The sequence below is a fragment of the Lithobates pipiens genome, unplaced genomic scaffold (assembly GCF_037356315.1).
Source record: "Lithobates pipiens isolate NorthernLeopardFrog02 unplaced genomic scaffold, aLitPip1_a1.2 Scaffold_18, whole genome shotgun sequence".
In the NCBI taxonomy this organism is placed as follows: domain Eukaryota; kingdom Metazoa; phylum Chordata; class Amphibia; order Anura; family Ranidae; genus Lithobates; species Lithobates pipiens.
Window position 1 is genome coordinate 540,353,955 of NW_027507758.1, and position 66,487 is coordinate 540,420,441.

The window sequence follows — 66,487 nt, forward strand, 5'->3', positions numbered from 1 at the left end:
CGTCCGAAAGTATCATTTCGGAATCCAGACTGGCGCATGTCTCAGAAAATACAGTACAACAGGGAGAAACTTAATTTTTAATAGACTGATTCTACCTATTAGTGACAGTGGGCGTTTAGTCCATGTCTGTACCTTTTGTTTCAGTAATGTTATTAGGGGGAGCAAATTGAGGGATATGTAATCCTGTACGTTTGCTGTTACCTGGACTCCCAGGTATTTGATGGATGAGACCCATTGGAATGGTAGATTCGGATCTGCCTTTGTCCGGGCCTCTGGGTCTATTGGCAGAATAGAGGCTTTACCCCAGTTTACTCTTAACCCTGAGAAGGTGGCAAAATGATCGATGATCTCTAGTGCCTTTCTCAGGGAAACCCACGGGTCATCAAGGAATAACAGCATATCGTCTGCCTATAATGCCAAGGACTCATCTATTGTACCCACCCGGATTAATTGTATTTCTCTGGATGACCTAAGTGCAACCGCCAGGGGCTCCAGGGCAAGAGAGAACAAAAAAGGGGATAACGGGCAACCCTGCCGAGTTCCTCTGCCCACCTCATAGAAATCCGAGGTGGAGGTTCCCAGCCAGACCGCCGCTCTCAGGCGTCTATAGAGCAGGGATACTATAGACCATTTCCTAAACTGCGGACTGAACCCATTACCTCCAAGACCTTGAACATATACAGCCAATCCACAGAGTCGAATGCCTTTTCAAAGTCTGTAGAGACTACTAGTCTAGTGTTATCATTCCTTGGTTGAATTTGTAAGTGGGTGAATAGTCTCCTTAAATTTCAATCAGTCGACTTTCCCGGCATGAAGCCCATTTGATCTATGTTGATAATAGTAGGAAGAACAGTGGCTAATCTGAGGGCTAAGATCTTTGTCAAAATTTTTAAGTCCATGTTCAGTAAAGCTATTGGCCGGTATGATGCACAATCCTTCGGGTCTTTTCCTGGTTTTAATAGCAGAACCATATATGCCTCTAGCATAGAGTCTGGCATGGTGTTCTGTTCTTGGCAATATTCTAGAAGTAGATTCAGTCTAGGGGCCAATATTTCTATGTTAGCCTTGTAGAAGTCAGTGAGGAGGCCATCAGGACCCGGGCCTTATTCTGGGGAAAAGTAAATATTGCCTTTTCAATTTCTTTTTTTTGTGATTTTAGCATCTAAGGTATTAATGTCGTTTTCAGACTCGGTATTAGTAGGTCATCTAAAAGAGATTCTAGGGCAGAGAGGTCATAAGGAGGAATGGGGGAGTAAAAAAGATGAGTAGTATTTGACAATCTCCTGCATAATGCATACAAGTTTGTCGATTAAGTTTCCCCCCTGTTCTCTAATGAATGGAATGCAGGTGAGTGGATGATAATCAGCCACCAGCATGGCCAGGAGTTTCCCATTTTTGTCCCCTTCTGCAAAGATTGTCTGAGGCCTCTTTACCTTCTCTGCATGGACCTGTCCAATGAAGTGAATGGACAAAGTACGTCTTGCCTCTAGCAAAGCCTCATACGAGGCCCCTGTAGGTGCATCTGCATGAGCCCTCGCACTCTCCCGTTCCCTTTGTTGCAACTCCCTCCCCCCCCCCCCCTCGCTCCCGACACAAAAGACAGGGTGACAGCAAGGGGGTTGTGGTCGATATCAGACCTCCAGCCAAATATGTGACGTCTTTCACATAGGGTAGAAAGAGATTGTTCCCAAAGACCAGATAAATTCTGTCGGAGGATCTGTGGGCCATCGAAACATGTGAATAGCACCTATCATTTGGATATTTCCAATGCCACAGTTCTGTGAGACCTGCTACCAATCTCCATTTAGATCCGTGGAGCCCCCCCTGGTTGGATTGGAAGTGTCCAACGCCGCATCAAGAACGGCATTGAAATCCCCCAATAGAACCACCGGGAGGTGAGCATATGGTGCAATTTTAGCCAATAAATCAAATAATATCTTAGCCTGAAAAGGGGGGGGCACATAAATATTGACCACCACAATAGTTTTGTGACATATATCCATAACTACCGCCACATATTTGCCTCCTGGGTCAGAAACCACCTGTTGGATCGTGCAGGGTATAGTTCTACTAATTAAAATAGAAACTCCTCTGGCAAACGTCGAGTACGTTGAATGTATGGCTTTTTGGATCCATGGTTTACGTAAAGAAAGAACTCTGCAGCCATCCAGGTGTATTTCCTGTAGGAATATGACATGTGGTGGGTTTGTCTAAGATATTGGAAAGTCGAGGCCCCCTTAAGTTTGTGATTAAGGCCCCTAGCATTCCAAGATACAATCCTAATGTCATCCGCCATTACTTGTTACATATCCTGTAAGAAATTGGAATATTGAGGCCCTCCTAACCTTCTGACCAAGGCCTCAAACATTTCAAGATACGATTCTTACATCATCCGCCATTACCACGGTTAATGTTAAGAGTGATCCAGGATACCATTTGTAAGTTGGCTTACCCACAAACAAAACATATAGCACATTAGTTAGGAAAACCCAAATATTGTATGTACCCCCAAGTCGAGCTGTGACTCTTAAAAAACCCACCCTTGCGTTTATACCAACAACAACCCCAACCAGTCCGGTATATAGCTTCTTCCCTAAACCAAAAAACAAAAAAACAGTTACGGTGAAATCCTGCCACAGTGATCGATAGTCCGGCAGTTCCTTGGTTGTTTCCTCAGCATCTCCACATGCTCCCAACAGAGATTATTGAAGCCACATGCAGTAAAATAAGATTTGACAATATGATGTGATCATAGGAAATGCACCAAACTATATATGGACCAGATCACAATGTCAGTGCCATTGAGGAAGGGTAGCCCTATGGTCTATATCATAAAATTATGTTGGGATTGGAAGGCCGCCTCCTCGGGTGTGACCAAGATGCAGGACTAAGTCTAAGCAGGAGGAGACCACTTGTGGTACTTGGAATGTATTAACTATTAAAGAGGAACCAGGGGAAGGCTCTAGTTGGTGGTCCCTGACTGTTCTACGGAACCCCCCATCACCCTTAAAAGTTCAATATAATAACATATCAGAAAGAACAATTATAACTCAGGTCTCTGTCAACAGGAAAGTCATGGGAGACAGATCCTTCCAAACTCTAGGAAAGGTTTCTGAGACTAGGATATCTAGGTCAGGGTTCCAAATAACTCCATGTACAACATACCAGCTCCATCTGTGTCTCAGCAGTGTAAACAAAGGGCCTCAGAGCTCCTTGTCCATCCATTCACTGGTTTCTTCCGGGTGCTCAAAGAACTTCACCGAGCCCTTGTATTGAACTCTGAGTTTTCTCGGGTATAGCATGCTGTACTTGATTTCTTTTTCTCTCAGGCGTCGTCTGACCTCATTGAAAGATCTTCTTTTCTGTTGCGTGGCTGGAAACAGCATGATCCTCGTGTTGTCATGGCGTAGCTCCTGTAGCTTCCTGGCCTGTGTCAGGATTATGTCCCTGTCCCGAAAGTTCAGAAAGAACACCAGGAAGGACCGAGGGAAAGCTCCTGGGGGCCTGCTACCAGTGGGGACCCTGTGCGCTCGCTCGACCACATATGTAGGAGACATTTCTTGCATGGACAGCAGTTGTTTGAATAGATGTTCGGCCAATTGGGCAGGTTTGTTGCCTTCAGCCCCCTCTGGGAGCCCCACCACCCTAACATTATTTCGTCTGTCTGTCCTCAGCATCTATAGCTCTATGTTGCAGGGTCCTGACCTGGTCTCTGAGCTCCACAAGCTGTGCTCCATAGTCGTGTGACGTGTCCTCCATGTCTGACTCCACCATGGTCAGGCGGCCCCGGATCATGTCTGATTAAATTACATTCCGAGGATAGGTGATCTATGCGCCCCATGAGCTCCGCTTTGCTTGCACTGATAGCCTCCAGGATCGGCCACGTTATGGCATCTGTGTCCACAGTGGGGGGCTGATCATGCATCTGTTCACTCTCCCCCATTTCTTTAGCCTGCGCCATCTCTCCTGCTATGGTATTAGCACGCTGTGGCTGCGGCGAAAAAGATAACAAAGCGTGGGCAGGGCCACGCGCCGTGTCTCTTGCAGCACGAGTTTGCCGCTGGTCCATGTGGGCCTTAGCTGCCTTCTTGGCGGTTGATAAGAGTATCTCTGGCTTCAGCTTGCATTCCCCTGTCCAGCGTTCCGTTTTGCGGGGGATATAAGTGGGCCAAAGTGTGTGGATGGTGGTCCGGAGTAGCAGAGCTGTGGAGGTGAGCTGCTGTTCTGATCACATCCGGCCAGAAGTCTAAGAGGGTGGGACTTTGACTACCCATTTTTAACCATTATATTACCAGTGTTTTAGGAATTGACGCCACGTTTAATGTGTATTACTAGTTGTATGTATATGGAAATGATGTGTGTAATTTTGTTATTTATGGAATATTTCATTTCTCAATCTCCACCATTGCATTAATTTCAGCCACGTGTTTTGTTCAAAGTCCCACCCTCTTGCTCCTAATTTTAACAATATCATTGTCAGGGATGGAGGCACATGACCTTAGCAGGCCATGACCCGTTTTAAAGTCCCAATTTTTCCCCTCTCCCTTTTCCCCAGCTTTTACATTTACTAAGCTCCTGAAAAAAAATCCCTTGCAAAGTACAACTTCCCTTGCACAGTGAACAGCCTATTTGCCTTTAGTAAATAAACCCCAATGAATTCAAGCTCTACCGCTGCACTCTACTTGGGCTACAAGGAAATGCTAATGCTCAGTTCAGGATCCTATCCACCCACACACTGCAGAATTTGTAAAATAAGTCCTACTCATAGTCAGGATGGGTATGCCAATGGAGTGTTGCAGATTCTGGAATCGCTGGCAGAATCGCGACGATTACACCCCTCCTGCGATTCAAATACCCTAGGTATGAATGGAGCCTAAATATTTGTAATTGCAACAATTTTCTGGGCAAAATGGTGCATTATCTGGCAGAAATGCTGGGGTGCCAATATTTTTGGCCATGACTGTATCTCTCTATAACTAACTAAGTATCTGTCTATAACTTGTATTTAAATTTGGTGCACAATTACCACTTTTAGAATACACACAATACACTTTTGCAAAATCCGTCTGCTCCAGGGTCTCTCTTGGTACGCCATAGGAGAGTTGGCCTTTATTAGTTCCACTTTTGTAAGATACGGGCTGTCTGTATTTCATTTTGAATTTGGCACAGGCATTGTACAACAATGTAAAAGTGATGCATTTTAAAAATACCTGATCTAATCTATGGTACGAGTCGCTGTCAGAAACAAAAGTGTTGCATATGCTTCATGAATTTGTTGCAATATATTAACGAGAGAGTAATGTCAGAAAAATGGCACAGCTGTTATATTGAATCCCCTTACTGTGTTCTTCAGGTTTGGCCAAAATGAAGTGTATTGGCTGTCTACTGCAGTAAAAAGCAGCTATTTGTAGATGAACTAGAGGGAATTAACCACCTAAATACTGGGCACTTACACCCCCTTCCTACCCAGGCCATTTTTCAGCTTTCAGCGCTGTCACACTTTGAATGACAATTGCACAGTCATGCTACACTGTAACCATGTGAAATCTTTTGGTGGTATTTAATCACTGCTGGCTTTTTTATTTTGTCCTAAAAAAAAGACCAAAAATTTGGAAAAAAATAAAAAGTTTTTCTTTGTTTCTGTCAGTAAATTTAGTAATTGAGTCATTTTTATCCTTCACTGATGGGCGCTGATGAGGCAGCATTGATAGGCACTGATGAGGTGGTACTTATGGGCACTGATGAGGTGGTACATATGGGCACTGATGAGGTGGCCCTTATGGGCAGTGGTTAGGTGGCGCTGATAGGAGGCACAAATATGCCGCACTTATGGGCACTGATAAGTGCCACTGATATGTGGCACTGATGGGCACTGGGCACAGATAGGCAGCACTGGTGGGCACAGATAGGCGGCACTGGTGGGCACAGATAGGCAGCACTGGTGGGCACAGATAGGCAGCACTGGTGGGCACAGATAGACAGCACAGATAGGCGGTACTGATGAGCATTGATGGGCAGCAGTGATGGGCAGCACTGATAGCCAGCACCGAATGGCATTACTAATGGCCACTGATTGCTGGCACTTGTGGGCACAGATTTGTGGCAATTGTGGGCACTGGTTGGCACTGATTGCTGGAAGTGGTGGGCATACATTGCTGGCACTGGTGGGCACTTAATTGTAATCAGGGCACTGATGATCAGTGCCCTGATTACATCCCTAGATGTCCTCTGTGGGGAGATGCTGCAGATCAGCTTGCCTCTCCTTACACTCTGTCAGTGTAAAGTGAGGAGCGCTGATTACCGGCATCTCTGTGTTTACATATGACCGGCTGTGATTGGATACAGCCAATCGCATGGTTAAAGAGCCGTGGCCGCTCCCAAGAGAGGTCATTCTGGGAGCCCGTCATAAGACATCCACCCAGAACAAGAGATGCACCGCCCAGCCGTCATTTGACGGTGGGTGGGCGGCAAGTGGTTAATACATTTTTTTTTTACATCTTTAATGCCCATCATATATACATTTACCGGCCACCTTTTCAGGTACACCTGTTCAATTTCTTGGTAACAGAGATTGCTTATCAGCGAATCACAAAGTGGTCTAGATGTGGTGAAGATGACTTGCTGAAGTTCAAACTGAGCATCAGAATGGGGAAGAAAGGGTATTTAAGTGATTTTGAATATGGCATGGTTGTTGGTGCCAGACGGGCTGATCTGAGTATTTCAAAAACTGTTGATCTACTGGGATTTTCACACACAACCATCTCTTGGGTTTACAGAGAATGGTCCGAATTAGAGAAAATATCCAGTGTGCGGCAGTAGTGTGGACGAAAATGCCTTATGTATGTCAGAGGTCAGTGGAGAATGGGCAGACTGATTTGAGATGATAGAAAGGCAACCGTAACTCAAATAAACACTTGTTACAACCAAAGTATGTAGAATATCATCTCTGAACACACAGAAAATTCACACAGAAACAAAAAAAAATTAAATGTAAACACCAACTGGATGGCATTTCATTTGCTCTGTATTATAGAAAAAAATTGCCATTTTTTTTCCAAAAAACAGCTTTTCAACTTTTTGCATCCTACTTCTGATCTCCCGCAGCCTCTTTCAGCCACTTTCTATGTATAAGCACTCGCTCCAGCATTGCTCTAGACTGGCTTTCTGATTGTGGTAGTAGTGGATCATGCGTGTCACCATGGCAACTTTTGGGTACATGCAACAGTGACAGGAGCACAATTGGGGGACAGTTGTCACTCATAAAAAGAGGTGCCTGAAAAGAAGCGGCCTTCATGGCAGATATACTTTTAATTCGATTTGTAGATTTATAAACATTTAAAACTTTTGGAATTACAATAAAATGATAATGCATACAGTATATAACATTTAATGATTGGGTTTACATCTTCTTGCTCATAATTGGTAACTTTCACTTTTTTCCATTTCTTGGCAAACACAATATCGTGTTTTTTGACACAGATATTTAAGCGAATGGGATAATGGACATTAGAAAACAGCATTCTCTACCTGCCTGGTTGCCTGAATCAATCATCCTGCACAGTCTTTTTATTTTGGAGAGATGTAGAGGCTCCTCTCCTCCCTAGTCCTCTAGTCTGCCCCTTTCATTCACTGGATTTCAAGTGATACTAAAGGATTGTTTTGTATTTTTTTTTTAAATAGCAAACATATCATACTTACCTCCACTGTGCAGCTCATTTTGCACAGAGTGGCCCCGAACTTGCTCTTCTGGGGTCCCTCGGTGGCTCTTGCACCTCCTCCCCGCATTAGATAACCCCCTTGGAGAAGCGATCTCCCAGAGGGGGTTACCTTGCGGGCACACTCCAGCATTCGCCGTCCATAGAAGCCGAATGCAGGACTCGGCCCCGCCACCCAGCACCCGCATTATTGGATTTGATTGACAGCAGCGGGAGCCAATGGCTGCGCTGCTATCAATCTATCCAATCAAGAGCTGGGAACCCGTGGAGAGAGGGACGGCGGGGACGTGCCGACAGAATTCAGGGCTCAGGTAAGTAAAACGGGGGGGGTGACTGCAAAGCGTTTTTTCACCTTAATGCATAAGATGCAAGGTGGAAAAACACATGCCTTTACAAACCCTTTCAGTTCTTTCAGTAATGAAGACTCATGTGGGCATTACCTAGGGAAGTCTGTATGTAAATTAACTCTGCCTAGGAACTCCTCCCAGGAGAGAGGAGTACAGAGGCAGGGTGCTGGGAAAGCACCCTAACGGCTCCTCCCACCAGCCATGATCAGCCTATATTGCATAGAGAGGCATAGAGATCCAATTATAACAGCACTAAGATGTTATAAATTAAAATAAGGTATGTAATGAAAAGAGCAACTTTTTTTTTCATTAGCATGTAAATGAGGAGGGAAGAGAGGAACCAGTGATGCAAAATATAAGCAGATTAAACTTCAGCTTCAGATATGACTTGAAAAACTGTTTAAAGCAGAGTTCCACCAAAAAGTGCTACATGCTACATTTGACTTGTCATTTTTTTTGGGGGGGGGAGTAGGTACCTGTTTTTTACAGGTACTTCCTGTTCCACTTCCTTCTTTCATCTTCTGGCCACCTAGGTGACTCCTCCTCTCCCCCTAGGTGGCCCCTCCCTCTCTGCAATCTTCTGGGACACGGAACAGGTCCCAGAAGATTGCCTGGCCACTAGGAGAACGCAGCTTGACTCGTGCATGCACGGTGCGCACCCAGCCGTGAATCCGCAAGCTGTCATGGCTGGGTGCCCACAGTTGCTATGACGGTGCCGTGGAGAGGAGGAGGAGAGAAACAAGGCCTCTGGTGGCCACATTACTAGACTGTGGGACAGGTAAGTGTCTGTTTATTAAAAATCAGCAGCTACACTTTTTGTAGCTGCTGACTTTTCATAAACTGAAAAACAAGTGGAACTCCGCTTTAATAAAAATGGAAACACAACCAACAACTATGTAGAGCAAGCACCTGCCTGACTGCCTTGTTGGGTAGGTGCTCACACCCTGGTATGTACAAGAAAAACCTTAAGCCAAAGCAGTATTAAACCCAAAAATGTAATAAGTTGCAGCGTACCAATAACTAAAAGTGGTGGAAGCATTTGTTTTCTTTTTTTGGGCTTCCTGTCTTAGGGTGGCTCCGTTGCTCCTCGGGTGGAGTGGAGACACCCTAAGGCAGGAACCCTCTCTAATGGTGACTCCACTCCACCAGAAGAGCAACATTATGGCGGACACGTCGGACAATTTTGACACATTCTTGGGACCACTGGCATTTATACAGTGATCAGTGCTATAAAAATGCACTGATTACTGTAAAAATGTCACAGGCATGGAAGGGGTTAACACTAGGGGGCGATCAAGGAGTTAATGTGTTCCCTAGTGTGTGTTCTAACTGAACGGGGGAGGGGACTGTGTAGAAGAAGAGATAGATCACTGTTCATACTCTGTATGAACAGACGATCTGTCACTTCTCCCCTCAGAGAACTGGAAACTGTGTGTTTACACACACAGATCCTGGTTCTCCGTGCCCCCCGAGCGATCGCAGGAGCCCGGCAGTGATCGCGACCGCCGTGCACTCACATCGGCTCTGCAGGCAAGCAGGGGGGCGCACGCCCCTAGTAGCCACAGGGCGAAGCGACGTTACATAATGTCATTTCACCCAGCCATGACATTCTGCCACAGTACAACTGCGGTGGCTGGTCGGCAAGTTTTGTTTTTGGGTTTAATACCTCTTTAAGGTCATTGATAAAATCGGGTCACATGATCTGGTTATTCTGCTTCCTAAAATAAAGACACGGGTTGATTTACTAAAGGCAAATAGTCTGTGCACTACAAGTGCAGTTTCTCTAGGTCATTGATGGCGAACCTTGGCACCCCAGATGTTTTTGAACTACATTTCCCATGATGCTCATGCACTCTGCAGTGTAGTTGAGCATCATGGGAACTGTAGTTTCAAAACATCTGGAGTGCCAAGATTCACCATCACTGACCTAGGTTTGGAGGGGAACATGCAAGCAAAAAAAAAAAAACTGCATTTTTGCTTGCACGTGATTGGCTTCCCGTCAGATCTACAGCAACTGTACTTTCAAGTGCACTTGCCTTGGATGCACAGTATATTTGCCTTTAGTAAATCATCCTCCCCGTCTAAGGGGGGTCACATTATTTTTGTTGCCTTCTGAAAATGCCAGTAGCTTGGCTGTCATGCAGACCTTCTTCAATACTTTGATTAACTAACCAATATCAAGTATACAGATATTTCTAACATATCTCCTGTCAGATCTTCTTCTTCCTGGTGAGGGACATAGAAGTACTGAAGCTAGTGGGTCGTAGGGATAACGCAGAGTTCACCGCAACTATTGGTTTTGAGGCAGATCCCCAAGATTCACATTCGGGCTTATCCAGAACTATTGGCCAAAAAGTTCATACTAGAACTTAGGAACAACCCACAATGTAGTGCTTTGCCTTATCTCCTGGTCAGCTGAGTCACAAGAACCAATAATTTGAAGGAATGGATAACCCAGCCTCCTCACTATAAAAGGGTGAGCTCACAACAGCCATGATGTCAGTGTGTGTTGGAAGTGATTGCGAGAGATACTGTTCTTTTATATCTTATCCTGTACTGTGCTATACTATGGATTGCAGTGGTGGGCTACATATACTTTATTCTGTAGCAACAAATAGAACAGCATGCCTCAAGCCTGTAATCTAAAACAGGGGTCTCCAAACTTTCAAAGCAAGGGGCCAGTTTACTGTCCTTTAGGCTTTATGGGGGCACAGTAGGAGTAGAAAATGCCCCGGCATCATTGCCTCATCATTGATTTTAATAGGAGGAATAGTGTCCCAATGTTGATACCAATGAGAAGACTGGTGCCCAAATGATGGTGTCAGCAGGGGCAATGGTGCCCCATCATTGTGTCAGTTGGTGGGATAGTGCCCCAAGTGCCAGATAAAAGTAAGCAAACGGTCGCATCCAGCCCCGAGCCACAGTTTGGAGACCTGTGATCTAAATCAACTATATATTTTCAATGTTGCCCTTGAAGCCAACCTCAAAAGGCCCTCCCATACTTTTTTTTTTTTTGGCAATGGTGCATGTCCACCATGGTTCCTGCTCCCCATTCCTTTCATTTGATAATAATGTACTTATTAGCTGTTTAAATGGTAGAAATGGAATAAGAAGATCCCCCCCACCAAAGACTTATGGGGTTTGCCACAAAGTTCACATTCACTGAATGTTGAGCAATATTTGTGAAATGGCTTTCAATTCAAGCCCTGTCACTAGTGGGTCAGCATAACAACCAAACAACTAGCGTTTTCTAAAACAATGGCAGCTCCCGAATTTTATCTACGACAGGTTTATATTACAGTTAAAGAAGAATTCCAGGTATGGATATTTTACATATTGTTACAATGGTCCAGATTCTAAATATGTAGATATAATACCAAACTGATGCTCCTGAAAGCTGAAAATCACTTAACCACTTTCAGACCAGACCAATTTGCTGGTCAAAGACCAGACCACTTTTTGCGATTCGGCACTGCGTTGCTTTAACTGACAATTGCGCGGTCGTGCGACGTGGCTCCCAAACAAAATTGACGTCCTTTTTTTCCCACAAATAGAGCTTTCTTTTGGTGGTATTTGATCACCCCTGCGATTTTTATTTTTTGCGCTATAAACAAAAATAAAGCGATCATTTTGAAAAAAACGCATTATTTTTTACTTTTTGTTATAATAAATATCCCCCAAAAATATATAAAAAAAATTTTTTTCCCTCAGTTTAGGCCGATACGTATTCTTCTACATATTTTTGGTAAAAAAATTGCAATAAGCGATTATTGATTGGTTTGCGCAAAAGTTATAGCGTTTACAAAATAGGGATAGTTTTATAGCATTTTTATTAATAATTTTTTATTATTTTTTTTTTTACTAGTAATGGCGGCGATCAGCGATTTTTATTGTGACTGCGACATTGTGGGGGACCCATCGGACATTTTTGACACATTTTTGGGACCATTGTCATTTATACAGTAATCACTGCTATATAAATGCAGTGATTCCTGTGTAAATGACACTGGCAGTGAAAGGGTTAACCAGTGGGTGGCAGTGTAGGGGTTAAGTGTTCCTAGGGGTGTGTTACTAACTGTGGGGGGGTTGGGCTTTCATTTAGTGTACACTGATCTCTGCTCCAATCACATGGAGCAGAGATCAGCGTCACTAGTTGCTAGGCAGAATGGAAAAATGTTGTTTACACAGCATTTCCTCCATTCGGCCGCTCCGTGAGATGATCGCGGGGATGCCCGCAGTGATCGAGTCCGCGGGTCCCGCGACCGGACTCACGGGGGTCCCGACCAGCCGGCGGCGTGCTCCCGATGGCAGGGCGGCATCGAATATTGGACGTACCTGTACGCCAATATGCCTGCCCGTGCCATTCTGTCGACGTACATCGTCGTGCGCTGGTCGGGAAGTGGTTAAGCAGACACTGCTACCCCAGTGATCTCCACTTGCACCTGGGCCCCCTTGCCTAGCGGTTGCCCTGCTGCATTTAGAAGACAGGAGGTCAGTTACTTGTCATGGCACCATTCAGAGATTACTTTGCATTCTCTGAACTAATGCAAAGCGTTCTCTGATTGGAGGAGGTGGACAGGCAGGACTGTGATGTCACGCATTCAGAATACAGCAGGGAAGCTGCTCAGGGCAGGACCCGGAAGCAAGTTAAGATCACTGGAGTAGCAATCTTTACGTCAATCATTTCCAGCCTCCAGGTGCATTGGCTGGCTTAATCTAAATATGTAAAAAATATAAATACTTGGAATTTCTCTTTAAGTCAAAAGCAAAGCTTAGACAATTCCAGTTAATCATATGGGAAATAATAGAAATTAAAGGGAACCTGTCAGGTGGAAAATACAGGAATTACCTGTGCTGACCTTATTTGAAGGTAGCTGCTCCAGGGCAGCAGTTCACGACCTCAGTCCTCAAGTACCCCCAACAGGCCATATTTTGGGTATTTCTCTTAGATAAAATACAAAGCCATTGACTCTGATTTTATGTACCTGTGCAAATAAAGGAAAACCTGCAAATATGGCCTGTTGGGGGTACTTGAGGACTGAGGTTGAGAACCACTGCTCTAGGGTGGTCATACTTATAATTGCTTCATGACTACTGCGTCAAATACCTAAAACAAGTGTGCACCCATCAGGTGTCCCGGCAGCGACTCACAAGTATAATATCTAGGGCCTAGTTATGTCTTTGTGTTTTTCACCTGGATGCATTTTCCATTGAAATCAATGAAAATGCATAAGAACAAATGTTAACATGCTTTCTTAACATGTTGCAATCCACTTTGTATTGAATGTTGACGGGCATCACCATGCACATCCATGATTTTCACAATGCTTTGATGTGCTCCTTAATGCCTTTCCATCAATTTCAATGGAGATGCAAAGGTGTGAATCAAGTCTAATGTCGCGTACACACGATCGGATTTTCCAACAACAAAACCGTGGTTTTTTTTTTCCGAAAGGATGTTGGCTCCACCTTGTCTTGCATACACACGGTCACACAAATGTTGTCGGAAATTCCGAACGTCAAGAACGCAGTGACGTACAAGACGTACGATGAGCCGAGAAAAAGGAAGTTCAATAGCCAGTGTGTGCTTGACTCCGAGCATGCGTGAGCTTTTTTGTGGGAGGGACTTGTGTACACACGATTGGACTTTCCAAAAACAAGTGAAGTTGTCGGAAAATTTGAGAACCTGTTCTCAAACATTTGTGGCTGGAAATTCTGACAGCAAATGTGCCATGGAGCATACACACGGTCGGACTTTCCGACTTTCCGACAACAAGCTTACATCGAACATTTCACGTCAGAAAGTCCGACCATGTGTACGCGTGTGTATGCAGAACATGCACTTCCACTTCCAAGATATCAGCAATGGCAGCTTACACATTTTTGTTCTCTTTTTGTTTAATTCTTTATTTAAGGGTTTGCATCAGCAAAACAGAGAGCAAAGACGGTACACGTTTGGAAAAGAGTAGATCATTACAAGAACAGAAACATCACAATCAGAGCTTGGCTATGAGACAAAGAGAGATTACACTGCAAGACATAGAAGAGCTTTATGAGTAACAAATGTCAAATTAGTCATGTGTATAGAGAAAAAAAAATGAACGTGGGAAACACCAATGTACTTAAATATCTCTATAACTGCCTTCTGAAACAGAGGAGTAGGGCTCCAGTGAGCCTGAAGTATGCCCTGTGGGACCAGGTCTAAAGAGCTCAATTAGTCGCTCTTGTAGAGCCAAAGCACACCACATTTTCAAAGGAAAAAACAAACAAAAAATTGGGAGAAATATAGAAACATTTTTGGGGGGGTGGGGAAGGGGATTGAAATGGGAAGATGTAAGTTCCTCTCTCCATGTCCACTTGTGAATTTCCTATAACTTACAATGCTGGTGGTTGTAATCAGGGGGCAGAGGGAAGGCATATTTCTGTTTTGATAGATTCCTTTTAAAAAGAGTCAAAATGACAGGTCCCCTTGGGGAAAAATAAACCCTAATACCTCACCTTTACCATGCTTCCATACCACTCGCTAGGGCCCTCGGAAATTACTTGGTGCTTTCAGGTATAAAAGACCTACAGCCTCCCACGACCTACAGACCTCCCACGATGCAGTGCATGGGTCTTAATGACCAACCTCCAGGCCTGAACACTGTCTCATAAGAGCTAGAACGTCATTAACTATCTTAAGCTCTGACACAGAGCTTATGGTTTGGACTTCCAGCCCCAATGGAGGAGAGTGAAGGTAAGTGAGTATTAGTGGGCGTGGGTTGTTGTTTTTTCAAGAGAACCAGTCACTTTTCACAGAACGGATAAAGAGTGTCTTTAGCTGATAGCTACAAAGCCAAGTCAGATTTCTCATTAGGCACTGTCCCGCAAAGGTTTTTGGCTTATAAAGGGGAAAATAATTAGATGAACTGGTAAAGGGATCTTAACAGTTCATTAGCAGAGTATGAGGTCTACAAGTGTGTCTTAATAAGATAAAGGCTTTAAAAATACCGTTCTTTGCTCCCTCACCCTTTGTCCATGTTTTGGCTCTGTAGCCAGGGCTGTATTTATACTTCTTGCCATCCTACATCAGATGTCTTTGGCTATCCCCTCCTAACCCAATCAACTAGTTATCCTTAGTATCACTCTAACAAAATCAGATGTCATGGCCATTGGAAGCTCGATGTAGGGAATCTGGAAGTGACAGATTGCCTATTCTATGCTGGCACACTTAGATATGATACCTTGTAGGGAACACATTCACTTATTTTTCTGGCAGATTAGTTCTATACAGACCCAGAAGGTGAGAACTGTAAGTTCAGTCAACTGTTGTACCACAAAAAATGGGGACAGCAACAATGATGACACCAACAAAAAGGGTTGGAATCTAGAAGCTTTATTATATGCAGAAATATATTACTGAAAGTAAGCAAAGTGGTGTGTGGGTGGTTGTGTTCCTACCTTAGCAGCCCTACTGCCCAGACCTCAGTGGTGTATTTCGTGTTTTGTGTTGTGCTGGGCAAGACTAAAATCAGGCACCCCCCCCCCATCTCAATTTATTCCACCCCAGCCTCGGTATACCGCTCTTTTCTCAGAGTCTGGTTAGAAAGCTGCAGCCTCATCAGACCCTGAGACGTTATTCATCCAAGTGCCACATATGTGGTGGATGGGGTCAGCGGGACATAGGACGGGCCAGCAGCGTATAGGACAGTGGTCAGTAGGGCAGAGAATGGGGTCAGCAAGGCAGGGGTTGGGGGGATGGGGTCAGCGAGGTTGAATTATTTTACAGACACAGCCTCAATTTGCGCAATGCGTAGCTGGCTGTTGCAGCTCTGCTGCCTTTAACATATGAGGATTTCACAGGTCAGAACTGCAACAGCCATCTACACAGTGCAGATCGAGGTTTCACGGCTGTGTGCAATGATGGTAAGCGTAGCTCTGCTTTATGTCATGTGTGATGCTGAGTACAATAGGAGAATGGGGGGGGGGAAACTTACCGATCCTGGCACAGCATCGATAGGGGAGGGGGTGGCCCAGCTGTCCTCAATGCCACTTCAGTGTGGTCCCCCCAAGACTCCCCATAGGGGAAGAGCTCCTGCCGGGAGATCAGCGGAGAAGCAGGCAGTGCCAGGATGCGGAGCGTCTGGGCCACCATGGCTGAGGATCAGCACTGGACTGAGCCGGGACCTCCCGACCCCACAGCAGAGCCCGGGGTGGGCAGGGCAGAGGGAGGGGTCAGGGGGACAGGGACTGACAATCACAGGCAGGCACACTGTGACACTGGCAGAGGGCTGAGCTGTCCTGACTGTTTAGGAGTAGAGGCGGCTCTTTAATTATGTTAATTAGGCGGCCGTGACACCCCCCTGAATATTCCTCCCAAGGCAAATGCTTTGTTTGCCTCACGGTAGATTGCGCTCCTGCCTGAACCACAGTATATGTTAGCCCTGTCTGTAGTATACCCCCTTGCAGTTCAGTAGCCTGTATTATCTCACCTTGAGGAAAGGTCTGCATCTCACTGAAGGCCATCATTGGAAGTCATTTGCATCTTACTAAAATAGCCATCAGAGTCGCCGCTAAGGAGGAGCAGAGCTGCTGGTAGTGCGTATGGTCTATGGAGAAATGGGGGCAATCGATGGAAGGGGCCCCCTTAACAGTAAAAGTGCACAGAAACGTATTATCCAGTCTTGCTACAAAGATGCCTTGTTTGTTGGCTTGCTTTCAGATATCCAGACCACCAGAAACATAGAGTTACATGTAAAGCAAAGGTTAAATAAACAGTATTTACAAGCGTATTTAAAATTGGCATATGGAAAATAGACATGTGCACTGACAAAAAAAAATGTTTTTGTTTTTGTTTCATTCATTTCTTTGCATTTTTCCGAATTTTAGAATTTTCTGATTTTTGAAATTCGGAAATTCGAAAATTCAAAATCCTGAAAGAAACTCAGTAAAATTCTAAATAATAACTAACTATTACATTATAGGTATTGGAATTTCCTTTCAAATTTGACTGTTTGTGAACATAACAAATACAAATTTATCTGACATTACGAATTATCCAAAATAACGAATGCTGCATCTAAACAAATGGAATGGAACAAATTAATAATAATGATAAAAAGGTTTTATTATTATTGTTGTTATTTATTATTATTAGATTATTATGTTTACTAACAGCCAAATTTGAAAGGAAATTCCAATACCTATAATTTAATATTTATTATTAGTTAGTTATTATTTCTGATTTTTGGGTTTTCAAATTTTCAGATTTTCATTCTTTTGAATGGTCAGATTTTCATTCTTATTTTTGGACTTTCAAATTTGCAAATTTTTGAATTTATGAAATTTCAAATATTCGAATTTCCGAAATTTCCAATTTCTGAATTTCAAGAATTTTGAAAAACTTTGAAAATTTGAAAATTCGAAAATTTTAAATTTTGGAAATTCTAAATGTTCTAATTTCTGAAATTTCGAATTTTTGAATTCCCGAAATTTTTGGAAATTCAGAAATTGAAAAATTCGGAAATATCGGAATTAATTAATTGGTCAAAATTCGTCAGAAAACAAATTCGGAACTAAACAATTTGCACATATCTAATGGAAAATTGCAAAGTACAATATCCCATAAATATTTAGCGTTATTATATGGGCCCCTTAGAGGGTATGTACATCACTGGCTTCTAAAGAATTAAACAAAACCTGTACTGACAATATGTAGGCTGCCAATGCTGTCCTCAGCTACTGAAAATGATGGTTTCCTGGCTGTCATGCTGATCCAAAGGCTACAATATTTAATCAACTAAAGAACAAGTTGGTAAATCGGGCATTCTAACTTTGAACTGACAATGAGTGCTGCATGCTTGTTCCCACGGCTCAGAAAGTAGTGAGGTTGGGGAGACCCAGGCAACCATATATCTAGTACTGGTTCCATCTAAAACAACACTATCAGGGTTACACAAAATCCTTAAAAAAGGTGCCTGCAAGGGAAGAGCTCACATACTCAGGAGTGCTACAGCCTTTGTCAATCTTTTTAGTATATATCATGTCTGGGAGCGCCTGATGCATTTGTCCCCCACTGTGCGCCATGGTTCCATCCTCTGACCCCTACACTGATACATACTGCACTGGGATGGAGCAGAGGTAGGAAACAAGGCCTGCCCAACAGGTGATTATACAAGGCCTTTTCATGCAAGGCACCTTTATTTAAGATTTTTTGCTATACCCTGACTGGGTTGCTTTAAAAGCCAAGATATAGAATGACCTCCTACAAAACGGCCTAACCATATTTGATACGGAAGATAGGTTTGCTGAATTATAATATTGTTGCCAAACTCAAATCAACTGTTAAGGGTCATAAAAATATAAATGATCATTACTGGTACATGTGCTTATCATGTTCCTTTAAGCGGGTACTTTTCAATACTTGGGTGTGTCAGATTTGTACTGTATAGTAATTCCGCAGTAAAAATCACACACAATGCACAAAGCTCCAATTATTGCACTGCAAAAAAAGAATGTCCATTTTGTCTTCTTCAGTTTCTTCTTCCTTCATAGACTTGTAATTTTTTTGTAAGATCATCTAGTGGGTTCTGGTTAAGAAAAAAAGTAAATATATAATATAAAATACAGTTTCTGCAATTGCAACAAAAATGTTGATGACAAGAAAGCTAATTTTATGTGCGGCTCCCATAATGCATGCTAATACTAAATTAAAGTTGCTATAAAGGATAAAGGTTTTTAACCTTAATATAGTCTTTGCATTAAGGCCCCTTTCACACTGGGGTGCTTTGCAGGTGCTACATCGCAAAAAATAGCACCTGCAAAGCACCCTGAAAGAGCCGCTGCTGTGTCTCCAGTGTGAAAGCCCCGAGGGCTCTCACACTGGAGTGGTGCGCTCTCAGGACGGTAAAAAAAAGTCCTGCTAGCAGCATCTTTGGAGCGGTGAAGGAGCGGTGTATACACCCACCCCAGTGTGAAAGTGGTCTAAGGTAAAAAAAAAACTTTAAAAGCTGCTCCTTCCAGCCCTCCCTTAAACATTTACCTGAGCCCGATTTCAATGCCAATCTGACGATTAAAAATACAATCTAAACAATATTGTGACATATTGTGACAGTGACAGTCTGACAGTGACAGTCTGACAGTGATACGAAAATAAGCAATAGATCCCTCCACCGTGAAAAAAAACAATGAAGACCGGTGCCTGGTCAATCCTCAGTGATGACACCTGTGTGTGTACAAGCCTCTCACCTTACTGCTGTAAGGTAACAGCATTAATGGATCACAAGCAGCGGTCCTCAGAGGGGGCCCTCTTTGATGTTAGTAAAGCTTCCTTTACCGATATACTCGGTGTGAAGAGATGAGAGACAAGGAAGAGAGATGCCAATAGCGTAATCCCGTTTACAAGGGCCGTTTTATTAAAACAAACATGCAGATACACTCAATTTTTAGATTTTAAAAACGGCAACAATCCAAGAGTGCCAAGCTTGTATGCTTCAGTCAGTCCTGGTTACATCTATTGCTCCAATCCCGACGCATATCATCACATCACGTGACTTCATCAAGGAGTAACAATAGGGTATGCTTTCTGTCCTTAAAAAGTGTATTAGATTTAATTACCGGCGGCCATTTTTGTGTGGTCGTTGCTTTTTTCACGGTGGAGGGATCTATTACTTATTTTCGTATCACTGTCAATATACTGACAATATTGTTTGGATTTTTCTGGATTTCATTTGTACCGTTTATTTAGAAGCGTACATTGGACTTTTGCTATGTTATTTTAAATGCTTATTCACGGATTTGAATATTTTATTTGATTTTATGATTAAGATTTCACTTATGATTATGGATGTTCATTGTTTATAGGAATCATTTTTATCTTCACCTGATATTTTAGCACCTAGCAATTTGTTATTGTTTATACCCCTTCATTGCACTCGCACTTTATTCACGTAATTATCTCACAGCGTAAACACCAAGCTTTTTTTTTGTTTGGTATAGAATGGGAAGAGTCAGAACCCCTGTGAGATTTTTATTGCTACATGTGTGGAAATTCATAACTCTACTAAAAATGATAGGAAACCTGAAATTGTAGAGTTATTACTATTGTAGGAGGCTGTGGACAAATGTTAAAGTCACAATTTTGTTGAAGATGGGATGTCTCCAGGACATAAAGGGGAATCTCCCGAGCAGGAGATAGATAGATAGCAAATATCTATCTATCTATCTATCTATCTATCTATCTATCTATCTATCTATCTATCTATCTATCTATCCAAACATATGATAAATGTGTGACATATCACAAACAATTTTTTCCGGGGTGTAATCCCACACAAGGCCTTTAGTGCTATCTGATGACTCAGGAAAGAGAGGTGAGAAAAGAGCCCCACCCTTATAGAATGGCTCTGACATAGGGTTGCCATCTGTCTGGGATTCACCCGGACAGTCCAGGTTTTTAATCATTTTGAATCATGTATCCGGGTTTCAGTCTGCCTGGAACCTGGACACATTATTCAGACCGGACTGTGGCAGCTGGGGGCTGAGGGAAGAAACAGAACTAATGCTTATCGATCAGCAGCTGGGGGCTAAGGAAGGAACAGAACTAGTTAATGCTTAGCACTCAGCAGCGTACTAATCCTTGTGCAGCGACTCCCGACAATTAAATTAAAGTCCTGGCCCCCTTTTCTATATCAATCCACTGGGACATGTAATCCAACGGTGCCCCAGGTCCTTTACAATCCTATAGTTTGTGTATACTACAAAAAAAAAAAACTGCAGTGCGATACTAAAGTGTTCAGGTTGTTTCAGCTCAAATTCTGCTGGCTTCAATATATTTTTTGCATTGCCGTCCATAAATAAAAAATTCTGAAACTATTTTCATTTAGTCTTTATTATCTAGGCATGCATTGACCAGAGAGAAAGTAACCAGAAAAAGACAGAAAAATAATTAAAAGTTCACCCCATCACCCAACAAATAAATAAAAAATGCACAATAAAAGTGTAGACAAAAATCACATTAACTTGCCCATAAAACTACAACTACATTGCAGATGTTTTAAAATACGCAGGTGTAAGGCCTGTTTCACACAGGCTTACGCTTGTATAAGAGCAGTGTGAAAACAAGCTTTGACAAAGCATCTGCAGAGCTTTCAGCAAGCTTTGTTAAAGTACCATTTAGCCTCAGTTTGTAAATTTTAAACACAGATCCTAATGGGAGTCCTTATTGCAACTTAAAGCAAGCTGCTAGCAGGCTTCCAAAAATCTTGAAGAAGTTCCGAAGCCTGCTAGCAGCTTCCTTGCAAACTACTTCTGTATATTTGTGGTTTAAGATTTTGTATTTAATCATTGTACAATATAGTGATTATTTATGGTAGGGTTTAAAGTATAGAGGGAATGATTACGCTTAGGCCGCTCCCCCAGTAGTGGTGGCTGAAGATTAGTTATGGATTAGGTGTGCAAGAAGGCAAGCACCAAAAGCAGAACATAGGAATTCCAGATTTAATTTTATTCAGAGTCTTTTTCATAGATCCAATGCTTTTTTGGGTTCAAAGGGCCCCCCCCTTCATCAGTGGTGATCGCTCCACATGCTGGTTAAGTAGCCCAAGCAGTTTTTTTATTGGAATTCTTCTCAATGGTCAAGCAAATGAACGTGGATTTTAAATTTTGGTATCACTTTCTTTTCCTTTTTTAATGAAGATAAAAAGCTATACCTGTTTACATACACCCATACAGAAAATAAAACTTTACATGGTATTAAAGCAGGTTTTTTTTCACTTTGCAAACTGCTGTTATACTGGTGGTGGCTGGTTACTGTGCTTTGAGTGACTGTTGTGGCGCGCAGGTCTTGTTAGAGCCTTTACACCTGAATTTAGAATGCCCCTGCTCCAGGTGGCAAATAGGGGCTTCAGCCTGAAGTCCAAGGCGGCACGGGGGGGTGGTGGTGGTGGGGTTGTGTGGCGGGAGTAAGCTCACGTGCTGGATGCTGCCTGGCTTACCAGTGACCAATGCTGACCGGTATACTCACCTACCTGATACACTGACAATACACCGACCTACCTACCTGACATACATACACTGACCTACCTACCTGACATACATACACTGACGGTAGTGACATACAAACACTGATCTACCTACCTGACATACATACACTGACAGTAGTGACATACATACACTGACCATAGTGACATATAGTGACCTACCTGACATACATACACTGACCTACCTGACACACATACACTGACCTACCTACCTGACATACATACACTGACCTACCTACCTTACATACATACACTGACCTACACAACATACACTGACCTACCTGACCAGACTTCAGGTGTCCTCCTGCAGCTCAGCGGCACACCCAACACACAGTAGAGTAGACTTCAGGCAGCCAGAGCCATGATGAGGAGAGGAGAGCCGCCTGCCCAAGCGCTGAGTGAGGTCGGGATCTTCTGACAGTGGCATTATAATTCCCGCCTTCTGGAGCCTGAAGCACCTATGATGGATGTCATACATCCCGTGGTCCCGGCATTGGACCAGTGGAACATCCATCAGTGCTGCAGGCTCCAGAAGGTGGGAGCTGCTATTACACTCGGCCGCACTTGGGTTCAGATCGGCCCGCTCGGTGGTGGCGCTCGGGGCTAATAATAGAACCGTGCCTACCTGAGACCCGGGGGTTTTTAAAACAAGCATATATCAGGTAAAGGATATGTTTTGAAGTCAGAGATTCAATGTAAGTGTTCACTTTGCTTTGGAAGGCAATCAGACTTTCACATTTGCAAGGATCTTCTTTTTGTACAACCCTTCGTGCTTCCTCTATAATAAAAAAAAAGAAAAATAAGAGAAAGGAAAGGAAGGGTTAAAGGCTGCATATTTTATATCTCTCAGACAGCTTCGATAATTTAAAAAGAATTTTACATGTTAAAAACTGCGAAAATGGAGTAAGTTCACCCAAAACTGACCTCTCCATTTTGGGTAGACTTGAGCAAGCCTCAATCCCCTATGGGTCCTCCCTGCTGTATTTTCTCAGTGGAAGATCACACTGGTCAAAACAAGATAAGGGCCAGGCCCACTCTTCCTCCCATTACCTCCACTACAGTCTTATCACACTACTGTCACTACTAAAAGTGTCCAGCACGTTGAATGATTTATTGAGACCTTGATGCTGCTGTAGACCAGCTACTGGATTGGTTAAGGTTCCATGCGCACTGGGCTTAAAAAAATGTCTGTTCTCTCAGGAGTAAAAAACGCTCATATAGAGCATTTTTTGGACAAGTTTAGGAGAGTTTTCATTTTTTTCTGCCAGTGAGCTCCAATCAGAAATGCGAGCCAAAAGTTTTTTTTTCTGCCTCTAAGGCTGGGTTCACACCTATGCAATTTTGATGCAGGTTTTTGCTGCATCCAATTCCCATCTCAGGAGAATGTGACTGGCTGTATATGGAGCCGGTTCACACATCTCCGCAGCAGGTCCAGTGCGCTTTGCAGGAAAAATTCAGCCCAAAATTTGGGCTGAAATCGGACCTGGAACGGTGAACTAGCACTCACTGGACGTTTGCTGTGCGACAGATGTGGCTCATATGTGAACCGAGCCTCAACGTTAAACTCAAAATATGCCTCTTAAAATCCTAATGTGCATGGGCACATAGGATAACATACAGTATCTCACAAAAGTGAGTACACCCTCACATTTTTGTAAATATTTTATTCTATCTTTTCATCTGACAACACTGAAGAAATTACACTTTGCTTCAATGTAAAGTAGTGAGTGTACAACTTGTATAACAGTGTACATTTGCTGTCCCCTCAAAGTAACTCAACACACAGCCATTGTCTAAACCACTGGCAACAAAAGTGAGTACAAATTGTCAATATTTTGTGTGGCCACCATTATTTTCAAGCAGTGCCTTAACCCTCTTGGGCATAAAGTTCACCAGAGCTTCACAGGTTGCCACTGGAGTCCTCTTCCACTCCTCCATGATGACATCACACAGCTGGTGGACATTAGAGACCTTGCGCTCCTCCACCTTCCGTTTGAAGATGCCCCACAGATGCTCAATAGGGTTTAGGTCTGGAGACATGCTTGGCCAGTCCATCACCTTTACCCACAGCTTCTTTAGCAAGGCAGCGGTCATGTTGGAGGTGTGTTTAGGGTCGTTATGTTGGAATACTGCCCTGCGGCCCAGTCTCCAAAGGGAGGGGATCATGCTCGGCTTCAGTATGTCACATACATGTTGGCATTCATGGTTCTCTCCATGAACTGTAGCTCCCCATTGCCGGCAGCACTCATGCAGCCCCAGACCATGAAACTCCCACCACCACTTATGCTTGACTGTAGGCAAGACACACTTGTCTTTGTACTCCTCACCTGGTTGCCGCCACACACGCTTGATACCATCTGAGCCAAATAAGTTTATCTTGGTCTCATAAGACCACAGGACATGGTTCCAGTAATCCATGTCCTTAGTCTGGCTTATGGTCCGAGCACTGACAGGCTGACCCCCCCCCCCACCCTTCAACCTCTGCAGCAATGCTGGCAGCACTCATATATCTATGTCCCAAAGACAACCTCTGGATATGACGCTGAGCATGTGCACTCAACTCCTTTGGTTGATCATGGCGAGGCCTGTTCTGAGTGGAACCTGTCCTGTTAAACTGCTGTATGGTCTTGGCCACCATGCTGCAGGTCAGTTTCAGGGTCTTGGCAATCTTATTATAGCCTAGACCATCTTTATGTAGAGCAACAATTCTTTTATTCAGATCCTCAGAGAGTATGAGAGAGTGAGAGCTATAACACCAAATCTAACACACCTGCTCCCCATTCACACCCGAGACCTTGTAACACTAATGAGACACTGGACACACCGTAACACATGACACCGGGGAGGGAAAATAGCAAATCCGTCACAATTTGGACATCTTCACTTAGTGGTTTACTCGCTTTTGTTGCCAGCAGCAAATTTACACTATTATACAAGCTGTACACTCACTACTTTACATTGTAGCAAAGTGTAATTTCTTCAGTGTTGTCACATTAAAAGCAGAACACAAAACTCCTGTAGAAGCAAAATATTTTAAGCCAGTGTGTGTGGAGCCTCAGTGACACTTCTTGAGTCCCCTGCACAGCTCTGTGGGGTTATCTATAGCATGTAAGCATGATTATAATGCTAAGGTAAGCGCATGCTGTTATGGAAGTGGTATGGGTGGGTACTGGGAAAAGAAGGTGCCCAACACAGAGAGGATTGCTAGTAAGAAAGGCCAGTAGTTCAAAGATTACCTTGGGGTCTGTTGCACCACTGATTTGCCTCCCTTCCTGGCAAAGCGATGAACTTCAGAGGTGACACCACTTGTTGACACCAGCCTACACTCTATATCAGGGGTCTCTAAACTTTCTAAACAAAGGGCCAGTTTACTGTCCTTCAGACTTTTGGGGAGGGGGGGTCGCAATATGGGCATGAACAGTAGAAAAGGTCCCAATGTCAGTGGGAAAAAACAGTGCCCCATTCTTGGTGCCAGTAGAAAGAATTGTGCCCTATCTTTGGCGTCATTGGGAGGAATTTTGCCCCATTATTGCTGTCATTGGGAGGAATTGTGATCCTTCATTGGGGTCAATGGGGGGGGGGGTTGTGCACCACTGTTGGTATCAGGGCTGAAATAGTGCCCCAAGGGCCAGATAAAAGCAAGCAAAGAGTCGTATCTGGGCCGCAGTTTGGAGACCACTGCTTTAAATGGTAGCTGGACTCTGGTTGTAAATAAATGCCACCCACAATGCTTCAGACTTACGTGAACATGTCTTCTTGTCTGGGTTGAGAGAGTATCCAGCACGACACTTGCACTGATAGGAGGTAGCAGTGGACGCACAGATTTGCTCACAGTCATGTCTCCCCAGAGCACACACATCAATGCCTGTGGTGTAAAGACACAATCAACATTGTTGTGGATACACTTACATGTATTGTTTAAAGGGATCATAAAGTCTTAATTTGTGCACTGGAGTAAAAACTACTGCATGGGGTATGATCTGTCCAACCATGGATCCATCAAATTACAGTAAAACAATTGATTTTGATTCAAGAAACAGTATATACTATTCTATACTACAGTATAATATATTTAAAAAGTAACTTTTGCTGAGAAAAAAACAATCCCCTCTGAGTGAGTGATCTATGTATTGCAAACTTGCAGATTGCTACCTGTTTCTGTTTTTAAGAAAAAGCTGTATGTTTCCTAAATGGGTGTGTCTGTGTTTAATATAATAAGATGATGCACTTTCCTAGTTCTAATGAGGAAAGCTGCAGTGTCTGCATCCCTTTTGAAGTAACCCTTCAGGGAGCATCTCACCAAAAATATAATTCCTATTGCAGAGAATGCTTAAAGTGGGGACTTCTGGCAAAATCAGTGAGCCAATCACACAAGCAGCATATGAATTTTTTTGAGGAATTTCTGTACACCAACTGTACAAAAGGCCTCTAGGTTGCCATATTGCATAGAGTTTTACAGAAAATTACAGTGGCTGTAGTCTGAAAAGGAAAGGTATTTTTAATGAAAAAAATACATTTCATTAAAAATACCTTTCCTTTTCAGACTACAGCCACTGTAGTTTTCTGTTGATTGACTGTAAAGCCTTACCTTGTAAAACAACCCATTCAGTTTAAAATAGAAATGAAAAGCAAAATGTTTGTGTATAGATATAATAAAACAAATTAAAAAGAATACCCTTTTCTTCCCTTTTTATAATTAATCACATTCCCTCTGTTCTCCGCTGCATAAGAGCTGGGGAGGAGAAACAGCAGCATACTGAGCTTCTCAGTGAATGGCTGTGCGTGGGGGGGGGGGGAGGGGGATAGGACAAGTCTGATTATTGGAAGAGAGCACACTGAGTTCCCAGCATCGATAGAGAACTGACCATGGTGTGTTCCACTGCTTAATGTGGTCAGTTTTTAATAGGAAAGCAGAGGGACTGGCAGGAGCACCAGGGATTCACACAAGGGAAGCAATACAAAGAAAACAGGATACTTTTTCAAACAAGTACATGGTACAGCAGGCACATATCGTGAATATGAAATGTTGAGTTTACATACTCTTTAAAATGGAATATGTCTTGTGTAGCAATTGTATATACTATATATTTGTTTTTTAATCTGCTATATATTTAGCGAAAGTGGAGTTACCCTTTAAAGGGTATGTAAAAACAATGAATTTCTCTTATTGGGCTCCTGTTAAATAAAATGTAGTGCTAACCCCCAAAGGAGCTGCTTTAAACTGGTTCCCCTATACCTATTCAAAGGCTGCCCACCCTGCTTCCAGTCCCAGTAGCAAACTGAAAATTCAGGCTGCAGTCTAGATGTCTTTTTGAAAGTTTATTGTAAGTTGTTAACAAAATGTAGGAAGATGAGTTTAGAGTGCAGGATACCCAAGGCACATCATTTTTAAGACACACGATCAGATTTTCCGATGGGAATTGTGTGATGACAGGCTGTTGGCGGAAAATCCAACCATTTGTATGCTCCATCAGACAATTGTTGGCCAACTTTCGGTGGATAAATGTTGGATGGCAGGTTTATAAATTTTCCGCGGACAAATGTCTGTTGTCGGATTTTCCGAGCGTGTGCACACAAGTCCGTCAGACAAAAGTCCAACGTACAAACACGCATTCTAGGAAGCAAGGACAAGCCAGAAGTCTTGTGAACTAGCGTTCGTAATGGAGAATTTACATTCATGACACAACAAATTATGAAATCGAGAAATGCAGCGCACATTCTCTTCTTCTTTAATGGGATAATAATGCTGCTGCTTTGCTGGTGATACTGATAGAGTTCTGCCAAACCTATTTTCAAAGGCTTTTTTTCTAGTGATATCAAGAATAATATTATTATGCTTGTTTTTTGTATTTTTTTTTTTGGGCAAGTTACCACAGCACCATTATCCCATAGTTTTTAACCACTACAATACAGGGCACTTTCGCCCCTTCATTCCCAGCCCAATTTTCAGCTTTCATCGCTCTCGCACTTTCAGTGACAATTGCGCGGTCATGCTACACTGTACCCAAATGAAATTGTTATCATTTTGTTTGCACAAATAGAGCTTTATTTTGGTTTTTTATTTTTGGCGATATAAGCACAAAAAAAGCGGAAATTTGGAAAAAAAACAATATTTTCTTTTTTCTATTTTAAAAGAAATCCAATAAAATCAAATTTTGTCATAAATTTAAGCCAAAATGTATTCTGCTACATGTTTTTGGTAAAAAAAAATTCCGTTAAGTGTATAATAATTGGTTTGTGTGATCACGGACATATGATCATGTACATATGTGTGCAGGTGATCACGTACATATGTGTGCAGATAATCATTGGAACATGTGATTTTATTTTTTTAAATGTAACTGCCTACTCCCAAACTGTTATATGAAGTAAAACACATAGCCAAGTATTATTCTACACATTTTTTTTTTTTGTGCATTAACCTCCCTGGCGGTATGATTATTTCAGATTTTAGGTGCTGAAAGTGGTACAATTATTTTGCATGGAAATTTGGCGTTTTATATTGTAGTCCTGTAATTCTTAAGAATAACTCACTTAAATCTGTCCAAACCAGAGTCTAGCAGACATCCCGGGTATGATAAAGTTTGAAAAATGAAATCATAAATTATAATATAATAAATAACTATAAATAATTATACCAAATAATAATATAACAATAATAAATATTATTCAATAATGTAATCAAAAACACAGAAATTTGTTCAGTTGCAGAATTGTCACTGTCATTACTTTTTAATATTTGATGACGGATCTCCCCACAAATCGCTATCGCTTAATTCTGCGAGTGATTCTAATTTATTATCGCTGTTTTCTAGCTGGTCTAAAACCATTTTTGATGTAAAGGGACAGTTTTGGTTGCTATGGACAATCTCCAGTTTCCAGGCATAAATAACAGTTTTTATAAGATAAAACTACATACAGGACACTGGGCAGACCACTAGGGACAAAGGGGATGTGTAATGATTACATACAGCAATGTAATCTGTAAGATTACATTATACTGTATGTAATGTGTCTGTTTAACTTTTTGAATTTGGCGCCGTTCTCCGTCCCCGTGCGTCGAAACGCTCACAGGGAACGGAGCCCGGCTCCGTGATAGATCGAGCGAGACACGGCTCGCTCGTACAGCGTGGGGACATCTCTGGATCCAGGGGACAAGGTAAGTAAACCTCTCCCTGCATTCAGCGATGCGGTCCCGAGTCTGGCTCAGGGTTACCGCTAATGGTACAAAATCTCCACCCCGAGCCAGACTCGGGAATACCGCCAGGGGGGGTTAAAAAAAGAAAACAAATAAAATTAGACATGCTATCTGTCAATAGAACGTAACCAAAAAGTGCATTCTATACATCCAAAAATATAGAAAATATACCAAATCAAATCATTATTATTCAACTAAAAAAATAAAATAAAAGCCAAAAAGGTCAGCAATGCCAAGAGTTGGTGAAAGCAGGGGTCCATCATCCAGAGATAATTCCGAAAAGCATCTGGATTATTCTCCTGGAGCTCCCGCAGCAAAGCCATATGACATAATTGGTCACGATTAATAAAGCAGCCAATTTTTGGTCCAAGAAATCCTGCTCCTCCTGTTCCTGGACTGGACCTGGGTCAAAGCAATAACTCAAAGGCCAATAATAAATAAACCGTTATCTCCTCCGATTCCGCAACATGGCTGGTTGACGAACGGCCATTCATAAACAAACTGAAAAGCGCAAAATGAAAAGAGCGAAATGAAAAGCGCAAAATGAAAAGCACGAAATGAAAAGCATGAATCAACACTCACCAAACTTCTACTAACACCAAATTAGCAGAAGGAGCCCAAAGGGTGACGCATGACAATGGAACTTCCTCTTTATCGGCTCGTAGTACGTCTAGTACGTCACTACGTTTGGGTTTGTTGGCCGACAATTGTTTGCCGTTTGTATGGAAGACAAGTTTGGAGCCAACGCCCTTCGGATAAACGTCTGAGGTTTTGTCTGCGGAAAATCCGATTGTGTGTACAAGACTTTAGAGGACAGCTTCCTGGGAAATTCCTGCCTCAGCAATATTTGGTCCCATAGTAGCAACTTCAAAAAATAATACCGAAGAAAGAGGGGACAGCCAGTTAATCTGAGAGTTTATGAGAGCAGTCACAATCCTTAAAGTGTTACTAAACCCAGGACCCTGCATTCACTATATCTGTTCTCCCACAGTACACAGAACATGGAAATGCAATTATTTTAGTAAATATAAACTTCTAAATACCCTTTCTCATCAACAGTATATAGCAGTCTCATAACTTCTATCAGTGTCTGGCCGAGCACTGGTTAAAGCCTATAGGAGGAGTTTTCATTCTCCTTTGACTGTCCTATGAGGCTGCATGATCCCTGACCTTCTGTCTGGACAGTGCTGATTGGCCCTGTGATGATTACATGCACTCTGCCAATGAAAACAAAAACTCTAGCAGTACATGTGCAAAGTGCCTACTAGGGCTCTGTTCTATCAGTAAATGGACTGGGAACAGTGAAAGAAGGGGAGGATCAGAAAATACAGGATCAAACAGCCTTGTGACACAATTCAGAGGATTAAACCCTTAGGTTCCACAGTGAGTACAACAGACATGCTTTACTGCATATACAGACTGATTTTAGATTGGAAGCTTTTAATACTGTGACGGGAGGGCACATGGAACCCAGAATCCCTTGGAAAGGTTGGGAAACCCATGTTTCAGCTCCCCATACAACTCATATGTCGTAGTCACCCTGTGCCATCCTGGTACAGGGTGAGTGAGAAAATATATCTTGGATTACTTAAAATGTAAGTAAGTAATATTTATCCACAGTATCTCCCAGGATATATGTAAAGGCTATTCTTAGGTTGTTAATTCTGAACAATACACAATCCTTGAAAGAGCTGATTACATTGACCTTTCAGAGACGGACTGTCTGGTCACCTAGGCTGCCTTGAGTGCTGGGTTAATTAACATGTTAATTGTGTAATTGTCTTTTAAGTTGTTGCTATAGGGGAGTGGGGGGTATCCATGAGCAACCCTACCTTGTTATCAACCCTCTTGTGTAAAATGTGTATAAAAAAGGCTGTATTCTGTCCAATAAATCATTCCTGATGCACTTCAAGACTGGTATTGTCTAGTTCTTGGGGGTTCCTATAGCCAGATCCATTGGACTCATGTTCCAGGACTTAGGAAGCGGTATACTGACGGAGCACTCAAGCGGAGTGTGGGGGACATTCCGTAACAAATACAATCTGTATTATTTCTGTAGCCCTGTCCATAGGTGGCAACGCCTCCATAGTTACAGTTCAGTGAGTGAGAGTTGTCACCCTAAGACAGGAAGGAGTGTCGATAGTTGGAAAATAAAAGAAAAAAGCCTGAAGAAAGAAACCTAATGCAGTCATCACATCAAATTTTTGTGTAAGCTGCAATATATTCCATTTTGCTCTTGGGTTTAGATACTCTTTGAAATCCCTGGCAGTTTTTTTTCTTAATGTCTATAGTGCTTTGGGAAAACACAACAGAAAATAAGACATAATCTCGTCATTGGGGAAATTCTCTCTTAGCCAGTTTTCAACAGAACATTCACCCTTATTGGAAGTTATATGTTCACATCCTCCACCAAAACAAGGGAAGGCAGAAAAAAGATTTCAATTTAGAAACACTTTAAAGGCCTGTACTAATCAGCTCTTATTCGCATCAGATGGGTTTTGCAATCCAATCCAATTCTAAAAACCCCAAAGTAAGTCAAATGTAGGTTAGAAGGAGGTCCTCTGCAAGTCAAATGCAAGTCAGAAGTAGGTCCTTTACAAGTCCTTTACAAGTCAAATGCAGGTCAGAAGGAGGTCCTCTACAAGTCAAATGCAGGTCAGAAGGAGGTCCTCTGCAAGTCAAATGCAGGTCAGAAGGAGGTCCTCTGCAAGTCAAATGCAGGTCAAAATTAGGTCCTCTGCAAGTCAAATGCAGGTCAGATGGAGGACCTCTGCAAGTCAAATGCACCTGTCAGTAGATCCTGAATGATCTCTGAAGTGTCTCAAACTGATGCCAAGGTCATGCCATCGACACAAGACACAAGCCCAAGCCAAGCGATAGAGACTCTTAAAGTGGAACTAAGCGTAACATCAAAACCTGTGAACAGACCGCTCTTTATTGCAGAAGAGACATGCTATGCTCGTAATTTTCTATGTACACTGAGCTTGCACATTCTCGGCACACTCCTGCTGTGCTGGAATGACTGACTCCTTTGTGCATGTGCAGGCTGACGTCATCCCCGACTGGCCAACCAATTTGTTCATTTATTTAGAAGTTTTATATCAAAAGAAAACAATCCTGTTACTGTAACTGCTTAAAAAGTGTTACCGGTTCAGCTTAAATTCTTTAGTCAAGTCCATCTAAGTCTGGTATTTTATCTAACACCACTCTCCACAGATTGGCAATGACGCTATCCAAAGGTGTCTCAGTTGGTCCTTCATCCAGACTAGAGACACTCTAAAGCCTCGTACACACGATACCATTGTTGGCCAACCAAGCATCTGATTTTTGTCTTCAGAGCGTTTGCCAGGATCTTGTCTTGAATACTAATGGTACACAATTGTCCTGCACAGGCATGTATTGGCCATCGGGACTACTGGGAGTTTCCCGGTGGGCTGATGGCTCAATGGGCCAGTTTGAGTGACAGCCTGTCAAAGTAATGGCTGCGCGGCCCGCGCAGCCATTACTTTGAGCACTGCTGTACTGCAGGGGTGGACTGACCTATTGGCACTGTGGGGTCCCATGACAGGCTCTGCAACACTAGCACTGGAAGCGGCTGCAATTGGACCTTTCACAGCGGGCTGTGAACCCGTCAACCCCTCCTTCCCTCCTGTCCACCCCAGGTGCTTGTACATGACATCATCTGGGATGGACAAGAAGAGTGGAGAGGCTGACAGAGAGCAACGTGCCATGTGAGGTCCTTATTGCAGGCATTGGGTGAGGCTGTGTACTAACGCCATCACTGAGGAGGGTGGAACAGAGGCAGCCATACAGATGTAGGGGGCCTGGGCCCCAACAGGATCGCAGGAGGCCCCTCTGTCCTCCACCCCCCACACTGTCCCCCTCTGTCCTCCACCCCCACTGTGTCCTCCACCCCCCACGCTGTCCCCCTCTGTCCTCCACCACCCACAGTGTCCTCCACCTCCCCACAGTGTCCCCCTGTGTCCTCCACCCCCACTGTGTCCCCCACCCCCACTGTGTCCTCCACCCCCACTATGTCCTCCACCCCCCACTGTATCCCCCTCTGTTCTCCCCCCCACTGTGTCCTCCACTCCCCATGGTGTCCCACTGTGTCTTCCACCCCCCTGTGCCCCACTGTGTCCTGCACACCCCATGATGTCCCCCTGTGTCCTCCACCTCCTACGGTGCCCACCTGTGTCCTCCACCCCCCACTGCATTCCACTGTGTCCTCCACCCCCCACTGCGTTCCACTGTGTCCTCCACCCCCCACAGTGTCTCCCTGTGTCCTCCACCCCCCACAGTGTCCCCTTGTGTCCTTCACCCCCCACTGTGTCCCCCTGTGTCCTCCACCCCCCCAACAGTATATATACTGTTTATGTGCGTGTTTGCAGAATTAAAGTGGGCCAGTCTCGATGAAGTCCAGGGCCAAATTTTTGTCCCAGTCCAGCTCTGATCATGCAACAAACACAAATGTAGTGACGTATGAATTTCAGCTCTTGAGCACCACCCTTTGGGCCCCTTCAGCTAATTTCGTGTTTGGTGAGCATTGAGTCCGAGCATGCGTGTTTGTACTTTCAACTTTTGTGTGATGATTTTCTACTGACCATACAAAAATCCGACAACAGACCGTTGTCCGCCGAAAATTTACTAGCCAATCATCCAACATTTGTTGGCCGAAAGTTGGACAACAATTGTCAAAAGGAGCGTACTAGCGGTAAAATTTTATGACAGCAGTCTGTCAACAGACAATCCCCTGGCAACAATCGTATCATGTGTACAGGAAGTGTGTTACTGGCCGGATTACAAGGTAAAAATAAAAAGCCTATAAAAAACAAAGCACATTTGAGGATTGGTAAACCGCAATATATTCTATTTTTGTGTTTAATACTGCTTGAAATTAAGGTTGAATTCTAGCTTGTACAATTTGGTTTGTTTATTCATATTTATCTTCCTTTAAAATGAATTTCTTACGTGAACAGGTCTTCTTGTCAGGATTAAGAATATAGTCGTTGCGACACTTGCACTGGTATGATGTAGCCGTTGCTGCACATATGTGTTCACAGTCATGTCTTCCATCGGCACAAAAGTCTACACCTAAAAAAACAAAAAAAACAAAGTGATAAAATGACATGCTTATGTTGAGGTATAGTATATTTAAAATAAAACAATTATTACAACCAATTTGTTAAACTTTTATCACCATGGAATACTGACTATTGTGCTGGGAGGTATTGTATACTTTCTACATGTTTCTAGGGGCAGGGGCAAACAGACAATCAGATCCTCCTAAATTATGATTCCTATTAACAAAAAATACGCAGGCCAGACCCCCATACATGACTGTATAAAGTATAATGATGGGTGGAAGCGTTTTGTTTTATTCATCCAGTCTTTCTCAGTTTACTTTAAAATCTGGTGCATGTGTCAGAAGAATGCAAGGATTGATTGAATTGTAGGTCTCATGTGCTGGCCATGGCCACCAGCAGTCATGTACACTCACCGGCTACTTTGTTATGTACCCCATGCCAGTACCAGATCAGACCCCCTTTTGCCTTCAGAACTGCCTTAATTCTTGGTGGCATAGATTCAACAATGTGTTGAAAACATTCCTCAGAGATTTTGGTCCATATTGACATGATAGCAGTTGCTGCAGATTTGTCGGCTGCACATTTATGATGTGCATCTCCTGTTCCACCACATCCCAAAGGTGTTCTATTGGATGAGATCTGGTGACTGTGGAGGCCATTGGAGTACAGTGACCTTATTGTCATGTTCAAGAAACCAGTGGTGAGATGATTTGAGCTTTGTGAGATGGTGCATTATCCTGCTGGAAGGAGACATCAGAAGATGAGTACACTGTATTCCTAAAGGGATGGACATGGTCAGTAACAATACTCAGGTAGGCCGTGGTGTTTAAACGATGCTCAATTAGTACAAAGGGACCCAAAGTGTGCCAAGAAAATATCTACCACACCATTACTACACCACCAGCCAGAACCGTTGATACAAGGTAGGATGGATCCATGCTTTCATGTTATTTACTCCAAATTCTGATCCTACCATCTGAATGTTGCAGCTGAAATCAAGACTCATCAGACCAGGCAACATTTTTCCAATCTTCTATTGTCCAATTTTGGCGAGCCTGTGCAAATTGTAGCATTAGTTTCCTATTCTTAGCCGACATGAGGGGCACCCGGCATGGTCTTCTACTGCTGTAGCCCATCTGCTTCAAGGTTTGGTGTGTTGTGCATTCAGAGATGGTATTCTGCATACCTTGGTTGCAGGGGCATTGCTAGGTCTACAAAAGATCTGAGGCTAGAGCCCATAGCAGCGTAGTAAAGAAAGTCATACACTTGGGCGGCCATACACATGTATATAATATATGTGTGTGTGTGTCCACTTACATCAGGGTTCCCAGAGACCCCCCTTACATTAGGGTCCCTAGAGAGCCTCCCCCTTAAATCAGGGTCCCCAGAGAGCCTCCCCCTTAAATCAGGGTCCCCAGAGAGCCTCCCCCTTAAATCAGTGTCCCCAGAGAGCACCCCCTGCATCAGGGTCCCCAGAGAGCCCCCCACTTACATCAGGGTCCCCAGAGAGCAACCCCTACCCTTGGGGACCCCTACAGAGACTCGGGCTATGGGTCCCAGATTTGGGGTTATAGCCCCAAAAGCCACCCCCTAGCGACACCACTGCGTGGTTGTAACAAGTGATTATTTGAGTTACTGTTGTCTTTCAATCATCTCAAACAAGTCTGCCCATTCTCCTCTGACCTCATAAATCAACAAGGCATTTTCCTCCACACAACTGCCACTCACTGGATAGTTTCTCTTTTACGGACCATTCTCTGTAAACCCTAGAGATGGCTGTGTGAAAATCCCAGTAGATCAGCAGTTTTTGAAATACTCAGACCAGCCCGTATGGCGCCACCAACAACTATACCACCTTCAAAGTCACTTAAATACCCCTTCTTCCCGATTCTGATGCTCGGTTTGAACTTCAGCAAGTAATTTTCACCATGTATAGATGCCTAAATGCATGGAGTTGCCGCCATGTGATTGGCTGATTAGCAGTTTGTGTTACCAAACAATTGAACAGGTGTACCTAATAAAGTAGCCGGTAAGTATAGATTTAGGACTGTACACATTTTAATATACTGTATTTTTTCCCAAGGCTATAAGATCAGATTGATCTCATAAAGTAAAGGAAACATTGTATGCCTTTGAACAAGGTGTGTGTCTGAGATATGAGAACCTTTGAAGTGTCGCAATCCACGTTTTGTTCTGTCACCAGCCCCATAGTGGATTCTTCCTAGGAATACATTGAGAATGAGCTTCAGGCTGGGTTCACACTGCTGCGGGGGGAGATCCGGATGTGATTCGCCCCGCAAATCACATCCGATCTCCGTAGCGATGCGAGTACAGCCATACAGATAGTATGGCTGAATTCGCATCGCTCCCGCAGCAAACTCGCACGGGACCCTTTTTTTGGTCCGCAACAGAATCGGATCGCATGGGGGTTCACACCATTCGATCCGATTCCTTTTTCCATTTTCACTTAGGGGTGTACTCACTTTTGTTGACAGCGGTTTAGACATTAATGGCTGTGTGTTGAGTTATTTTGTACATTGTACAGGTGTACAAGTGTCATTTTTTTCAGTGTTGTCACATGAAAAGATATAATAAAATGTTTACAAAAATGTATGTATATATATATATATATATATATATATATATATATATATATATATATATATATATATACATACATTTTTGTAAACATTTTATTATATCTTTTCATGTGACAACACTGAAAAAAATGACACTTGTACACCTGTACAATGTACAAAATAACTCAACACACAGCCATTAATGTCTAAACCGCTGTCAACAAAAGTGAGTACACCCCTAAGTGAAAATGTCTAAATTGGGCCCAAAGTGTCAATATTTTGTGTGGCCACCATTATTTTCCAGCACTGCATTAAACCTCTTGGGCATGGAGTTCACCAGAGCTTCAGAGGTTGCCACTGGAGTCCTCTTCCACTCCTCCATGACGACATCACAGAGCTGGTGGATGTTAGAGATCTTACGCTCCTCCACCTTCTGTTTGAGGATGCTCAATAGGGTTTAGGTCTGGAGACATGCTTGGCCAGTCCATCACCTTTACCCTCAGCTTCTTTAGCAAGGCACTTTATTCAGGGTCTTGGCAATCTTATTATAGCCTGGGCCATCTCTATGTAGAGCAGAAATTCTTTTTTTTTTTCTTCAGATCCTCAAAGAGTTCTTTGCCATGAGGTGCCATGTTGAACTTCCAGTGACCAGTATGAGAGAGTGAGAGCGATAACACCAAATTTAGCACACCTGTGCCCCATTCCCATCTAAGAGCTTGTAACACTAACGAGTCTGAGGGAAAATGGCTAATTGGGCCCAATTTGAAAATTTTCACTTAGGGGTATACTCACTTTTGTTACCAGCAGTTTAGACATTAATGACTGAGTGTTGAGTTATTTGGAGGGGACGGCAAATTTACACTGTTATACAAGCTGTACACTTACTACTTTACATTGTAGCAAAGTGTCATTCCTTCAGTGTTGTCACATATGATAAAATATTTACAAAAATGTGAGGGTTGTACTCACTTTTGTGAGATACTGTATATGTATGTGTGTGTGTGTGTTTGTAAAATATCAGCTTGATGTAAATAATGCAATCAATGTATGTTATTTTTTTTTAAATTATACTTATATATAAAACAGAGTTCCGCCAATTTTTTTTTTAAGTCAGCTGCTACAAATACTGCAGCTGCTGTCTTTTAAAATATGGACACTTACCTGTCCAGTGCGCCCGCGATGTCGGCAAACGTGTGCCTTTTTTGGTCCGCTTCAGGTCCGAATTCAGCTCAAAATTCGGGCTGAAATTGGACCTGAAACGGTGAACCAGCACGCACAGAACCCCTGCTGATATCCCTGCTCATATGAACCAAGCCTTAACGTTAAACTCAAAATATGCCTCTTAATATCCCGATGTGCATGAACACAGGATAACATATAGCTGCTTCTACAGGCAGAACAAAAAGCTCCTGTACAAGCAACATTTTTTTAAGCCAGTGTGCATGGAGCCTCAGTGACACTTCTTGAGTCCCCTGCACAGCTGTGCAGGGTTATCTATGGCATGTAAGCATGATGATAATGCTAAGGTAAGTGCATGCTGTTATGGAAGTGGTATAGGTGGGCACTGGGAAAAGAAGATGCCCAACACAGAGAGGGATAATAGATTACCCACTGACATAATTGCTAGTAAGAGAGGCCAATAGTCCAAAGATTACCTTGGGGTCTGTTGCACCACTGATTCGCCTCCCTTCCTGGCAAAGTGATGAACTTCAGAGGCCACACCACTTGTTGGCACCGGCCTACACTCTATATCAGGGGTCTCAAACTTTCTAAACAAAGAGCCAGTTTACTGTCCTCCAGACTTTTGGGGGGGGGGGCAGAATATGGCCATGAGGAGTAGTAAAGGTTCCAATGTCAGTGGGAAAAAACAGTGCCCCATTTTTGGTGCCAGTGGAAGGAATTCTGCCCTATCTTTGGCGTCATTGGGAGGAATTTTTCCCTATTATTGGTGTCATTGGGAGGAATTGTGCCCCTTCATTGGGGTCAATGGGGGAGTGCCCCAAGGGCCAGATAAAAGCAAGCAAAGGGCCGCGGTTTGGAGACCACTGCTCTAAATGGTAGCTGGACTCTGGTTGTAAATAAATGCCACCCACAATGCTTCAGACTTACGTGAACATGTCTTCTTGTCTGGGTTGAGAGAGTATCCAGCACGACACTTGCACTGATAGGAGGTAGCAGTGGACGCACAGATTTGCTCACAGTCATGTCTCCCCAGAGCACACACATCAATGCCTGTGGTGTAAAGACACAATCAACATTGTTGTGGATACACTTACATGTATTGTTTAAAGGGATCATAAAGTCTTAATTTGTGCACTGGAGTAAAAATTACAGCATGGGGTATGATCTGTCCAACCATGAATCCATCAAATTACAGTGAAACAATTGATTCTGATTTAATAAACATTTGAGGATCTCAGTAACCACAGATTGTGTTGTTTGGGAATTGGAAATGATTTATTTGATCAAAACAGTATATACTATTCTATTCTACAGTATAATATAGTAACTTTTGCTGAGAAAAAAACAATCCCCTCTGAGTGATCTATGTATTGCAAACTTTCTTGCAGATTTCTACATGTTTCTGTTCTTAAAGCGGAGTTCCGCCAAATTTTTTTATTTATTTTTTAAGTCAGCAGCTACAAATACTGCAGCTGATGACTTTTAAAATCTGGACACTTACCTGTGCAGGTCGCCCGCGATGTTGGCACCCGAAGCCTATTTGTCCCTCAACTCTCAGGTGGAGGCGCCGCCATCTTCGGTAACGGAATCAGGAAGTGAAGCCTTGCGGCTTCGCAGCCTGGTTTCCTACTGCGCATGCGCAAGTCACGCGGCACGATCCCACTGGTCCCTACTGTCTTCTGGGACCTGTGTGTCTCCCAGAAGACAGTGGGGGAGACGGAGGAGGTGCCGGACAGGGCGTAGATATCCGCAGATTCTGCATACCGGAAGCGGGAGCAAATACCTGGATTAGACAAGTATCTGCTCCCCCTGAAAGGTGCCAAACGTGACAGCGGAGGAGGGGGGGGATTCGAAAAGCGCAAGTTCCATTTTTGGGTGGAAAGCCACTTTAATATCTTATCTCTATAATAATATTTATGTACATAAGTGTAGCCAGATTTGTTCTTTGCATTCTCAAGCTCCACTTCCTACTTCATAATGCTACACAATTGTTGTTCTTACAGCTGTTCCATACCATACAAATCAATGACCCTGGAAGGAATGGAGCACTTTGCAAAGGAAACTTTCACTTAGCTTAGTGAATGTGGGAAAGCTATGCTGACTTTATTCATTCAATCGTGCAATCCAAAAACCTGTTTTTTTTTAACTGTTTCTTGCACATTATTGGGTTTTCTTTGCAAAATGAATTTTCACTTACGTAAGTATTTCATTTACTAAGCCTACACTTACTTACATGTTCATTTACTTAGCTAAATGAAAATTTCCTTGCAAAGTAAAAATGCACTTAGTAAATTACGGCCAATGAGTCTTCTGACACAATGAAAACAATTCACTTCCATGGTGGTAAAAGATTTTATTACAGCAGCTGTTAAGAAGCAAGGCAGAGCAAACATTTGCTCCATCTAGTGGCTAATCTACAAATTTCTATATTTAATACAAAATTACAGGCAGTTCCCCGGTTACAAACAAGATGTGTTCTGTAGGTTTGTTCCTAAGTTGATTTTTTTTTTTTTTATGTAACTCCAGCCAAATAAATATTTTTACATTTTGGATAGATAGCATAGGGAAGGGTTAACACCCCTGTAATGTTTGTTTTGCTGTCTGTGCCCCTGTTCAGAAGATTTCACCTCACTTTCTGTCCCTGTGACAATTGGATATTGAAAATTTTGGGTTGTTGTGGAAACAAGGATTAATGATAAAGCATCAGTGAAGACACCCTTTTGCCATAAAAACTATTACAGGAGAGAATTTTCCTTCCTAGGGGTAGATTTCCCCTCACTTCCTGTTCCTCCCTCAGTTTGTAAGTAGGAGTTGTATGTAAGTCAGATGTTTATAACTCGGTGACTGCCTGTACTATGGAAGAGGATTTATGTAAAAATGGGAAACATCAATAAGCCCGTTAAGATAAACACTGTAATAACTCGAAATATGTGGTCACCAAATGCACGCTTTACTTTCCATAAAAACCCCACCAAAAAAAACAGAGTTAATTTCCAATGAGTTCATTCATAAAGAAATCATTAAAAAATAAGATGTTCATAATTTACTGTGCACTTACATGGTTACATAGTTAGGTTGAAAAAAATACACAAGTCCATCTAGTTCAACCATTAAATAAATAAATCAAATAATATCATACAATCCCATATACCCAATCCTATACCCACAGTTGATCCAGAGGAAGGTGAATAAAACCCCAGCAAAGCATGATCCAATTTGCTATAGCAGGGCAAAAAAATTCTTTCCTGATTCCAGAGAGGAAATTGGATTTTCCCCGGATCAACTTTACTTATAAATGTTAGTACCCAGTTATATTACGTACATTTAGGAAAGAATCCAGGCCTTTCTTAAAGCAATCTACTGAGTTGGCCAAATGATATCTCTCTCTGGAGTTCATACCTCTGTTAATACAAGAAAGCACTTTGCTCGCTTTGAAAGCTTGGCATTGCATGCTATTATTGAGTTTATATTCTACCAAAACCCCCAGATCCTTCTTCACCATTGATTCCCCCAGTTGTACTCCCCCTAGCATGTATGATGCATATTCTTAGGCCCCAAGTGCATAACTTTACATTTATCAACATTAAACCTCATCGGCCACATAGTCGCCCAATTAGACAGAGCTGGTTGGCTTGTAAATTGGAGACATTCTCTAAGGACGTTATTCCACTGCATAGCTTGGTGTCATCTGCAAAGACGGAAATGTTGCTTTTGATCCCAGACCCAATATCATTTATAAAGATATTAAAAAGTAAGGGTCCAAGCACTGAACCTTGGGGTACACCACTGATAACTTTAGACCATTCAAAGTAAAAATCATTAACCACTACTCTCTGAATTCTGACTTTTAGACAGTTTTCTATCCATTTACAAACTGATATTTCCAAGCCTGTGGACTTTACCTTACACATGAGCCGTGTGTGCGGAACTGTATCAAACGCTTTTGCAAAATCCAAGTATACCACATCCACCGCCACCCCTCTGTCCAAGGTTTTACTTACCTCTTCATGAAAAGAAATCAGGTTTGTTTGACAACTTCTGTCTTTCATGAATCCATGTTGTCTGTTGCTTAAAATATTTTTTTACAGCAAGAACTCGTCTATGTGGTCTTTTTTTAATCTCTCCAGTATCCGACTGACTATAGAAGTGAAAGAGGAGGATCCCCTTAAAAAAAATTATTAAAAGTCAGCAGCTACAAATACTGCAGCTGCTGACTTTTAATAAATGGACACCTACCTGTTCAGGGTGCCCGCGATGTTGGCAACAGATGACGAGCAATCGCTCATCTCTCGGCTACTTCCGCCGCCATCCTCTGTCAGGGAATCAGGAAGAGAAGCGTTGCCACTTCACTGCCCGGTTCCCTACTGCGCATGCACGAGCGTGCTGCTCATCTTCACTGGTCCCCGTTGTGTTCTGGGAACAGCCCAGAAGTGGGTGCAGATACCTGCTATACAGGTATCTGCACCCCCTCCCCCCTGAAAAGTGCCAATTGTGGCACCGGAGGGGGGAGGGAATCTGATGAATGGAAGTTCCACTTTAGGGTGGAACTCCGCTTTAAACTAACAGGTCTATAGTTGGTAAAGACTTTGTTCCTTTTTTAAATATAGGCACCACATTGGCCCTATGCCAGTTCAGTGGTACTATTCCTGTCATTAATGAGTCTCTAAAAATTAGATACAATGGCTTTGAAATTACAGAGCTCAATTCTTTAAGGATCCATTGGTGAATGTTATCTGGTCCAGGTGCTTTATCCACTTTTATTCTGTCTAAATATTTCTGGACCATATCCCGTTTGAGCCATTGTGGATCATTTGGGGCTGTGTCAATACCACCCCCATTATAGACATGAGCTGAAGAAAGTATTTAATAAATTAGCCTTCTCTTTGTCCCCAGTCACCCAGTCAGGATTATTTTGTAAAGGGCCGACATGTTCAGACCTGACCTTTTCACAATTAATATATTTAAAAAAAATGTTGGGGTCTGTCCCACTATCTTTTGCAATCTGTCGTTTGTTTTGAGTTTTTGTGTCCTTGATTTCCTTTTTACATATTCTGTTCTATTCTTTGTAACATTTAAACGACACTAGTGTTCCTTCATTTTTATATTTTTTAAGAGCTCACTTCTTATTGTTTATAGCTTTTTTAACTTTGGCCATAAGCCACATAGGTTTTATTTTTAGCCTTTTAAACTTATTGTCCATGGAAATATATTTTGCAGTGAGTTCACAGTCACTTTGAAGAATTCCCATTTCTGTTCTGTGCCCATTGATGCCAATGTTCCCTCCCAGTCCAAGTCCTGGAGAGCAGCCCTCATCCTTGGAAAATGTGCTCTCTTGTAGTTAAGTGTTTTTATCTTTCCCATGTGTGTTTTTTGCTTACAGCTAACATCAAATGAAATCATGTTATGGTCACTGCTACCACTGTTCCTTTATATAAACATTAGTATTAAGCTCTGCATGGTTTGAGATTACCAGGTCCAACAGAACATCATTCCTAGTAGGGGCCTCAATAAACTGGACCATAAAATTGCCCTGTATTAGGTTTATAAATGTTTGCCCTTTAACTGCCCAGCAGTGCCATTTCTCTGTCAATTTCTGGATAGTTAAAATCCCCCATTATTATCACTATCCCAGCCCTTGCAGCCCTTTGCATCTGTGTAAGGAGCTAAGTCTCCACCTCCTAATTAACATTGGGTGGTCTATAACAAACTCCTATGATTAACGTTGAACTACGCACATCTATATGCAGTTCCATGCATAATGCTTCAGACTCATCATACTCTTCATCAATCAGGTCCTCTTTCACACTCGCTTTGAGATCACTTCTCACATAGAGACAGACCCCACCACCTTTCCTTTTTACCCTGCCTATAAAGAGTGTATAGCCAGGAATATTAATTGCCCATTCATGTGAGGAATACCGATTATATTATAGCTCTCCTCGTGCACCAGAGCTTCCAACTCACCTATTTTGCTTGACAGACTTCTGGCATTGGGGAACAAACACTTTAATTCATTATTACATTTTGCTTTAGTGTTTTTCATGTCTTGTTTAGTAGTACAAATGGCACTATAATTTTCAATGGTTGTTTGCAACATGGGAACTTTCTTGTCACCTGCCATAACCCTCCCCCCATCTATCCCCATTCCACCCTCCATTAATGTTTGACCCTTAACTGATCTGTCTGCCCGAAGGAATTCTTGTTCACTCTCCCTTCTTAATCCTAGTTTAAATACCGTATATACTCGAGTATAGGCCGACCCGAATATAAGCCGAGGCCCCCAATTTACCCCCAAAAAAACTGGCAAACTTATTGACTCGTGTATAAGCCGAGGGTGAGACATGCCTGTCCATCCCTGTGTGTGTGTCCGTCCATCCCTGTGTGTCCGTCCATCCATCCCTGTGTGTGTGTGTGTCCATCCATCCCTGTGTGTGTGTGTGTCTCCATCCATCCATCCATCCATCCCTGTGTGTGTGTGTCTCCATCCATCCATCCATCCATCCCTGTGTGTGTGTGTCTCCATCCATCCATCCATCCATCCCTGTGTGTGTGTGTATCCATCCCTGTGTGTGTGTGTGTCTCCATCCATCCATCCATCCGTGTGTGTGTGTCTCCATGTGTGTGTGTGTGTGTGTGTGTGTGTGTGTGTGTGTGTGTGTGTGTGTGTGTGTGTCCAGCCTACCTGTGTCCCGAGCCTTTGTCCCGTGTCGTGCCTTGCCTTCGTCCCGTCCCGTCCCGTCCTGTCCTGTCCCGTGCCGTGCCGTGCCTTGCCTTGCCTCCGTCCCGTGCCCTCTTCGTCGGCGGCCATTGTAAAATTCAAAAGCCGCGCCTCCTCCTTCGCCTGTGATAGGCGGAACACTGAATTTCCCAGCAGCCTGTGTTCCGCCTATCACGGACGTCGTATCATCCTCGTCCGTAGTACGAGGATGAGAAGATGCCCGTGATAGGCGGAACACAGGCTGCTGGGAAATTCAGTGTTCCGCCTATCACAGGCGAAGGCGGAGCCGGAGGCGCGGCTTTTGAATCAGAATGGCCGCTGTCTGTCTGCTCGACACGCTGATCGAGCGGGCAGACAGCGATGACTCGAGTATAAGCCGAGGGGGGCACTTTCAGCCTCAAAAAAGAGGCTGAAAATCTCGGCTTATACTCGAGTATATACGGTACTCCACCCTTCCCATAAACTTCTCCCCCAACACAGCAGACCCCCTTCCATTAAGGTGCAAACCATCTTTAGCATATAGGTTTCACCCCAATGAAAAGTCAGCCCAGTGCTCTAGAAACCCAAATCCCTCCTCCCTACACCAGGTCTTTAGCCATAGATTCAGCTCTCTAATCTCCTCCTGCCTTTCCTGTGTTGTGCATGGCACAGGCAATATTTCAGAGAATATCACCTTGGAGGTCCTTCCCTTCAACTTGCAGCCTAGTTCATTAAATGTATTCATAAGGAGCCTCCACCTTTCATGTGTTCTGTCATTGGTTCCAACGTGAACCAAGACAGCTGAGTCATGCCCAGCCCCTCCCAGTAATTTATCAACCCGGTCTACCACATGCCGAACCCTAGCACCAGGGAGACAACAATACATTCGGTTGAGGTGATCCTGGTGACAAATTATTAATCCTGACTTGCCCCTCCACCCTCCACACCAACCCTACTGACTATCTGCTCGGCGAGCAGATGACCCCTTTCAAGGTTGTCTTTTCTGCTCAGTGTTGCAACTTACTCCTCCAGATCTCTAATGCAAGCTTCCAGAAGGGCAACCCACTGTCAAAGCGGTATCCATCCTGAAACTGTTGCACCAATTTTGCATACATGTGGCACACTGTGCACTGTCATTAAAAATAATATCTGAGTTGGCAACACTTGTGACAAACAATCATCTAATATCATTGGGTACAACTATTTCATACTATTATAAACCCCCTCTATTAGTTTTCTATGCCAGATAGAGCCCCCTAGTGGTTTAAATTAGTTGAACCTACAATGGAAGATTTCAATGCTCTACTTTTATATGAATACTTTTGTTGCTGTTACAAACCTTTGGGTATAGTGCAGCATTGTCTTATTAAAGGACGATGTGATCAATGTGGCATTGACACAAGAGAAATCTTGTGTCTGCAACAATGTAGAGATTTTGGCCAGATGCTGTACGGCAGCTGCCTCCAAACTGGGTCATTGGGTCACTGGGTGATGGCCTTTATCTGGCCCTTAGGGAACCATTTTATCCACTAACATCAACAATGGGGCATAATTCCTCTCACTGACACCAACAATGGGGCACTATTCCTTCCACTGACACCATCAAAAGGCCACAATTCTTCCCACTGACACTGATGGGGCATAATTGCTTCCACTGATACCAACGATGGGCCACAATTCCTCCCACTGACACCTTCAAAGGACTTAAATTCTTCTTACTGACACCAACGATGGAGCATAATTCCTTCCATTGATACCAACGGTGGGCCACAATTCCTCCCACTGACACCATCAAAAGACCAAAATTCTCACTGACAACAACGATGGGGCATAATTACTTCCATTGATACCAACGATGGGCCACTATTCCTCCCACTGACAACAACAATGCGGCACAATTCCTCCTGCTGACACCATCAAAAGGCTGCAATTCTTCCCACTGACACTGATGAGGCATAATTCCTTCCATTGATATCAACGATGGGCCACAATTCCTCCCACTGACACCATCAAAGGACTAAAATTCTTCTCACTGACACCAACGATGGAGCATAATTCCTTCCATTGATACCAACGGTGGGCCACAATTCCTCTCACTGACACCATAAAAATACCAAAATTCTTCTCATTGACACCAACGATGGAGCATAATTCCTTTCATTGATACCAACAATGAGGCACTATCCCTCCCACTGACAACAGCAGCAAAGTCTTCCTATAATCACCATTTTTTTGATTTCTGAATTGTGGGGTTCTCCTTGAATCAAACCGATCTACTTGCAAATATCAAGACCAATCAAAAACTGCTGATACTTCTGCTTCAATCATCACAATGTATTAGAATAAAAAAGAAAAGAAAATCATTTTTAAACATCCTTATATTTTCCATAAAACATACCCCCAAACAAATCTGGCTTTGCCAAACTCCAATAGGTCTACAGATTATAGAACAACAATGCTGTGTGTACATTAAGGTAGCACCCAGCATGGTCACTGCATTACATTATTTTAGTGGACAAAAACTATCAATGTGTACTTTTTATGTGTTCATTGCCATTGAATAAACACTTGTGCCTAGATTTTATAGAGCCAAAACATCACATAAGCCTTCAAAATTCAGAAATTCAAATTAGAAATAAAACTGAATAATTAGAATAAAACAGTTTGTTTTAAAGCTAAATTCCAATTTTGTAAATTTGTACATAGTCATAGTTGTCCAACTTGAACCAATGTAAGTATGAAGGTGCCATACCTGCTCTTGGAAAACGAAAATCACTGTAGTAAGCACTGCTACTACAGTGATTTCAACTAGCTTCTGGGACTCCCGCTGAGCAGCTTCATTGCTGTTTACTGAACACAAGAGGTTACTTACTCAACATAGGTGCTATTCAATGCAAAGTGTTCCCTGATTGGATGAGGTGAAGAGCATGACGTCACCATTTTGCCTCTCAACCTCATCCAATCAGGGAACGCTTTGCATGATTTGAAAAAATGTAAAGTGTTCCCTGAACATCACCTGTGTCTGCTGCACAACCTCCTGTGTTTACAATACAGCAGCTTGGCACAGGACCTGGAAGCTAATGGAGATCACTATAGTAGTGGTGCCTGCTACTGTGATTTCTAGTACATACTTACATTGGTCCAAGCTGGACAAATGTAAATACACTATTTTATCAAAAGTAGTGTGACGCCTGCCTTTACACACAGAAGAAATTTAATGGCATCCCAGTCTTAGTCTGTAGGGTTCAATTTTAAGTTGGGCCACCCTTTGCAGCTATTACAGCTTCAACTCTTCTGGGAAAGCTGTCCACAAGGTTTAGGAGTGTGTCTTTGGGAATATCTGTTCATTCTTCCAGAAGTGTATTTGTGAGGTTAGGTACTGATGTGGATGAGAAGGCCTGACTCGCATTTTCTGCTCTAATTCATCCCAAGGGTGTTTTATTGGATTTAGGTCAGGACTCTGTGCAGGTCAGTCAAGTTCCTTCTCCCCAAACTCGCTTATCCATGTCTTTATTGACCTTATTTGTCCACTGGAGCGCAGTCATTTTGGAACAGGAAGGGGCCAACCCAAAACTGTTCCCACAAAGTTGGGAGCATGAAATTGTCCAAAATGTCTTGATATGCTGACGCCTTAAGAGTTGCCTTGACTGGATCTAACAACCCCTGAAAAACAACCCCGCACCATAATCCCCCCCTACACCAAATGATTTGGACCAGTGCACAAAGCAAGGTCCATAAACACATGGATGAGCAAGTTTGGGGTGGAGGAACTTGACTGGCCTGCACAAAGTCTTGACCTCAACACGATAGAACAATGGCACCGCTGCTGTGTCTTAGCCAATCAGGGGAAGAGTCTCGGACGGCCGAGGGACTCGTGCCCATCCCTGGATAGAGATGGGACTCAGGTAAGTATTAGGGGGTGCTGTGAGGCTGATGCACACAGAAGATTATTTTTTTTTATCTTAAAGCATAGAATGCATTAAGATAAAAAAAAAAAACTTCTACCTTTACAACCCTTTTACGTTCACGTCCATGTAAAGGCAGGTGTACCAATACCTTTGACAATATAGTGTATGTAAAAGCTGCCATACCTGGAATTTATACTTATTGCACTGGTTTGGTATATATGTGTGTACAACTTACCACAAAGAGATTCCTTAAACTTTGAAGTGAGTTTTTCAATGACTCCATAAGTCTCCACATAAAACACATGCTCTTCAAGTGGTTCACTTGCCATCAACTTAAGAGACTGCATGTCTGCCCTGTCCACTCCCACCGCGTATATCTGAATTCCAGAGGCCCGAGCCCTGGCAGCTACATCCTGCACCCTGTCTTGGGGTCTTCCATCTGTGACAATGATTGCTACTTTGGGAATCCCGAGGGACACAGGACGGGCTCCTGACTGCTCTGTAAATGCCTCCTCAAGGGCGGTCTGTATGGCAAGGCCTGTCATTGTGCCAGTGGATAATGGGTTGATGAAAGAGACTGCATTCTTCATGGTAGCTTTATTGAAGTGGGTCTTTAGAAAGAATTCGATCTTGACTGTACTGGCATAATTCACCACGGCCACTCGAGTTGCCCTTTCGCCCGTGTCTAGGGTGTCAATCATATCGGAAAGGAAAATCTTGACTTTCTCAAACTCTTGAGGACGGACGCTGCGGGAACTGTCAATCATAAATACCAGATCCATGGGCCTGCTCTTACAAGCAGTCTCTGTGAAGATAATAGTGCAGAGATAGGTGTGAGAGACAACTAGGCCTGGAGAAAGTAATGAACCTGGTGAATTATGACTGTTAATACATAGGGGAGTATTTCAAAACAATTTGAAAAGCTGTTCATGCATCAAAATGTAAATTAGTTCTGTATAATTGGGGCAACATTGAATATTCTCAGGCTATATCCTCTGCAGATCAACTGAGTGAATGGAGAGAATACCACTTTATAGCCACAAGATGGCATTTAACACAAAGAAATAAGAATGTTCCTCAGCTCCATCTAGTGGCCATAAAGTAGCATTCTCTCTCTATTCACATGTATTTTTTTATAGATAGCCTGAGAACATTAGATTTTACCCCACTCTCACAGAATGAATTTACATGTAGTTTTAATGGACAAACAGCTATGCTAATTCTTTTTATATAAACACACTCACACTGTTATGTGTCATTTAAAGAAGCATTATTACTTTCTGTGTGTGATAATGCAGTTTGATTCACAAGCTTAAGGGTCCTTTCACACGGGGCGGATCAGTTCTGATCCGCCCCGTGGATGTCCGTTTGCTCAGCGGGGATCACTCCGCCGATCCCCGCTGAGCAGGGAAATGACAGCTCCGTCTCTGCACACTGCGCAGGGACGGACCTGTCACAGCGCCGCTCTCCCCTATGGGAGATCGGATGACGACGGACCCCAGTGCCCGTCGTCATCCGATCCGCAGACGGATGGAAAAATAGCTTTTTCCTCCGTTACACTTTTTCGGATCGGAGCGGGTCGGATGTCAGCGGACATGTCACCGCTGACATCCAACGCTCCATAGACCTCTATGGAGCACCCGTTCAGGTCCGCCTGAAAAACTGACAGGCGGGCCTGAACGGGACGTTAGTGTGAAAGAGGCCTAAAAATGTTTTTTGAAATGTGAAAATTTTAAATTTGTAAATAATTAACACTTGAAATTTTTCTTTGGTGATGGTAAAATAGTTTCACTGTTGTCAAGAAAAACTGTGGGTGTTAATGTATATCTACAGCCAGAACCTTTTTTCATTTTAGATAGATTATGGAATGTTTAAAACCCCTTTTTTTTCCCATCTGTGTCCCACTGAAGATATTTCCTATCCTGCACACAACAGGAAATAAGAGGAAACTTCTCTAAAGTGTGGTAAATCCCCTTTTAGAGAGATCAGCAGAACACATCTCCCCAATGGAAGATTTCCCCTCTCTTCTTGATCCAGTGACAGCCCCTGCTCTGTAAAGGGGGAAATGTGATCTAAAAGGGGACTGCTCTGTAAAAGGGTGATGTGATCTAAAAGGGGACTGCTCTGTAAAGGGGTGATGTGATCTAAAAGGGGACTGCTCTGTAAAGGGGGCAATGTGATCTAAAAGGGGACTGCTCTGTAAAGGGCGATGTGATCTAAAAGGGGACTGCTCTGTAAAGGGGGCAATGAGAACTAAAAAGGGACTGCTCTGTAAAGGAGCAATGTGATCTAAAAAGGGACTGCTCTGTAAAGGGGCAATGTGATCTAAAAGGGGACTGCTCTGTAAAGGGGGCAATGCGATCTAAAAGGGGACTGCTCTGTAAAGGGGGCAATGCGATCTAAAAGGGGACTGCTCTGTAAAGGGGGCAATGCGATCTAAAAGGGGACTGCTCTGTAAAGGGGGCAATATGATCTAAAAGGGGACTGCTCTGTAATGAGGGCAATGTGATCTAAAAGGAGACTGCTCTGTAAAGGAAGCAATGTGATCTAAAAGGGGACTGCACTCTAAAGGGGGTACTGTTATATAAAAGGGACTGCTCTGTAAAGGGGGTAATGTGATCTAAAAGGGGACTGCTCTGTAAAGGAAGCAATGTGATCTAAAAAGGGACTGCACTCTAAAGGGGGCACTATATATACACTATATTGTATGCTACTCTTGACCCCTGTATTGTATATGCTATGTTGTACGTTATACTATTGACCCCTGCACTGTATTCACTATGTTGTACATTTTTCATAAATCTGTTTATTGGCCTTAAAGACACGTACAAACAAACAACATTGAGTACAATAAAGAGCATAGTAGTGACCTTCACATGAACCAGCATATGTACAGCAGTATAATGTGGTGTTACATCGCAGCTTCGGTCCCCACCATGCTAAGTGGGGTGTGGTACCCACCGATGAAATCTGCAGAGATGGTAAGGATGCTACTCCCAGGCTCCCATATATGTGTGGGGTGCAAAGGGGCACAGATCATACCTCGCTCACGGCTACAGGTCTACATGAGGGGGGGAAAGTACAATAGGAGATCAGGCTAGGGGGAAAGGGTATCATTTATTCAGGTTCTATGTACGCCCCTCTATGCCGTGGATGGTTCCTCCAACCATTTCGACCATATTTTTTGGTATTTCTGGGGACAACCTCTGTTGGAATATGTTTCTTTATACAAGGGTAGGTTCTCGTTTATGTTGTACATTTTATTAGGGCCTAATTTTTTTTACACATAATTTTTGATACATAGACTGCAAAGACTAAAAGTTGTAGTTAGCTAAACAAATACATAAATAATTTGATATTATATATAAAATATCCTTCCTGCATATACAGTATTTTAAAATTAAATTCAGCCAAGGAAGCTGCCATCTTTGCCTCTGTTTAATCTTCAATTGCTATGGTGCTGCACATGTGATTCGTTATGATACCAGCCATTGGATGGTTTGATAGTTTGGCTGAGAGCACAGCCAATGTGCAGTTAGCATTCTCGGCTTGCCTTTTTTTTTTTAACTGTTTAAATCAATGGGTTTACTTCCACTTTAATTAAAGTACATATTTCTCTTACAATGGCTTGTTGGACGCACAACTAAAATAGGTGTTTCTGGACAATATTTTTTAAACATTGGCAACTGAGGTGCACTTTGCCTCACTTTATACTTCAAGCCATACATCACTGTGCTCTGTATAAAGTGCACCTGTCATTACAGTTAACCTACTAAAGTAAATTTGCAGAAGCAAAGTAGTCACCTCTGGGTGCTGATCCTTGGCAATTACATCAATCTGCTGCTGAAAGCCATCCGGGAACCCCAAAATTCTGGAGAACTGCAGTATGCACAATTCAAAAGGGGTCTTACGCTCCATATGAGCATACACACGTTTGCTCTTCCTCCCTATCTTTTACTAGGTACAACTTTTACATGGACCACTCCTACTTCATCCATTGTTGATTTTAAACCCATACATATTACACTTTTTCTGTAGTATTTGGTGTCACCTCACCAGGATGTTCCCAAGTGACCCCTTGTGGGGTAAGCAAATTTAGGACATTCCTAGACCACTAACAAATTGTTTTGAAGTGTATTAAAGGACTATTTGGTTTAAGTTTTGGATAAACCGGGAAGGGTCAGAACCCCTCTCTTTTTTTGCTGTCTGATTTGCCCTTTAATATTCTCTTCACCAAGACAAAATGTGATGGGAATTCCAAAACTCTTCCAGCTAGGAGCAAGAGGTACAGGAGAATCTTCCAGTGAGGACACCTGTTCTGGTGACAGGTTCTCTTGAGTTCACTTTAAGAATATAAGTGCTCAGCTTGCAAAATGCCTTGTGATGGGGTGACTCCTCCTCTGGCAATCTTGGAGAAAAGAGCAATCGATGTAAAAAAAAATCTATACTTGGGGCTTGTAATTATGAAAGTAGCTGTTTTATTAAAACTTCATTAGAATGGACAGTGAAGTAAAGCTGAAGTTTAGGTATGGCAGTTTTTACATAGTTGCCTTGGTCCAGCTTGGACTAATGTAAGTATGTGTGTGCCATTCATGTGAGATCCCCATGGAGGATTGAAATCACTGCAGTAGACAATTCTAAGCCAGCAATCTCCACTAGCTTCCAACTCCCATACTGAGTGGATGCCCTGCTACTAACACAGGTAGTCGCTTACTTGGCACAGGTGCCATTCAAAGAGAACTTTGCATTTTCTCAATGAATGCAAAGTGTTCTCTAATTGGACAAGGTGGAGATCACCCCCATGATCGCCCCACCTCTCTATCTTGTCCAATTAGACAATGCTTTATATTCAATGAGAAAATGCAAACTTGTTTTTTGCTCCTGTAATGCTGGGAGTGGGAGTCCAGCAGTTTTCACATCCTAGAAACAAGGAAGGCTAGTATGAAAAACAATAAAATGCTTTAGCAAGTTCTAAAATATATATGGCTTGAGGTTGCCTCCTCATAAAAACCGATCTTGTTAGTTACACAACCTATTTTAAACAAGACTATGCTGATTTATTAGTACTAGATTGTTTGCTACTATAGATTTTGTATAGTATACTTTTAACCATTTACACACAGAAGTCAGGCTCACTGGTCTGGTGGTACTGTTCTAGTTTATGGACAAAATAGGAAAATAAGATATCAGTTTACAGAAATACTGAGCCAAAGCTAAAAATGGGACTTTATATGAGGCCATATGAACTAGATACATACATAAGATATCAGTTTAGCCACTGTAATCTTAAACCTCAATTCTAGATTGAATTATTTTTAAAAAAACAGAGCCTGGTCTTTTTTAAAAACATAAAAAGCAGCTCTGGATGCAATACTTACCCCCTCCTTTGCTGTCTCCCATGGACTTATCAATCCAAGGGTCTGCACTGGTTCTCCTCCAAGTTGAATTATGCCCAATGTCATTCAACCCACTTCCTGTGAGTCCAGGTGGTCAACTAGTCTTGGACCTGTCCCTGGGGGCATGGAAAGTGCACAGGGAATGGTGCCACCGTCTAGTCCAGTGATGGCGAACCTTGGCACCCCAGATGTTTTGGAACTACATTTGCCATGATGCTCCAGTACACTACATAGTGCCAGAGCATCATGGGAAATGTAGTTCCAAAACATCTGGGGTGCAAAGGTTCGCCATCACCGCTCTAGTCATTGAGGATGAGGATCCATGAGGTCATGTGACTAGACAGAAGGAAGGGAAAAGGGTATGTATGCTATTTTTTTTTAATTAAATGAAGTGGAGCTGCACCAATGGGAGGCAGAACCAAACTTAGGTTTTCATTTTTCAAGCACATAGGGTTTGATAGTCTTCGGGACAGGTGCTTAATACATTAGCATTTTGGACAGCTTCAATTTATCTTATAAATAAATCTCTTAATTAGGATGTAAAAAAAAATAGCCCATTCAAGTCAACGTATATGTTCTAGTAGTGAAGTATTATAGTATAGCATAATGTATGGATATAATATTCCTGCAGACTGTACTGAATGCCAGTGTGTGGCAGAAAAAAAAAAAAAAAAACAGCAATCTTGATGAGAAACTTTGCCCTCCAGTGATTCCCTACTAAGCTGGTATTGGAGGGACCTTTGGGAGCTGCATTATCCAAATGGTGTGACTTGCTCAGAGCTCAACTATCTATCATTGGCGTTTTTTACTTCTCCTGTTCAATGTAAACATTTGTCTTTAGAAGGAAACTTGGCTCTTCTTGAGAGACACACTGTCTGCATCTGTTCACACAATCAACTCATTCTCTCTATTTCTTGAATGCCGTTCATTGCTACCTATTATTCATGTATGTTTCGAGCTTAGAATTAAATGTAGAACACTTTCATCCAAATAATAAAAATGCATTCAATGTTTTATATATATGTAACATCAACATAAAATGCTTAGTTGCCATTCTAAGGTCTATCCAGTTGTTAGACCATCTCACTCCAGGGCTGCCAATAACAATGTAAATAAGATCAACCTCCCTTCACAAGGGTTGATTATTAAAGTAATTGCCCCCCCCCCCCCTCTCCCAAGAAAAATAAAATACAACTCAAGTAGCCAAGTTACTATACTAGTGAATCATATACTGTATCTTTCAGAAGGACCATTAGAGGATCATTCTTTGGTCGGGAAAGAGCCCCCCCAGATAGATATGTGTGTGTGTGTGTTTTCTTTTTTTTTTCTCTTCCTTTTTTTTGGGGCAGTTCTTTTTTTACATGGGAAACACTGGTAACCATGTTATAGATGTTCTTGATGAACAGGTGGTAGTGCATATTCATATTGATTTTATTTTCAGTCTGTAGGAACTGTTATGAAGGAATGTTATATTCTTGTTTTAATAAGGTTATGCTATATGGGATCATGTTATCCCAGACAATGTGCTTTCTGAATGTAACTCGTGTAAAATATTTAATAAAATGTAATATACAAAAAAACTCAAGTAGCCAGGTTTCTATACCAGTACATCACATACTGTATCTTTCAGAGGGACCTACACAGCTGTCCAATATGTTTAAAAATATAAATACGAAAACTTAAAGTGGGGATTTTTTTTTCTAAATCTTAACAATACCTTTAATAAATGCTGAAAGCTAAAAATGATTTTGCCAAGTAAAGATTATAGTGATACAACTTTGTATCTGATGGCTTAAATGTTATAAATAAAAACAAAAAAAAACTTATGCAACAGGCAATTAAAAAATAAGTATTTATATACAACTGTGTATCTGATGGTTTAAATATTATAGATAAAAACATAAAAACTTATGCAACACTCAATTAAAAAATGAGCATTTATATAAAAATGTTTGTAGAATGATATTCATGACTGACTTTTTTATTTAATATTGTACAATCTAGTTCTTTTGGGTAGTAATTCTACTCTTATTATTCCATTGGAAATGTTGGAATATATAGTAGGGCAGTGCAATAAGCAATGGTAATGTGTAAAGAGCAATAACTCATAACAGCCAATTGGGAATCATTTTATTGTAATCAGATCAGTGAAATTAAAATGGTCAGCAACCACAGATTATCTTTTAATAGTTTTTTATAAAAGTTTATAGCTAATTAGTGGTTTTCCATTGTGTACAGTATACTAATGGATGCCATTGTGTCAAATTACCACCCAGTTTACAGTGTAACTTCTCTTTTGCGACAAGAGGTTTTACAAATTTTGTTGCATTATCCACAATAAAAAAAAAAAACTGTAAAGTGATCCTTCTAACACCTAATAAGCCTCTGATCTTGAAACAAGAGACCATGTTTGGGTCCAGAAAGGAGACAACTAAAAAAGATTAACCTTGATGTCGTCAATCTATAACCTGAAATATCAGTCATGTGTGGAGTTGCCCTTTAAATAATCCACATACTGTACATATGGATGGATGGATAAAATCTGCTAGTATCTCTTGACTCTCTTTTTAGATCTGCTACAGAAATTATAATTTTTGTGGAAAAGATAAACATGATTTAGGCTCCATTACCACTAGTGTGACTTCAAAGTCACAAGAATTCGAGTGCAACTTTGGAGTCCAACTTAGAAACATAGAAAAGTGATGGTGGAAAAAGACCATCGAGTCTGCCCATTTTTTTTTTTTCATGTTTTTTTCTTTTTTGTTTGTTAACTTTATTGTCTGAGTATAGATCTATGTTTACCCCAAGCATGTTTGAAGCCATTGACTGGCTCACTACCTCTACTGGAAGTTTATTCCAAGCATCAACTACCCTTTCAGTAAAATAATACTTTCTAAAAATAGTTTCGAACTTTCCTCCAGTTGGTTTGGGGTCATGTCCCCTAGTTCTTGATTTTCGTTTCATATTGAAAAAAAAAACGCCTTCCTGAACCTTGTTCACCCCTTGATGTATTTAAAGGTTTCAGTCATGTCTCCCCTTTCCCTTCTTTCCTCCAGATTGTGCATATTAAGTTCCTGAAGTCACTCTAAATATGTTTTATCCCCCAGAACTTTCCCCATTTTGTTAAGTTGCAACTTTGATGCAACTTTACACTCTCTGGCACTCAAGTGGCAAGAAAGTTACATCAAAGTAGTGCAGAAAACTTTTCAAAGTCGCTGCAACTTTAAGTCGCAAAGATTGGAATGGGTGCCATTAAAATCAATAGGCTGTGACTTGTAGTACGACTTTATGTGTCCAAAGTCGCATGAAAAGTCGCACTAGTGGAAACAGAGCCTTAAGAAGAATGCCCAGTTACCCCAATAGAGAAATTGGTTTCCATCCAGGGCCAAACATAAAGCCTATTCTAAATAGTTTTGAATGTGTATTTATTACTGCACCTACAGCACTACCTTTGACGGTTTCCAGTATTGTGTATACAAGTGTGTCTGTGCAGCCATATAAATGCACAGGTGGAGTTTCAATGCAGCAGGAGGGTAAAAAGACTGTTTCCCTCATCTGTTTGTTGAACTGCAAACAAGTAGAATTCAAGACGAACCCTGCATCTCCCTAAACTCAAACCTCCGTCCTATCATCTAGGAAAAGATTGGTCCTATTTTGGGAAGATGGAGGCTACTGGGAGACTATTATTCTTAATGTTCCGGATAAATGTAGAGAGCAGAAAACCATTGAATTTGTGCGCTAATCTGTCTGGAATAGTTAATGAACCAACATTTCCTCCTAGATATTAGTAATACATACAATTGCCAAAAGTCAGTTAAGTCAGGAATTTATGTAATTGGATTAAACTTCCCAGATGATGTAAACAGTCAATTCATCCAAAACTAATATTTTATTGGGTTGACACTGATGAATTGAAGTTTGTTTATTGAGCTTTAATATTTGTCAGGGATTCTAGAACTAAATTTTCCTTGAAATCTAAAATAAATGAAAAGCACAATACGGAGGCAAGACCTACACAAAGATTTTATTGAGTGGGCAAACCTGGGAACAAGGATTGTTTGGTTGTATGGTAGTGAGTCATTCATTCCTGTAATGTGGCCTTTCTCACCATTTTTAATATTAACACAACTTTCCAGTCTCAGGGAACCTCTCATAACAATTACCTTATCAACAACTCATTGTACATTAATGTGGTGGTCAGTGGGAAGAATGGTTCTCACATATGTGATCAGTAGGAAGGCTTTCCCCTTACAGATAACTAAAAAGATCATGGGTGTCACAAGTAGAAGAAATTGTTCATCGTTCAAGGAACCCATGGCAACATCTGAAGGAACCCTGTGAACCCTGCTTGATAGCCACTTTTTTTCCAATGAGAACTATTCATATATGTGCAACTTAAGATTGCAGTGACCTCAAAATAATTAATGCAATTTTTTGGTCCAATTTTCATGCAACTTGAGGGCCATAGACTTCAATGTTATCTCTCAAAGGTTGCATGAAAGTTGTATTTGAGTGTTTTACATGCAACAGTGAATCTGAGTTTGCAGAGGGACAGCAAGTCACATCCAAGTCCCATCCATCCAAAGTTGCATATCAGTTACATAGTCTGGAGACTTTGGAGTTGCACAGGTGTGAATGTAGCCCAAATAAAATGTTGCATATTATTGTAATAAAAATTAAGAGGCCTGGTATTGTGGCATTGACACAACTGCCCAAGATTAGTTGTGTGTTGGACATGCATTTTAAATGTGAAAGTTTAGGTTGCTTGGTGACAACAACCCTACCTGATAAGAAGAAACAGGGTTGGATTTTACCATGGCACCAGTTTAAAGGATTTTTTTTTTTTATTTGAATCTTGGACAGTATTCTTCTACAGATTCTTCAGTTGATCAGGTTTTTATCATTTGGACACAGGGTGAGAAAAACTATAGAAAGATTTTTAATAAATATAAGGGACAACCCAATGAACAGCTGACGGCTGTTCTACCATCTTGTCCATTTTCATTTGCAGCAGTCATAACAATCCTGTTCAAGGCTTGGTGCACCTACCTGTTGGTTGGTTTACTTGTAGTGTCCTGGTGTCTGGCTTGAGACGAACATTGCCAGCATGAGGAGGACTGGCTAACACACCGGGTCTGGGCACTGGTAGCATTGCACTGCCATGGACCAGAGGAGGAGGGAAGATGTAGCTCCTTTGAATGGGGTATCCATACATCCTGTAATGAGTTCCATGAACAGCCACCAGTACAAAGACAAAAAGGAAAAGCACAGCTCGGCTGAGCAAGGGAATCATGCTGCTGAACACACAGAGACACGGATTCTCTCTGCAAAATGCCTACAAAGACAGATAGTGTATGCAGAAAGCCGTCTGCCAGGTGTCTAGTAATCCAGCACTGACCATTGGAAGCTCCGCCTATTCTTCCTGAGTTCTACACACCAGGGAAAAACCAATCCTGTGCCTCCCAAACCTAACATCCTAATATGCGTGCAAGTAGAATGACCCTTAAAGAGCCATAGACCTGAACAAGAGCTTCACACGTATCCATTAAAAACATGAGGCATTTCACACTATGATAATATGTTCTCTGTTAAAGAATGCAACCTATTCTAAAATGAAAGGCTAAAACGGGAAAAGGCTGAGAAGTCGTTGTGGCTTTCAGTGCAAAAAGTTTGGACTATTCTATAGATAAGTATTGGCCTAAGGCTACACTGGCAATTTTATTCTTGCCGCTAAAAGATTTAAAGCGGTATTAAATCCAAAAGCAGATATTTATTGCATTGCAGCTTGCTAATTCTTAGATGTGATGTCTGCATTCATTTTCTTTTTTAGGTTTTCTTCTATTTTCAACTAGTGATTCGACCAGTAAGTCTGTTGTTTTTCAAAAGAGCAAGGTCTTTTGGGCTAAAGCCTTTTTTTTGCATTAAGTCAAACTAGAAGTATTACCTATAGTACCTACTTTTCTCTTTGGGAGCCTCCCCTCTCTACAGGGATAAGACAAACTATTTGACACTGACAGGTGTGCTTATAATGGTCTACTTCATTTATGTAAAGCTTTTATCCCAAAAGTGAAAAAACTGTTTGCTGTAACTGATTATAAAGCATTAGCCGGAGTTTGGCTTCCATTTGTTAGTGTATCAAAATCTGCTAGTCCATGTAACACTCCCCTCTCCCCAGACTAACAATGGTTGCTGTCCAAATCTGCCCCCCTGTGCTCCTTCATTCAGAGTGGGTGCTCTATAATACAGGAGGTGTGTTGCTGGCCAGATCACCAGGCAAAACAGAGGAAAAAAGGCCTAAAAGAAAGTAAATAATGAAGCCACCACATCTAACAATTGGTAAGCTGCAATATATTACATTGTTGGTTTTGGGTTTAATAATGCTTTAAATTTAGGTTGAATTCTAGCTTGTTCAAATTGGTTAGTGTATTCATACTTATCATGCTTTAACCTACTCCCGCCGTGCTTGAGGTGAAAGACTGCTACAGCTTGGGCCTTAATTGCCGGGAGGGCCTCTATGCAAGTCCTCCCATGCTTGAGCTGCCTGCGCGCTCTGTGATCACTGAGTCAATGTGACTCGGCTGATCACATATTGTAGTAAGGGGCCAATCCCGACCCCTTACCATGTGATCAGCTGCCAGCCAATGACAGCTTAGCACGTGATGTAAACAGAAGATCAGTAATCAGCTTTTTTTTCCCCCCTTATGCTGACAGCATGAGAAGAAAAAGCCGATTATGGGCTTCTGTCAGAGGCATGTCGGTCCTGAACAGGGAGAGCCATGATGCCTCATCTGTGCCCACCAGTGCATATCAGTGCTGCCTATCAGTGCCACCTATCCAAGCCCATTAGTGCTGCCAATCAGTGCTTCGTTATCAGTGCCACCTATCATTGCCACCTCTCAGTGCTGCCTCATCAGTGGCACCTAACAGTGCCCATCAGTGCACATTAATGAAGGAGAAAAATTACCTGATTGAAAAATGTTTGTTTATCAAAAAAAACAAAACCCAGCAGCGATTAAATACCACCAAAAGAAAGCTCTACTTGTGGGGAAAAAAATATAAAAATGTAATTTGGGTACAGTGTTGCATGACCGCGCAATTGTTATTCAAATTGCGAGAGCGCTGAAAGCTGAAAATTGGCCTTGGCAGGAGGGAGGTTTAAGTGCCCAGTAAGCAAGTGGTTAAAATGAATTTCTTACGTGAACAGGTCTTCTTGTCATAATTAAGAAAAAAGATGTGGCATTTGCACTGGTATGATTTCATATGCTTACAAAACAAGAAAAGGTAAAGGCATAACACAAATGCCCGCCGGGCCCGATGACATCACCACTCTATGCGCTTCATCTGAAGGGACGCTTTCTAATGGGCTATGCACTTCATTTCTATGGAATTTTTTCATGCAATAAAGTGAGGTTGGAACATACTTTATAATTCGCTCTCTCCTTTCCTTTTGTATGTATGAATAATATGGCACTGGTGCAAGCGATCCATTTGAAGGAAACCCGAGCAGGGGAGCCTGGAAGTATGCAGTGCTGTATTTGAGAACAGATTTGCGGATGTGTGGATATTTGGTGGCTGGCACACAGTGGTTCTCATGTTCTGAAAAGATTTATTTTCACTAATCAGTGGACTTTTTTCTTTGTTGGAAAAATTATTCACTTTGGACTCTGATGATGATTATGGACTTAGGCTGGGTTCACACATATGCAGCCGTGGTTTCAGCGTGGCATTTCAGTATGGTTCCGTTTACCAGTTCAGGTGCAAATTTTTACCTGAATCACACCTGAACCAGACCCAAAATCACACAGGACCCTTTTTAACCACTTTTCCCAGCCCCCTTAATGACCAGAGCACTTTTTGCAATTTGGCACTGTGCTGCTTTAACTGGTAATTGTGCAGTCATGCAATGCTTTACCCAAACAAAATGTGCATGCTTTTTCCCCACACATAGAGCTTTCTTTTGGTGGTATTTAATCACCTCTGGGAAATTTGGGAAAAAATATATATTTTTTACTTTTTGTTATAACAAAAAAAAGTCCAACAAACAAAATTTTAGTCATACTTTCAGGCCAAAATGCAATCCATGGCAAAAAAAAAAAAAAAAGAGTAAAAAAATATATGCCAAAGTAGGGGGGCAATTCTGCCCCTAATGTTGTAGGCAAATCGCCCCTCCACCCCTGCCCCCAAACCTCAAGCATATTTGCTCTCTTTTTTTAACTGTGGTGGTGAAACCCCCTCTTGCAGCACTGGGGTCACTGATTTACGTATCATGGGAGCAAACCCTGTTGCTGTCAATATAAATAAACCCGTGCTGCAGCTGAATGGCGTACCTGCAAAGCAAATAATGGTTAACAATAAAAAAGTAACATTATATTATAACAGTCAGACATATCATACCTGCAAAGCAAACACGATAAAACACTAACAATAAAAAATTACAGTGAAGCATAAAATACAGTAAAACAGAGCAGAACAATAGAGAGAGAAGAACAATAAAACTACAACAATTTTTTATTATTTATTTAATTTTTTTTTACATTTTTATTGTAACTTTGAAAATTCCAGGTTAGGGTCTCTCAACATGCGATGGCCATCTAACATCTTTTGAGACCCTGTGTTAGTGTGCGCTAGGCTAATACTCAACTAGTGTATGGTAGCGACGGAAACAGTCACCGACCAGGTTGGTCAGGACAGGAGGGACAATAAGTACGGGTGTCACGCCTATATCCGGAAAATGCCTCTCATGCAGCCGACTCACTCCATTTACATTGTGAAGTTGGGGCACAGCTCCATCTGGAAACAGATAGGCTTTGATGATCTCTTCCTGGAATTTTAGGAAGGATCCAGTTCGTCCTGACACTTTGTATAGCACAGAAGCGTTCAGCAGAGCCAATTGAAATAAGTATACAGACACTTTTTTTATACCAGCGTCTAGCCTTACAGGCAACTAAGTACGGTGCCATCATCTGGTCGTTGAAGTCCACCCCTTCCATGTTTAGGTTGTATTTGTGGACACAGAGGGACTTCACAACACCAGTAGCCGTTGGAATTTCGACTGTCGTATCGGAGCGAATGGAGGACAGAACGAAAACATTCCGTGCGTCCCTCCACTTCCCTGTGTGCAATTATTACATCTCAAGCAGGCTCTCTTCCTCCATCTAAGTCAAGAATCTACAAGCTATTGGGGGAAGCCCCGGCGATTAGATCGCACAGTGCCACATGTGCCAATTCCAGAATTAAAAAGGTGACTAAAAAGCGGAATGCTTGTGTAATAATTGTCCACGTTCAAGTGGTACCCTTTCCAAATAAGAGTGACACCAAGTCCCAAACAATCTTATCGCTGCTCCCTATGTAGTCTGGGCAGTTGGGGGCTCCACAGTGCCATCTTTTCCCTCGTAAACCATAAAACTACCCTGTTTCCCCTAAAATAAGACCTAGCGTGATTGTCGGTGTTGGCTGCAATATAAGCCCTACCACCCAAATAAGCCCTACTCTGTTTCCTCAAAAATAAGCCCTACCCTGAAAAGAAGACCTACAAGGACTTTAACTAGGGCTTATTTGGGGGTAGGGTTTTTATTGCAGCTATCACCGACAATCACACTAGGTCTTATTTTAGGGGAAACAGGGTATGTGTATAGCCTGTTGCCCTGTCACAGAGCTTATACAACTTGACCCCATATCTGGCACGCTTCCTGGGTAGAAACTGAAAGACAAGCGGCCAGAAAACATAATCAGGGGCTCACCAATGCAGACAACTTGATCAGGAATAAACAAGGCTGCAAATTGTTGGTTGACGTGGATTACAAGGTGTCGAATTTTATGGAGCCAGTTGTATCCAGGATCACCCCGAGGACGAGTTCATTATCATTAAAATGCATGAACTGCAAGATTTTCTTGTATCTATTCCTGGTCATGGAAGCAGAGAACACGGGCATATAGTGAATTGGGTCAGTGGACCAATATGACCCCAACTTACTCTTTTTAGTAATGCCCATGAGGGATAGGCCCAGAAAGGTCTTAAATTCAGGAATCGTTATAGGTTTCCAGCCACATTCTCTGGCAAGGTTTGAACTTGAGTTTGCGGCGATACATTGACCAGCATATAAATTGCTTTGGTCCACAACAAATCTGTAGAGATCTTCTGTGAAAAACAGCTCATAAAGTCAACGGTACTAAAATCCGCTGTTTCCACCTGAAATCTGGGTTGGCCAGTGAATGGGGGAAGAACGGGCGCTGCAGAAGTGGTGGGCTGCCAATCAGGATTAGCATATGCAGCGGGAAGGGCACTATAGGCCTGTCTTTGAATTCTCAGTGGCTGTGGGGCACTACTTGTCCTAGCCACCACACCAGCTTGAACTGCACTTATGGAACTTGCCATGTCACCAAGTGATACTGCGGTGCTGGTTTGTCTACGATCAGGATGAACTAGGCCGCCGGTGCTTGCCAGTTCACCAGAAGGATGAGCGGCACTAGTACTGGCTCTCTGCTCTATACGAGAACCTTGTGGTTGTTGCGCCTCAACAACAGAAGAAAGGGGTTGGACATGACTGACCTTAGCAGGGACCACTACTCTGTCGTCAGAGCCATCTGTCAGGGTGCAGCTACTCTTTACTGGTTCATATACTGAGCCTGAATCTGACAGTGAGGCTTCCCCTTCGCTCTCATCTGTCATGCTCAGCAACGTGTAGGCCTCTTCACTAGTGTAACTCTGATCGGACATTTTGGCCTTTAAATTTACAGGTACAACTAGTGCAACTCACAGGCAGCAGAGAAAGTGGTTGTCAGTGACTGCTTGAGTCGCTACAAAAAAATTAACTGTTAGCGCTAGCAGGGATCAGACCTGACATTGCTAACACGGCAGTTTAGCGTGCTGTATTTTGTAAGTGACAGTGAGCATTTGATACTGCACTTGGGTGGGATGGGCGGAGGGGCTAAATGCAGGTGCTGGCAGGTGTCTGGGCTGATACTGCTAACGCTGCATTTTTGGGAACACTAGTATAGATCTGATCAGATCAAAGATATTGATCCGTGCAAACACTATACTAGTAAGGGAGGTGTATGGTGTTTGCGCGCACTACTAGCAATCAAACTGACGCGGTCTTGAATTGAACCTGACACCATCTAAAAATGAAAAGATCTGTGCACCACACTAATGCCACAGTGACGGAGTGAAAGGATTAATTGGGTGTGATGAAGGGGTTAAACCTTTATTCCAGACTATATGGCAGGTACCCTAAACCTGCAACAACCACTAACTGACCTGATGCTGTTAGAGTTACAAGTGACACAAATATAGTGATCAGAAAAGATCTGTACTATATACCAGTGACACTGACGGGGTGAAAGGGTTAACAGGGGGTGGGGGTGAACAAGGAGTTAAACCTTTATTAGGGGTTATCCTAAATCTGCCTGGGCCTACTAACTGCCCTAATGCTGATTAGTGTCACAAGTGACACCAGTACACAGTGAAAAATCTGAAAACTGCACTTGGCACTGTGACAGGGAGCGATATGGTTAACTGGGGGGAGTATGATCAGGGGGTGACAAAGTGTGCCTATGTGTACTGGTGTTAGTGTAGTGTTGGTGCAACTCACGGTTAGATGCCCTCTCACTGGAATGAAAAGGGTTCCACGAGGGGAGGTGACATCACTTCTTCTGCCTGTGTTTACATTCAAAGGCAGGAGGACAGTTTGCCATTGGTGAGAACAGATAACCAGGTCCAGGTCAGAAATCATTGGCCTGGAGACTGATCGGTTCTCTACCAAATCTGATCACCACGGGGACGCTGGGTACGCATGAGACATACACCTATGGCAATTTGCCCAGGAGAGCAAACTTGACACAGTATATTGACGCTGGTTAGTCGACAACTCGTTAAAACTGCACTGCAGCCACCTTGCACACATGTGAACCGGCTCCATTGAAAGCCAGGCTGATTCACGTTATGCGAATTGGATGTGGTTAAAAATGCATCCAATTTGCACATATGTGAACCGAGCCTTATTGATTTGAGAAGTGTTCAATTTTACGTGTTCATTTTTTTTGGACTTGTTTGTCATCATTAAGATTGAATTTATATTAAAGTGAGAGTGTAACACAATTTTTATTTTATTAAAATACGGTTGGCTAAAATTTAAAGCTCAAATAAGTTTCACAAACTTAAAGACTATACTTTTTTTTTTCTAATCCAGTTATACTGTATATGTACATGGGAGCATCCATCATTGCTGATTACATACACAGGTTTGATTTCCCTTTGTAACTTGCAGTGCTATACTTTTACTACTCCTTTTCACTACCCATGTATGTCTTAGTTCTGTCATAAAAAAAAAACAATGCTCTCTGTGTGTGGCTTATGTCAGC

General features: G+C 42.4%; 1 protein-coding gene across 1 annotated transcript; it reads right to left on the bottom strand.

The window, feature by feature from the left end:
- Positions 1–15,421: 15,421 nt before the first annotated feature.
- MATN3 (matrilin 3) lies at positions 15,422–59,539 on the bottom strand. Its single transcript, XM_077488830.1, has 7 exons — positions 59,177–59,539; positions 48,967–49,536; positions 39,054–39,176; positions 34,250–34,372; positions 25,823–25,945; positions 22,754–22,858; positions 15,422–18,623 (listed from the first exon to the last, which is right to left on the bottom strand). Exons 1-7 carry the CDS (start codon positions 59,418–59,420, stop codon positions 18,574–18,576), a joined length of 1,338 nt encoding a protein of 445 aa, XP_077344956.1. The 5' UTR covers positions 59,421–59,539; the 3' UTR covers positions 15,422–18,573.
- Positions 59,540–66,487: the final 6,948 nt, after the last annotated feature.

What these genes read in the sequence shown, in the direction of transcription:
- MATN3 (XM_077488830.1), bottom strand. Translation starts at nt 59,420, where the DNA reads ATGATTCCCTTGCTCAGCCGAGCTGTGCTTTTCCTTTTTGTCTTTGTA. An exon ending in TGACAAGAAGACCTGTTCAC is followed by an intron (nt 25,946 to 34,249) that starts GTAAGAAATTCA and finishes TTTACACCACAG; the next exon opens with GCATTGATGTGTGTGCTCTG. An exon ending in TGAATCTCTGACTTCAAAAC is followed by an intron (nt 18,624 to 22,753) that starts ATATCCTTTACC and finishes ACCAGAACCCAC; the next exon opens with TAGATGATCTTACAAAAAAA.